The sequence below is a fragment of the Aulonocara sp. 'chitande type north' Nkhata Bay genome, linkage group LG12, assembly GCF_057382095.1.
Source record: "Aulonocara sp. 'chitande type north' Nkhata Bay isolate Kocher_YH1m ecotype deep benthic linkage group LG12, A_spYH_male_GT1.1, whole genome shotgun sequence".
Classification (NCBI taxonomy): Eukaryota; Metazoa; Chordata; class Actinopteri; order Cichliformes; family Cichlidae; genus Aulonocara; species Aulonocara sp. 'chitande type north' Nkhata Bay.
This window is the reverse complement of record NC_141355.1, coordinates 33,021,703-33,077,270: the sequence shown is the minus strand read 5'-3', so window position 1 is coordinate 33,077,270 and position 55,568 is coordinate 33,021,703. Positions and strand designations below refer to the sequence as shown.

At 38.2% G+C, this 55,568-nt stretch overlaps 3 protein-coding genes across 3 annotated transcripts; 1 reads left to right on the top strand and 2 right to left on the bottom strand.

Moving 5' to 3' along the window:
• The first annotated feature begins 2,545 nt into the window (after nucleotides 1–2,545).
• Nucleotides 2,546–29,498, top strand: cabp7a (calcium binding protein 7a). The gene is made up of 6 exons (XM_086315205.1): nucleotides 2,546–3,120; nucleotides 3,225–3,445; nucleotides 21,086–21,229; nucleotides 21,376–21,488; nucleotides 23,269–23,419; nucleotides 26,140–29,498. The coding sequence occupies exons 2-6, from the start codon at nucleotides 3,337–3,339 to the stop codon at nucleotides 26,268–26,270; spliced, it is 648 nt and encodes a 215-aa protein (XP_086171331.1). The 5' UTR covers nucleotides 2,546–3,120; nucleotides 3,225–3,336; the 3' UTR covers nucleotides 26,271–29,498.
• A 17,775-nt stretch (nucleotides 29,499–47,273) lies between these two features.
• On the bottom strand, nucleotides 47,274–49,397 carry LOC147317843 (transmembrane protein 17A). Its single transcript, XM_086312973.1, has 4 exons — nucleotides 49,093–49,397; nucleotides 48,717–48,823; nucleotides 48,207–48,320; nucleotides 47,274–47,961 (listed from the first exon to the last, which is right to left on the bottom strand). The coding sequence occupies exons 1-4, from the start codon at nucleotides 49,217–49,219 to the stop codon at nucleotides 47,641–47,643; spliced, it is 669 nt and encodes a 222-aa protein (XP_086169099.1). The 5' UTR covers nucleotides 49,220–49,397; the 3' UTR covers nucleotides 47,274–47,640.
• A 95-nt stretch (nucleotides 49,398–49,492) lies between these two features.
• On the bottom strand, nucleotides 49,493–51,432 carry selenoe (selenoprotein e). Its single transcript, XM_086312974.1, has 4 exons — nucleotides 51,291–51,432; nucleotides 50,988–51,064; nucleotides 50,642–50,720; nucleotides 49,493–49,942 (listed from the first exon to the last, which is right to left on the bottom strand). The coding sequence occupies exons 1-4, from the start codon at nucleotides 51,396–51,398 to the stop codon at nucleotides 49,799–49,801; spliced, it is 408 nt and encodes a 135-aa protein (XP_086169100.1). The 5' UTR covers nucleotides 51,399–51,432; the 3' UTR covers nucleotides 49,493–49,798.
• Nucleotides 51,433–55,568: the final 4,136 nt, after the last annotated feature.

Sequence of the window (55,568 nt, the reverse complement as noted above, 5' to 3'; positions counted from 1 at the left end):
AGGTTTAGGCTTGTGTTTTGCAACTCGCAGTCTTGCTTATCAGCAGATGAAGGCAGCAGGGGCAGACTGCTGTAGGGTAAAGCATGGTGAATGAGAGAATTCAGGGGTTTAATGAAGAAAATATTGGACAATCATTTGGCTTCAGAAGACTTGGATAATTATGCCAAACTGTTTAGGTTCATTTGTTTGCCATTTTATACACTTTTGGAACTCAGAAAGAACATGTTCAGCTGATTCAAACGGGGACTTTGGTTGTTAAGAGTATAATGTGCCAAAAACACCACCACAAAAATCATTACGTGGGGTGACTGATATTTGCTTTCAAGACTAGGTCTCAGTGCAGCACCAGCTCTCCTCTGTTTTTGTTTCTCAAGGTAATTAGAAAGTATTGTGGTCCAAGAAATTTTCAAAGCATGGAACAAGCATGAATCTCTTCGGATTTGATCTTGTTATCATAGACTGAGACATTAATGTTGAGATTGGGATTCAGAGGAAACCATACCATCTGTTACAGGCCTAGTACCTGAACAAAAAGTTCTAGTTGACAAAAATGATATACAGTCATGAAAAAAAGATTTTTTTTTACAGGACACTATGCTGTACTGAGAACGACATCACAGACTCTACAGGACTCAGCATGTTAAATGTTAAAGTTCATGGCAGTACAATTATAAAAAGATTGAATATGTATGCAAGCGTTTCCACCAGGAACCTGGAATGTCATTTGGACAAATGAAAACAAAATAGAGATGTTTGGTCACAACTCACAATACTATGTTTGGCCAAAACCAAACACCCTATTTCAGTTGCCAACCGTGGTAATAGAGGGGTGATGATTTAGGGGCTTGTTTAAAGTTGAGTATGAGCTCTTCTACTAAAGTATTGCAGAAGCCAAATGTAGGGCCATCTGTCTGAAAGATGGAGCTTTGCCCAAATTGGGTCATGCAACAGGACAATGATCAAGCACGCTAGCAAATCTAGTATAGAATGGCTGAAAACAAAAAGAATCACAATGTTGCAAAGGCCCAGTCATAGCCTAGTCCCCAACCTCACTGAAATGCTCTACCAAGACTTGAAGGGATCTGTGCATAAGCCAATGCCTGCAATAATGTCTTAAAGAAGAATGTGCAAGAATTTATCTAATGAGATGTGAGAGACTGATAAAGCCACACAGAAAATGATTACTTCAAGTTATTGCTGCTAAAGGTGGTTCTACAAGCTACTGAAATCACAGGAAAAAAAGAGGACTGTTAAGAGTTAAGTTTCCCCCTGTCAAGAGAGCTTTAGGTGGACTGTTTTTGCAGAAATAAAAGGTGCCACATGTCACCTGAGGATACAAAGTTGGCGGTGCCCTTTTGTGTGCAGCCAGTGGTTCGTGGACACTGCTAACTCTGTCAGACTGACCAATGGTCTGTTAAACATTTGAAAATGCCAGCCAGCACTTTGGATATTTTTATATGTGCACTTGGAGTGACTGAGTTTGGAGGAGTCCCAACTTTTATGAAACATTTTAGACTTTGGAGATTACAATTGATCAGGTCTCTTTTGACCCAAAATAGGTGCTTCTTCAACTGCTACAATATGCATTCACCGCCATTTTAATGGTTTTTTTAATTGCCTGTTAAAGGGTGCAGACAGTATTTATAACTTTAACACAAAAAGATAAGACGAGTGAGGTTGAACGTAGCAGATACACAAAGAAATAAACTTAATAAAGTGGAGTTCAGTAACACATTTGTCACTCTTTGTCAGTTGCCACTTGGAAATATTGGTAACTTGGAAGTATTACAGTGTCTAAGACCACATCTCTAGGTTAACTACTGTACGTGTTTATTTGCTCTTTGCTTGCTGCTGGTGTTGACAGCACCTTAAAGGCAGCACTGCCCTGCCAAATGCCAAACATGTCTATCTAGACTGTTGCGTCATTTTACCACCACAGAACTGCTAAGCTACAGCTGTTCATTTCAGAGGGTCACTCTGCACTGTTATGCAGCTGAGTATCCAACTGGAGAAGATGACACAAAAAAGCTGCAGTGTCTTTTAACTCCCTTTCTCTTTTAAAAACTATAAATCACTTCCTACTCTTGTTTTCCCAGGAGTCAATTTACACACTGACCGCAGTCTGAGCAGCTAAATTGGCAGTATTGTGTATGCAGCTTTGCGTCATTACAAAGGTTCTAGTGCATAATAAGTGCTATGCCTTCAGCCTCATGGATTATAATTTAGGCATTTGGGGTTGCAAGCCATTCATCCCCCCGGCTTTCCAGCGGTAGAAAGAAATCAACCATACACCCACCATTCATACGGTAATCAATCACACTTATGATTTTAGTGTAATGTCGGCGAGCAACCGGAATGCTCAGGGTGAGAGTAATTAAAAGGAAAAAATAAGAAGAAAACAAAGATCAGAGAAACCGACAGGGCAGGGAGGGTGTATTGCGTTTATGTGCTGTGTTGTGGGATTGCCTGCGTCCACACGCTGAGCGTATAAGTGTGTGTGTAAGTGCGCATGTATGTATGTATGTGAGAGACAGAGTGACGGGGGCGATACAGAGAAGGGAGAGACTACATATCTGATCCACACAGAGAGCTTCCTTTCACAAAAACACTGAAGACTGAACAACTGGATTGCACTGCGCCCAGTGCTCACGACCAATTAAGAGCCAGCGAGTAATTATTGTCTGTAAGGATCCGGATGCGCCCTACTTTACCTGCCATCATATCGGGCTTTTAAGACACACATTTAGATCTTTTATGCTATTCACTCATCATTAAAAAAAAGATTTTTAACACGTCGTTTCTGTGGATGAAGCTGGCTGGAGCCTGAGGACGGAGTGCGTCAAGTTAGCGCATGTATCCAACAAGTGGATGCATGTGTTTCATCACGGCAGGCAATCATCGGGACTAAAAAAAACACAAGAAATCGATGGATTCATAACCCGCAATTTTATCACAATTGTTGTTTACAGCAGAGACGGAAAACGTGCTAATTAGCTCAGATGTGGAGGTTGTCTGAGCTGATGGTGATGTTTCTATGTGCGCATTTTGTCGGTGTTCTGCACTGCTCCTTTTACTGACTTTGTGTGTTATTCCTTCTAAACATATAACAACTGCAGAGAGGTAAGAGCCCCCCCACACACATTTTCTTGCTCTTCATTCATTGACCAAAAGGCATATTGAGGCGGACACGCTGCGGAATCCACGTTTTCCCTTCGCACCCCCAGCCCCTCATCCATGGATTTGCTTTTCCGTCGGTGACTGAGCGGGGAAGTTAGGATCCTCTCTGTAGACATTTCTGTATGACGAGGGCGCAGGTGGTATCCAGAGGTCGCAGCCATGCCGATGCATCCAGTCACCTCCACGCTGATGTACCGGGGGATCTGCACCATCCCTGACATCCTCTCCTACAGCGCGCCGGTGAACCTGCCTGAAGACGAAGTAGAAGGTGAGAATAATGATACCTGCTCACATAGAACTGAATGTTATCAGGACTTGTGAGTATACGGGAGGTGTTACTTTGTGCAGCGGCAGTGTATGTGGCCGCGGTCAGCTCCTGCGGTGGAGTTCCTTTAAACTGACGCGCGGTCAGGACCTTGGACAGCGCTCGGAGAGCTTTGATTTAATACACAAGTATCGAGACTAGAAGTGATTTGGATTTTAAGGGCAGTTTTTATTTTCACAGTTCCCTTTCTTTATCTTGTTATATAAAACAGAATGTGCTACAATAATCCTCATTTTCGATTTTTTTTCACTGATTGAATAAAAAAAAAAATGTTTTCAGTCTATTCACATTATCACATCATTATTTTCCATAAGTTCAAAGCAGGATTTCTTAAGAAAGGAATTTTGTTATAAAACGTTGCTCTGTGAGGTTAGTGATGCATTGGCTCGATCTAGTACCAGAAGCTAGGGCTGGAATTCACTGGCCTGTTAAGCCTGGCCACACTGACACTGAATGGTTTAGAGATATTTTATGCATCTTATCCCCATCTTTCCTGAAGAATGTGAAGCATTTGTCCCACATCTGCAAGATTATTAAATTAAGGGTAAATCCCATCATTTTTAAAAAAGTTGAATACATCTGAAACATCACAGCACTAAATATCAACACCAAGAAGCATGCTGAAAAATGACAGCTACACAGGACAATGTGTATTTCAGGATCATGAGAGCGTTTATGCCAGGAGTGCTTGCAATATGAACCTGTGACATCTGCACATTATCATACAGCAGCCCCTGAGACATGACTGAAGTCCCCAAGTGGATGTGATTAGAGGAAGTTCTTGTTTTGCTGCAAGTGTGTTTATGCTGTAAGCTGACATATTAATGCTAAATGATTCGTCCCCTGCACCTCTGATCCTTTTCCCCCCATAATGATTAAACGCACTTTCTTTGAAAAACAAAGGACAAACACATTTCTGACAAATTCGACTCCTTCGCTGGACAGATTCAGAGAGATGAGTGGGCACACAAACCTTTAAAACCTTTTCTTGACAGCTGCATTTCATGTATATGTGTGAAGTACAGACAAGCCTGGTCTTGTGAAAAATTTCTGTCTGTGAGTGCTGGAGCACAGACACCAAGAAGCAAACTGCTAATGTTACCTGCAGGTGCACAAATTTTGTCTCACATAAACAGGTTTGCATTTGCAATACTTGCAAAGAACCACTTGTAAACACATAATACGGTTGGCATCTTCACACTGAGGTTGATGTTAATTATAAAAGCTGAGTGGAAGAGGCCAAATATATATTGGTTTTGACTCCCAGAGGGTATTCAAAGGCAGAACATCCCCAGTGCATTTTGAACATTCTGTTTCAGAAAACACCAGAAATATCCAGAAAAGCTAAGATACGCAATACACATCTCCCTTGTTCATTTAATGCTTTTTGCCTTTTTCTTTTCTTTCATTTTTTTTTGCTTTGAAATCCAAAAAATAAATAAAATAAAATAAAGATCAAAGAGATACATGTCAATGCCAAAAGTGATCCTTGCATGATGTTATGCTCTTAATTTCAGCATTGCATCACAGTGCTTTATTGTCAAACATGTGTACTTCAGGTTTCAGAAGTAGCTCTTGACTGTTGAGACTGACAAATCTCAGTTTTCTTTTCACCCCACCCAACCACTTTACTGTCAGCTCTGGATGCAATAAACAAACAACACTTCATTTTAGCTGCAATTAGTCAAATCCACTTATCTGCCACATGTGTCAGGAGACAAAGTGAGCCATTTGGGTTTTACAGCTCAACTTATAGTGGCAGTTTGATTGGAGAAGGCTGTGGTAATGCACAGTTAACAGCAGTGACAGAGCCTTTTGCAGCTGTTGTGATGCTGTGTGAGGGATGCCTTAGAGAAAGCGAAAGAGGCAGACTTTTAAGCCAGCGTCAATGAAGGGATTTGAACATTGTTGTTGTTGTCGTTGTCAAGTGACAGCTTCACAGCTTTTCCCACTAGAAAGCACAAAATGAGAATAATATAGAACATGACAGGGCTGAATGGTTTGTTGAATAATAGCAGAAAAAGAAAATGAAATGTTATGTGCCAGTATTGGTGCTTACTTTTAGTTAACTAAATTTTAAATCTATGGAAACAATATTGATATTACTCTCATTATTGTTTTCAGTGTCGCAGAGATGGAAGACAGTAATGCAAGCTGGAGTTAATTTATTCTGTGCAACCACTGCAGCTCTTAGAAAGTGTATTAGCCAGTATTACCATAGCTTCATTTCCTATTTAAGCTGTAGACAGTATATAAAAGATGGGCATAGCTTCTGAGTCCTCTTTCACCCATAAATTGAACAGTAAAGCTTGAAACAGCCTCTGAGTCTAAGAAGTGAAGCCAGTTTCAGTTTTCTGTGAATATAACTTAATGCTCATTTTGTTCATTACTCATATTAGTCACTATGAGATTGTCTGTTATTAAGAAACAACTTCTGTCCTGTTGTTAGTAGGAACATAAATTGTTTCTGTTTATATTCTTAATCCAAATCTGCTGAGCACCTTCGTCTTCCACACAGCCAGAAAACCTATGTAAAACATCTCAGATGGAGGTTTCTATGTGACGTAAAGGCTTGTGCATTTTGCACTCAGTCTTATTCCAAAGGTGGAATTTATTACGACTGTTGGAGCAGCTGACAACTGCACAGACTCGCCCTTATTTTCTAGATGTTGCTGTCAAAAGTAGCAAGAAAGTGATGAGGAAGAATAAAAGTCGTAGGACCTCTTGCATTAAAAACAGACATACATATTGTATAAAGATGCCACTGCAGTATTGGTGAGTGGTACGCTCCAGATGCCAAACATGATTTTTTTATGTGTGACATATTTTAACACAAAATCACATTTGGGTGATTTATTTATTTTTTAAATGTGCAGCTTATATAACGAATAACAGAAAAAATGTTTTTCTTCTTTATGTAACGACAAATTTTAAGTGAAAGACGAGGAGACAAGATTTTCATTCTGGATCTTAACTGACAAATTATGATCAAAAATAATGCCCAAACCCTAAATATGGATATCTGGAATAATATGGCTACTAGTACTTAAAGGCAATTTTAACAAACTGAACTTCCAGTGATAAAGTATTTCCTAGATTGGAGACACTGCAAATATTGAAAACATAAAAATTTAAAATATATAGTAACATCATTAAACATATTTTGATAAAATTTTGACAGCAGTGACGTTTCAGAAATGACTTGTAAATGAGGAACGCATTACCCGAGCGACCCTGTGGCTCTTCTCTAGAGAGGGACGAGAATTGGCTGGAAGTGTGAGGTGTCACAATCATCAGCTTGGCCGTCAGAGATTTGTCAGAAAATGAAATAGCACATTAGTGAATATGTGTATGTGAGCGCATGTAGAGGCATAGGAGGCTAAAGCCCTATTGGCACACATAACCAAGTACTTGATTTTCAATTACTGGCTTGGACACCCAAGGGAATGGACCAGTGGCACCAAACATCTTGACCAAGAAGGCTGTCTAAGCTATAATTGAAAAAAAAAAGAAAAAGCAACTAGATTTTTTTCTAATGCTTTGTGTGTGTGTGCATGTGTGTGTGTGTGTGTGTGTGTGTGTGTGTGCATGAGAGAAACTTAGAGGTGGTAACAACTACTTTAATGTACAGTAATGTGACCATAATTTGAATTGGACTCCAGATTGTCCATTTCCCCTCCTACACAAGAGGAAAAAAAAAACAGTTGGTCATATTACAGGTGCTCAATATAGTTTAGACCTCCTCCACCACTACACACACACACACACACACACACACACACACACACACACACACACACACACACACACACACACACACATTTATATATACACACAGCTCCGTGTCAATATCACTGCAGGTGGAATTAAGTGGGTAGCCCATTTCCACACAGCCTAACAACAGCACTATTGGAAGTAGCTTCAAAATAGTCCCAAGGCTGAGCTTTAAGCATTTGTATCAGGTCCCAGAGAAAGGCTCATGGAAATAGATGCCAGGAGATGCTGGTACACACGCAAACGATAAGAGAGAAGCAAAATGTTTGCATTTTCTTAGCAAACTTGCGATAATACAGTTTGTTTATTGTTGCAGTTGAAATCTCCTCCGCCTTTTCCCCTGCACTGTTGAAATACACAAGAACATTGAAGGAAACATCTGCTGACACAACTTTTAGTTCCATCTTTTCTTCATTCCCTCTGTTTTATGACCGTGAGGACATCTTTGGAAGGAAATGTGCTTTTGTATCGTTTTTTAAATCAGCCCCAAATTTCCTCTGTTGCTGACAGACTCTTGGAAGCTTCGCCCCGAAAAAACACTCTGTATTCATCATGTATTCATCAGTAGTAAATAAATTCGGGCATTAAGGCAAATTAATCCATTTGACATACTTATGCAAACTGCTCAAAAAGCCAAACAAAAGGATAACTCACCAGTTTTCTAATAACATAATTTTCTGCCTAAAAGCAAGACCATTATAATGGCTATTTATGGAAGGAGTAAATGAATTCATAACAAAAATAAGTAAATATCACATTAGCATTATATTCTACATGTCTAGCTACCAGAAGGAAAATGTTAGTGCATATTAGTTTCAGCTATTTCACATGCTTGCAGGTATTATTACTCAGCACATGCAGCAAAATAAACATGTAAGCAGTCAGTATTTGACATAATTTGCATAGAATTTACAGTGAATAGACATTGTATTCGAAGATTTTAATAAAACCTGTCTTTATTTCTACTTTCACTGTGTTGGTATTAGTATTAAAAAAGATTCTCTTAATCATCATTACGGAAAGATGCAAGCATATCCCGACCCCAACCTGTCACAGAGCACCAGCAGGGACAAATCTCTCACGGAGCATTTTAAACTCACCAATTAACCATCTACACAGCAATTGAAATCAGTGCAGCCTACAAAGTTATCTCTCCATTTGTGCACACTTGTGGCAGAGTGAGGGGGCTTTCCTCGTCTCAAGATCAAACACAGATTCGACTGTCGTCTGCACCCCTCCCGTGGCACAGAGCCGCCGAGATGGTGCAAACGGGAAGTGACTGGAACAATGAGACTGAAATCAGTGAGACTGAAAGCTGGATTTAGAGATACTGCATTTTTAGTATTATTTTATGAAATATCAAACAAATGATGGTGAGAATTTACCACTTCCTTCATATATTTGTGGTTACAACAATATCACTAAATGGAGCTTTATATGTTGCTTTGTGCCAGAGAAAAAGACACTCTGGTGGGAGAGAGAGGATGTGAATGTAAAACCTTCCTCAAACAACCAGCAGAGTTTGATTATTTGGATGATGAAACTACTGAAGTCAGCGTTTTTGTGGTAGTGTACAGGACTGACTGCAGAGCTTGTTTACTTCATCAAAATGCATTTAGAATATTGAATATTCAGATTTAGTTTATTCAATGAGTTTTCCTCTCAGTACCAGGCATTTAACATTTACTGGGGCTTCTTTTTCAGTTTTTTTAGTCATTCCCTTGGCAGAGTTTTTGTGACTGCAAATCGTTTTGACTGACAGCTACTCAAAAAAAACCACCGACACCACTGTGTTTCTAATGGCATAAACTGCCTGTGAGGCGTTGTTGATGTTTCTGCTCGACTCCTACTGTAGCTGCAGCAGCAACATTGACTCATTTCTTTGCCCTGAGGTGGAGGGTTGACTTCCATTCCTTTGGAAATACTTACATGAATACAAATGAAGATATTTAAAGGCACCGGCATCTGCTCGGAAAGACAGAAATTATGCGTATAACGTATTGCTGGTGCAGAATCCGTAGGCGTTGCGGGGGTGTACTTCTAAGGGGTCAACTGAGACCATTTTAAAGCATATATATTGCTAAGAAGATTTGGACATAACAAATGACCAGTGCTGATAGATGAAGATACGCTGGCTCATTTTCAGGAGTGTGGAGTGTGCAAACGATCCAGAAGTGTTTACCAAAACCAAACACTTATTTTTCTCTCCTATTCACATCAGCTATCGACTGCTATTTGCATGCTCTCTCCTAGGAAGCCAAAATTAGCTCAATTATTGTTCTCGTTCAGAAAAAAACATCATGTTCTACCCTTAAATTGGATCCCCCCAAAAAACATGGCTTGCATCCTTGAATCCTTGAATGCTTTCATACCCTCCTGCAGAAGAGTTTGTTTTTATCTAAACACTTTCTCTTAAAAAAATATATTGAAAAAAAAAAAAACAATAAAGTGAATCAAGCTAATAAATGAAGTGCCTTTCTACTGCTGAAACCATTGCTCTTGTACTCACAAATCAAGTCCTTTTCACATTGATACAAGTCTGCCAAACATCAAGCTCAAGCTCAAAAGGGCTTTTGTTGATTAACAAAGAAGAAGGACGCACAGCAGCACAGACTGCTGTAATTTTTCAATTGCTCCAATTTAAAAAAAAAAAAGCCAATAAAGCCAGCATATTCATTATGAATTTGACTTTTTATGCACATGGATTTGTGAGTACCAGTGAAGGACGGTGAGATAATGTTGCGTAAGGTTAGAAGAAAGATCAAAAACCTGCAGAAAAATCTTACGGAAAACTCTTTCCTGCCTACTATAAAAAATGATAAAAAAGGATATATAAAAAACACAAGCAAGACAAAAACATTAAAATAATTAATTTTAGAAGAGAAACCCAAGTGACAGGTGCGTGTCACTTGGGACGGCCATTAAAGCGCCGTCCTTGTATGTAATCAGGCTGAGGATAATAAATCTCACTTTGTTTTTCTTCCCATCTCTTCTCAGTTCTGCGTAGATGCAGGGTCATCTTACACAGCCTGTAAGACAAACAGGCAGGCAGACAGGACTGGATTTGAAAATGGATTTCATAAATGTATCACCTGCCTGGATGGAAAAGCTCTGCTTGACATAGATGGTGAAAAAGATGTTAACTGAGCCTCAAATGAGCCTCTTCTTAGAGGGCAAAGTGCCCCAGCACCACAGGTGTCACCACAAGGTCACAGACACACACAAACAAATCTTAAAGGGTTTGAAAATTGTCTACCAGAAAAATATATAAAGGTTAATTTGATTAAGAGAATTTTAATTTTGAGGTTATGGAGTTGAAAAGCAATTTTTTTTCAGTACCATAAACAGCAAGCATAAAGCAGGGTGGGAATGGGCCTGACTTTATCTGGAGGTGACTGGATCACATCTCCATTCAAAACTCTGATGTATTGTTTTCACACTTTTTTGAATAAATCAACAAAATAAGGGGAGATTTTGAGGTATTCAGATATATATTTTTTCTCTGAACAAAACCTCCTCTATGCAATATTTGTGGTGATATGACAAACAAAGCATTTCCCCCAATTTATTACCTAAGCAGAAGACAAGTCTTCATTTCTTTGCATACATCTTTTCTTCATAATGAGGAAAAGAAAAAGTTAAAGTCTTGACACTGACATTTATTATTTTCCTGACCCTTGTTATAGTTTAGTTATTTGACATTTCGATCCCATCGATATCTATATACTCATATAAATTCTGAGTTAATCAGTCAGTGTAATCTGGTATGGCATTCTATCACGCCAAAATGGGTTTTGATGAAAAACATGTGCTGCAGACTAACGGGGAATATCATGAAATGCTTTGATTATGGCTGCCTGGTGGCTTCAAGTTAAGTCATTTATTTCCATCTTGATTGATTGCCACAAAGAAGTGAATCCCGCAGACTTTATTACCTGTGAAATGAACTGTGATGAGTTCTGGGAGGTGAAGTGCTTTTTCTCCAGGGTAATATTCCTTTCCTTTGATGAACAATACACCAAAAGTCTTTATCACGCAATAATGGTGGTAGAAAAACAACATCCATAAGTGAGTGTGCACTGTTAGCCTGGTGGAACTGATGGGGGGAATGTACTGTGTAGTGGAGGCTTTTGATTCTTCCTGACTGACCTGTGCTTGAAGTGCTTCTGACGGGTTTTTGTCTTGTGGCTATCGGGCCCATCTCAGCTTGGCATCATCTGTGATAATGAAAACTTTATGCCTTGCAAAGAATAAGAGTGAGAGAAGAAAGATGGAAAGATCTCCATGTTTTTTTTTCCTTTTCAGAAAAGAAAAACTGAACATCAGACTAAAATTTCACTGCCTGTCACTGGCTACAGTCATTCAAATAAAGTTTTTCCCTGTGGTCACTTCAGTGCTGCATTGGCAAAGTTAAGGCACTTTAAATTTTCTAACGAAGGGTGGAATTTCATTTCAAACCCAAAGACGAGCTTCCCCCCTCCCCCCCCAACACACACACACACACACACACACTTCACCATATACTCCTTTCAAATCCCCAAGAGCCTTATTAGAAGCCTGTTATGGTAATATTTAAATCTTTTGGATGTCCAAGTCAGCCCATATCCAGCTAAAGATGGATTAAGGTTGCTATGAGTGTTTAAAAATAGTCACCCAAGGTTTGCACACACAGAGCAGAGCAGTGTTTTTCTCACAGTGATAAGGTCTCACATAAAGAGTGGGTGTGCTTCAATTACCGATCCAAAGCAGCCCTAAGCAGATGCAGGTCTGAATGAGGCAAAGAGGATCCCTGGCTCTGAAAAACAAGCCCTGGATTAGGTTCACGGATGCGTTGCTGTTACAAAAGCCCTGGCATTAGTCTGCTCAAAAAAAACACCATGTGTAATTGGCAAAAGTTTTAAGTGAAGCTAAATTTATCCTGAAAATGGTTAAAAACCAAAACACTCAAAACTCTCAAGTAAATATTTTCATTGTTTAATCTATTTTCTGATTTTTTTTCTGTCTTAGCACTTTAATATGTTAATATGCTGTGTATTTGGTTAGTATTAAACTATAATATGTGTGACAGGATAAAAGCAAAAAACAAAGGGGGGAAACTAATCTTTATTTTTGACCCATTTATCTCATATTAGATCTGTAGAATAGCAACTGTTAATATCAATTTCTTAACTTGTTAGTACTAAAATAAATTAGACATTAATGTTACTTAATTAACTTTTACCTGTCAAAGAAAAAGTCCCAGTGTTGCTTAAAGGAAAACACTGCAGAGAAAGTGGAACTTGCGAGCCTTGTCGAGCCTTTTCCATTTATATGCATGAATAAGCTCCACTTCTAAGTGGTTCCTCACTTTGTTTAGAGCTGTGTACAGACTGTTTAGCAACTCCGTGCTGCTGCAAGGATGCAGCTCAATTCACTGATAAACAGCAGTATACAGGGAGCGTAGTGCAAAAGGGAGTGCACTGCACCTTTCTCTTGTGGGTGTTCTGCTTTAGAAGCTTGGCTCTTTCAGCCGCTGAGCTTAACTTGAGGTTTCATCCTATGTCAGATCACACCACAGGGGACTATGTGGCATTGCATCTGAAGGCCAACAAGCACCTCTGTACATCAAAGCAAATATCACATGCTTTCAGCGAAAATATTCCCACTTCCCTGGTGAAGCTATGGTCCCAGAAACAGAGCTGAAGAAGCAGCTTTAAAAAGAAAAAAATCGATTAAATGATGTATATTAATAAGGCAGAAGCTGAAAATTACATTAGTCGGAATTTAAAAGGCTGGAAGCAAAAATAAAAACTTTTGGGATGCAGTGTAAAATATAAATAAACACAATTCAATGGTAAACCCATATTTTATTCACAAAAGAATGTAGAAAACATCACATTTTTAAACTGGCACACTTGAATGGTTCAAAAAAGTTGGGACAGCGGCGTATTTATCCATGTATAGCATCCCATCTTGTTTTAACAACAGTCTGCAGGATAGTTGTTGGACTTCTAGGAGAGGAATGTTGTGAATTTAGCTGCTCCGCAGTCCTGGGTCTCCTTTGTAGTGTTTTTCATTTTATGATGTGCCAAATGTTTTCAGCTGGTGAAAGGTCTCGAGCGCTTGCAAGCCGGTTCATCACCCAGACCCTAATATTTTACGGGGGTATGTGTTGCTCTAAAACCATTCAACATTTATTGTGCTTTTCAATGTGTGTGAGCATCTTCCATAAGCAATAATACACAACCCATACCATCAGATATGCAGGGACCTGATAACATGTCAGGTGGTCAGGTTTCCAAATAGAATTTTAAATTTAGATTTGTCTGACCAAAGAACAGGTTTCCACTTTGCCTCCAATTTTAAATGAGATCAGCCCAGAAAAGACTGTGGTGTTTCTGGATCATATTCATATACACCCATTTCTTTGCATCATAGCATTTAACCTACATTTGTGGATAGCATGGTGAACTGTGTTCACATACATGTCCCTGAGTCCATGACAAAATCATTCCTGCAGTGCCACCTGAGGCCCTGAAGATCACAGGCATCCAATATTAATTTTAGGCTTTGTCTCTTGTGAACAGAAATTTCTAGATTCTAATAGTCTTTGATGATACTTTAAACTGTTAATGATGAGATATTAACAGTTTATGTTGAGGAACAATGTTTCACACTTTGTAGAAATATAGATATATATTTTGCAGATAGGTGAACATCTGCCCATTTTCTGAGAAACTCTGCCTCTAAGATGCTCCTTTTCGTATCCTGTCATGTTACTGACTTGTTGCGATTCAGAATCTAATGAGTTGCAAAAAGTTCCTACAGCTGCTTTTATTTAGACCTGTGTACAAGCCTTTTATTGTCCCATCCCAGCATTTTGAGATTTGTTACTGCCATCAAATTCAAAATTTCTTAATACAGAACAGTTTCTCAGTTCATAAATTTGATATGTTCTCTTCATTTATTTACATTTTATGCAGTTTCCCAAGTTTTTCTGAGCAGGGATTGAAAAAACATAGCATTTTAAAGGGAACTGCTTGTCACTTGTACGGCCTCTGGTTGATTTTTGAACAAGTCAAATTTGACATTTACAAACAACTTTTTCTCATTTTTAAATTTTTAAAATTTATTATGCATATCCTGAGAACCAGCCTATTCATTTATGTCCTCTGTTTTTGGTCTATATCTTTTGACTTATATGAGTGACCTTACAAAATCCTGATGTACTAAATAGAGGACATCCTGGGCTTTCAATTGATATTTCATGTGTTCGGGTGGCCTCCAAAGAGGCAGGAAATCTCAAAAAAGTTCATTGGGAAGGTTCTTTTTTCTCAGTTCTCAGGAGGATATGCTGATTTCAGAAAGCTGCTTTCTTATGAATTTTGTTAACAAGTTAAACAAAGGAAAAAAGTGAAAACATGACTAGGTACAAGTGAGTGAATGTAAGGACAAGCTTCTGGCTCGGTAGCTTTCACGATCTTCTGCATCTTCCCATTAAAAATGCCCTCTGGCACTGGTGCCCAGAGACAATGATGCCATTTTAAAGGCTAGCTAGGCTGAGCATTTAAAACCTGTTATACTCAACTTAAACAAGTATTTGTCTCTTTGATTAGTGTGCAGTGCAATTTAATTAATTGATTTTTCTTTTTTTAAATTATTGTTATAGAGAGAGTGTCTTCTTTACAGTACAGTTAGTACATAATACATATGAGTCCAGTCCATTTTGGGCAAAAGAATAAAATTAAAAGGAAAGAATAAAGCTGTATCTTCTGGGTAAAATTAAGATATAGTGCTATCTCTTTGAGAATTTATTTATCTGGATAGAATGTGGTCAAGAATAGAAAAATTAATTATTTTAGAGACTGATTAGTCAGCCTAGTCAGCCTATGGAGATTACACATGGTCTTCTTTACTTCAGAGATTTGTTACTTCATTCAAGTAGCACTCTGGCCTAGTTTCATGTGGAACCAAGTGGTTTTGATAAAATATTTGAACTAACTCTAAATTTTCCAGCATTATGCTCATGTATCTCACAGGACACGATAATCCATTCATTATATTTCAAGCCTGTACAACACAACAGTTTCAGTATTCTGCAAATGATGTTTGTCACCACATAAAATCATCCTCCAACAGGTTATTTTTAAATAACAAATATAATGATACACTATAACTACTAATAGTAACACTGCTACTTTGGCCTTTGATCCATGAAAAGGCTTTCATGAAGGAGATCATTTGCAAAAACAGTTTTGGCACCTCATTTGAGAATGTGCTTGCTTCCTGCAAGGCACCAACATGTTTTAGCAGCAAGTGTCTGCTGGAAAGCCCCTCTTTCTAAAGTAAACAGATGGAGCAGGGTCCTCAGGTGGATACTGAGCTATTATTTTTTCTATAAACAATAACATCATACCCAGTGAAGGAAAAAACACAGCTGGAGGCTCTCGGTGATTCAGAATATATCTTCAGTTAGACATTTTGCAGTGGAAATTGATGTCAAAACAGCTGCTGTGAATGTCACCAGACTTAGCTTTATAAATTGCATATCCAGATGTAATCTGTTGAAAAACATGATTTTTAAGTAGCCTTGTCCCCTTCGTGCAGTTTCTTTTCTATCCTATGCATTTACTTGATTGTAACAGACTATTTCCTGGATTTACTACTATACAGTACAGCACAATTATATGCTCTTTTCTACCATCACTGACATTTTATGGGTTTTTTTTCTGCTGAGAAATTTGTTGTACTGTCACACTGTCGATATTACCTTAGGCTTGTCTATTCATTACCCTGCTTCAAATGATGTACACTCGTTTAGCATTAGAGTTCAGTAATTTAACGGCAGCTACTGGCTGCAAGCTGAAAAGTATTTTAAAAAAACAATTTTATTTTCCTTACCCAGAAAGCTTTTATTGGAACTAAATCCTATAATAGAGACAGGTTATGTATTATTTAGTAGCAGCATTCACTTATTGTTTCCATTATTCATTCCAAACCTACTCAACATTTTTCTTATTTACACACCTAAATTATCTTTGTCTTTACTCTGACCTGATCTAAAACTTCCTCAGACGTGTGGGGAATTTAAATGTTCCTGAATCTTATTACAAAGTCCGCATGAGATTTATCATCAGTTGTGAGGGACCAAGCAGCCAAAGCAAAGAGGAAACAGGCAAAAAAGTATCTTCAAAAAGGGTTTTCTTTATTTTAACCCTCAAAAAGTCCAAAATTAACAAAATTCAAAAACATATTTAGCAGGCCCATAAAAGAGGTCAACTAAAAATAACTTTACGAAAAGTAATTTCCAGAAACTTAAACAAAACAAAGTGAGACACAACTTAACTCACAAACTGACCTAATTACAAAGACACATGAGGGTAGCTTTTATAATGATTTGGCCAAACCATTTACACACAATAAGGGGGGGAAACAAAAACACACTAATATTAACTAAGCACAGAATAACCTAACTAAACCTAAAACACCCCTGCTCCTGGTAAGCCCATGGTTGGTCCTGCTGAGCAGGCATGTTGTTCCCAGAGTCCTCAGCCACGCCTTTTGCCCAGACAGGAAACAGCCACCGCCCAAACCCAGGTAACTCAAAGAAAGAGAAACATAATTAATATAACAAAACATTTTAGAAAAACCACACAATGCTACTATGTGCGCGCCTCATAATACCAGTGTTAGGTTTAACCAAATGATTAATGAAGAAAAGCAAACTAATAAAGTGAAAAAATGGACTGACTTACCCCTGTGTAGCTGATGCCATCACATCGGTCTTTAGTGATACATTTCATCTCAACAAACGAATTACAAATACTGCCAATCTGACATGTGATTTCCTGAGCACTATGTATTGTCTCTTTAAGATTCATCCCCAGCTCTGCTCTTGTGTGCTAATCAGGCTTGTAAGACGAGGATGTGACAAGTTTCAAATTGTAGGTGACTCGGTCGTGGATGTTGTTGCATAAATTAAGGGATTCAGTCCCTCGTGAAAGGTAAACAAGTGGAGAATGAAGGGAAATATGCAGTGGGGCAAAGAGGAGCAATTAACTGCTGAAAGATTTCCCATAGTGATTGAACTCAAGGTTTCAAAGTTTAGAAGAAGCTTTCTGCTGACACAGAGTAGTTGCAACACTTAATGCCCTTTGCTGTCGAGTTTGTTAGTTTGTTTAAAGTAAGTGCTGTAAAAATAATACTAAAAACAAAAGAAAAAAAACCACACACATTACTCTGATTTCTTACTGTTGTAGTGTGGATTTCTAGTTGTCTGTGATGGGGGGAAAAAAACACTTAGAGTACCTCAGCCTCAGCTGCACTTAATTTGAACACTATCTGTCATAATGCGGCAGTGTGCAGGCAGGATGGGGACCCAATCGCAAACTCACGGAGGCAGGAATGAACTCAAAATTCACAGCTTTATTGCTGGAGAGCAAAACCATGCAAACTAAACTGGGAAACTATAACACACAGCCATGAATAAGGGAGAACACGACGCAGAACTGAGAGAGACGCGGACATAAATACACAGAGGGTTAACGAGGGAAGTGGGGGAACACAGGTGACACTGATAATCATAACGAGACACGGCAGGAGTAAACACAACACTGGCGGGAGACTGTCAAAGTAAAACAGGAAGGGCACAGAGGTGCAGACAGGAGGAGAGAGAAAGCACGGGGAGAGCACAGACATACCGGGCTGGGGAAACATGGAATAAAACACAAGGAGGGGAGGACTCACCGATACACAGAGGGGCACACAGGGGGTAAAGTCACAAGGGGAAATCAAATAAGGAACATCTTAACAGAACAACCTAGGAACCGAGGCATAAATAAGGAACAAAATACAAAACGCGCGAAAACTAAGAATGCTGGGTCAACATGGCCCAGGATCATGACACCATCAAACTAATAATTATTATTAATGTTATTTTTATAATTATTATCATTGTTGTTGTTGTTAATACTGGTCAGTGGATGTGAGATTTGATATGTTAACATTATAAAAACATCAAAAGAAATGATTAAAAACTAAGGGACTCATCAGCTCCTACTTGTATGTCGTCTGCTACTCTAAACACTAAAACCCAAACACTCACAGTGAAGGATCCAACAGACTGGGATGGTTTCATTAACCAGGAAAAGGCAGAGATTTTGTACGCCAAAATCATAAAAATCAGAAGAAACGGTAGCTTTTTGATCATGTATTTGTATTTGTACAGTGTTAAAGTGGTGGATGCTCATGTTAAAATCATAATATTATATTAAAATTAATTTATAATTACATTTGAAATGGCAAATATATTAAAAATATTGCATGATAAGGTCATTTTGTGTACACATCATTTCTATGAGCCAAATACTCAAGCTTTGGATTACATGAATCTGCATGTGATTCATGTAAGAGGGGACGGGATATCCTTGAGACCCACATAGCAAGGAGGTCTGGCCCGGATCTGGTATCAAGCCGGCACTGCTGGCTGACTTCTGGCATGATATGTCATCCAGATATAGGCCAGGCCTGGCATAAATGGCACTGTCTATGTGATGGCATGCCATATCTGGCTCGATTGTGGTTTCGTTCATGTGGCCTAGGCCCATAGAAAACAGGTCTGGCCCGGATCTGGCATCAAGCTGGCACTTCGGACTGACTGGTATCATGGCAGAGTGTATGTCAACCAGATGTGCGCCATGTCTGGCAATGATAGCACTGTTTATGTGATGCCATGCAATATCTGACTCAATTGTGGTTTGGGTTATGTGGCCCAGGCTCATAGAAAACAGGTCTGGCCCGGATCTGCCATCAAGCTGGCACTTCTGACTGACTGGTGTCATGGCAAACTGTATGTCAACCAGATGTATGCCAGGTCTGGCAATGATGGCGCTATTTATGTTCCTATTTTCCTATTTTAGTTAGAAGATCCACATGCCATGTTGCAATACTGTACTGCTATGGTAGCCAACGTTTCAAATGCAGGTTTGACAGGTTTGTGAGTGTACACTTTATCCAAAACCTAGTGAGGTTTACTCATGTTTACCACTGGGTGGCTGTAGCTCATGCGGTAGAGCAGATCCCCTACAGATCGCAAGGTTAGTGGTTCGATCCCTGGCTCCTCCAGTCTGCATTTCACATCTGGCAAACCAGATCTGGGCCACCAAAGGGCCGTCATTCTTTGCCGTACGTGGGCCATGTGTAAGCACATTGTGTGGGCCAGATCCGGGCCATACCAATTTTGCTATGTGGGGAGGGGATATCCTTACTCTAGTCATACCAGCCAACATGTAGTTCAAACCTTCTGTATGTGAGGGCCAGCCAGTGAGACGATAACCGGCTCAAAGGGGTAGTAAAGCGAGGTTAGCTAAAACAGGTCATTTCAGACAGTGGATGAATTGAATATACCAAGGGATGGTATAAGATTAAGGATTATTCGGAACTGCGATAATGCAAGGCTGCAAGAAACCCAAACAGAAATATAGAATTGGGATTTACAATAAGTCACCCTTCAATGATAAATGAAAAATAAAAGACCTCTGTTCTAGTTTCAGGTTCATACACAGTGAAAACATAAACTGAAATGCAGCTCTCCTTCAATGAAAAGATTTAAATTGTCAAAAGAGAAAATAAACCAATGAACACTGATTTTAGAACAAGAAACTCTGAGCTATAGTGACAACTAAATATTCTTAGTAATACTGAAAAAATAACTAGACAGCTTGGGGACTCGAAGCTCTATGTACAAAAAGAGGAAGGGAAAGTATTTTAAGCAATGCTTATTCCCGTGATGTATCTTGATAAGATCTCATTGTCAGACCATCCCTGCCTCATAAAGGCCCATGCTGTTCAAACTCCATGGCTACAGCCTGAAATGCAGACTGGCTCTTAACAATTTGTAGTCTCATGATCCAAGGTATTGAATTTATAAGATTTTTTTTTTTTTTTGTCTCATCGGTAAGCTCCTCCTCCACAGAAACGGCTCCAAACATACTACAATTGAGGTTTGGTTTTAATGTGACTTGAGTTTGTAGTTTTTCTTCAACTGATGACAGAGAGTGCATACATTTGGATACAAACTGTAACTGATCATTTGTTAAGATACTTAATAACAAAACAGACTCAAATACAAAAAAGCCACACATCCAACAGATGTTTTCAATTTGGACTGCCAAATGTTTTGACACAAACATCTCAAGTCTCTTTGGACCCCACAATAATTAGATTTCTAACAAAATGATAAGTATGTGTTTGTGCTGTGGAGCTAGTTTAAAATCAGCTCATCACTTTTACTGTAGCAATTCCTTCACATTACAGTGAGTGATTTTATTTCATCTGATGATGCCATTCCTTACACAGAGAAGTTTTACAGTATTTTTGAGTTGCTGGTCCATTGGTAGTTTCCAATCTCATTTCAACCTGACTGTCATTTATTAAAGAATTGGCAGAAAGCATTTACCAGAATGTCTCTGTTTTCCCTCTCAGTGTGGCAGAATTACACACTATTTTTAGATAGTAAAAAAACAACAACCTTCTGTTATTTAATAAGTTTAAATCATCCCTATCAAAATACAAGGCAGAGACTACTGCCCTTACAGTTTGTCTTGATCTCATTGCGTTGTGTTCAAGGTTTTTTTTTTTTTTGACTCTTTTTTTGGCAGTTAACTTGTGTTCTCCTGAGCTGCCAACCCCCATATAACTATGACTCAAGCAGTGATGCAGCATAACAAATGTGTCTTTGGTGTGTGGAAAATTTCCCACTTTCATATCCTCGTTTGCCGTAAGACTTCAGCTTGTGTGTGTGTGTGTTTGTGTGTGTGTCTTTTTCTGCAGAGATCCGTGAGGCCTTCAAAGTCTTTGACCGTGATGGGAATGGGTTCATCTCAAAGCAGGAGCTGGGCATGGCCATGCGTTCCCTTGGCTACATGCCAAATGAGGTGGAGTTGGAAGTCATCATCCAGAGACTGGACATGGATGGTGAGGCCAGCAAACAGATTGGATTTTACTATTTTAAATCACAAAAGCGCAGATGCTTTGTTCTGCTTTTGCCCACAAAACTAGGCTTTACTGCAGAAAAGAAAAAATCAGCTATAATGAACACTAACTGTTCCTCTTTTCTGCAGGTGACGGCCAGGTGGATTTTGAGGAGTTTGTTACTCTTCTGGGTCCAAAGCTCACAGCAGCTGGGTTACCAGACAAATTCAGTGGCACTGACTTTGACTCAGTTTTTTGGAAGGTGCTCATTATAAAACATTATTTCTTGTTATTAAAAGGAGACAAAGACATCATTAATGTGGTAAACTTCAAAGCTATTAAACATTTAGGTTCTTTAAAGGAATAGCTGTTTAAATTGTTACATCCACTGATTTGTTAATGGAATCCTGGATCTTTGTTTGCATGTGGCGGCAGTCTTATCACTTAGTCAAGTCAATTTTTCATGCAAAATAGATATTAATTTATTTACAGACACCTCATTAGACAATCAGCTGTTCATTTTGACAGTGTGATAGAAATTAGTGGGGATGTAGCTCATGTCAGGGTTGTTTTTGTTGTAGCTGTGTGATAATAGCATTGAAATGCCTGTCAAAAAAAATGAGGTTCCAAACTGAGTCTGAAAGAAAGGGAATTAATGTGAGTTTTTCATATGCTCAGTGCACAAAAGAAGAATCACACCTGCTGAGGGAGTCGAGAAGCCCAAGAGAGTGTTGCATAGCATCGTGTAACATTATATAACAGAATACTAGTATGAAGCATGTGCTGCTGGATTGATCACACAGTGCCTTCAGTCACAACAGCGAGATGAGCTTAGGCTGAGCTCAATTCATATGTGACAAGCTGGGAGTGAGACTGGTGTCTGTGCAGTGATGCACAATATTGACACCAAAGGGTCATTTATGTGTCTGAGATGCCAGGGTGCTGACGAGACTGACCAGTGATCACTAATTAAGAAATAAAACATTGATAGTCAAATTAAGAATACATAATGCAGAATGGTTTTATTGTTCTGTGAAAAAATTTCTCTTTAACAATTCTGTTCACATAAAAATGAGAAATGAGAAATTAATAGTAGTTTAGAAAGTAATTACACTCACCAGACATTTAATTAGGTAGACCTTGCAAGCACTGGGTTGCCTTAATTCTTTGTGGCATGGATTCAACAAGGTGCTAGAAACATTGCTTCGAGATCCGCTCCTCTCTGGATAGTTTCTTTTTTCTGACCAGTCCCTGTATACCATAAAAAATGGTGGTGTGGAAAAATCCCAGTAGATCAGCATTTTCTGAAATACTCAGCCTAATATGGCACCAACAACCATTGCTCATTCAAAGTGATTTAAATCACCTTTCTTCCCTGTTCTAATGCTCGGTTTGAAATTGAGTTACTGCCATGTAATTAGCTGATCAGATATTTGTATTAAACAGTTGAAGAAGTGTATCTAAAACAGTGTTCAGGGAAAGTACTTTAGATTACACCAACTAAAGGGGAATGTAAGGGATGTGGTAAAGGCTAGTAAATACTTTTTTTGCTGCCTTATTCACCTTTATTAGATTGACTTCAGCGATTATGTTGCATTTGTTTTCCATTTTATGAAATATTTAAGATAATCTAATATTTATTATTTACTGAAAAAAACACAAAATCCCAAGGTTAAAATTTTAGATCTGGGGCACATGTTTCACCTAAAATGAGGAGCTTGCACTTAAATCAGAAATAGGATTTGTTGAGTAACAGATCCACCTGGGGAATCTCTCACTCAAATTTTCCTTTGATCTAAATGTCATTCATTTAGAAATCTAAAATGCACATTGATATCACTCATATTTTCCATCTTCTGGTAAAGCCTACACTGCAGAAAACATTTTCTTTAAATTACAAGACAGCAGTGCTATTTATGCACTTACATTCTCTTTATATTTTATGCCTGTGTGTGTTTATAGATTTCTGTCTTTGCATTTGAATGTTTTTACTGTGCCTTCCAGCCTGTGTCCACGTTAATGTTTGGTGTGTCTATCCCCAGTGTGACATGCAGAAGCTTACAGTGGAGGAGCTGAAGAGGCTACTGTATGACACCTTCTGTGATCATCTTTCCATGAAAGACATCGAAAACATCATAATGACTGAGGAGAATCACATAGAGAACCCCGAGGACTGCCAGGTGGACATAGACAGTAAGGAACCTCCTATATTTCAGCATACTGCTGTGTGTTTTGTACCCTGAAGTTAAAGCGAAAGTCTAGAACGTAATCAAGATTTTCTAGAGACAAAATAAATAAATAAATAAAATAAACAAATAAATGAATAAAATATGAATATTGAATAAAAAATAACATTCTGGGTTTTTTTTCTTCTTCTTTTTTTTTTTTTTTTAACTTTTAACTGCTTTGTAGAAATTAGCATTGCTTATAGGTTATAGGTCCCTAAAGCTATATGAAACATGGTGTAGCTCTTCATGGTGTATTTAAAAGATATGACATTTACATATAATAATGTATTATTTATGCTAATAACAATGTCTTTGTAAACAAAGCACAAGGTTTCCTGGGCTGTTCAGGCCCTGATAATCACAGACACTCTCTACACACAAATGGTTGTTAATTGTTGTAAATGATATCTGTTATTAATTTCACAAATGATCTTCACTTGTAAATTACATCACATTTGCAAGCTCTGTCCTTTTCTATGATTATGTATTTGTCTAAAGTATGAGATTTCGAATTATAGGGAAAGGCCAGTATAAATAGTAAAAGCACTAAAAGCAACAATAACAAGGACCATAGAAAGAAGATGAAAAGACAACAACACATAAAAGCAAGTCTGGAAAAAATGGGGCTTTTAAGAAGGGATTTAAAAGAAGTCACGATTCTGAGAGCCCTACCTCCCCAGGCAGGTCACTCCAAAGCTAAGGGGCCCTGCTAAAAAAGCACAGCCACCTTTAGATTTAAACTTTGACTTTGAAAAAGCCAAGAGGCCTCCACCTGTGGATCCAAAGCTGCTAACTGGCTTATATGGGGTCAGTATTTCTGTCATGTACTTCAGTGAGGAAAATCTTAAGATAAATTCTAGAATGATTAAGGAGTCAACAATAAGTAAGCCAGGATTGTGTAATGCGATACCATCTGCTAAACCTATCATGGTCTCTGGGTCTTTGAGTACTTTTTCTTTCTTAAATGTTTAATTCCTTTGGCTTTGTGTAAAGAAATGTATGTTCAAGTTCTTTTCTTTTTTTTGTTTTCTCTTGACATTTTTTGTATTTTACTATATATTGTTAATTATTATATCTTTCCAGCAACCTCTGTCTAAATTTTTGCTTAGTATTAAAGGTCTACTTTTTAGGTTATCTCTGGTTTTTTGTGTATCTTGGTTGTCAGTGTTTATTTTTCTATATATGCCGTTGTTGTTATTCCCTTTTGTGTCCCAAGTCTTGTTCATCTCCTGCTTTGTATAGGTTTTTATTGCTTATTTTCTAGCCTTGTTTATTTAGTGAACTTCATCTAGTTCACTTTGTGTTTCCATTGTGTTTCACTTTGTCTGATGTTTGTTTGTCTTTCTGTGTTCACCTGGTCCTCTTGTCTTCTTCACGTGTCAAGTTAATCCAATTCTCCTATTCTGTTGTGTCACACTTCCTGTTTTATTTTATAACTGTTGGTCTCTGTGTCGTGTGTTGAGCTTAACTTCCCCCCGCCTCTCATTGTGTCTCCAGCTGTGTATCCCACCTGTTAGCTCTCCACTTGTGAACCTGTGTGTAATCTTGTCTCGTTCATTGCTGTGATGTCCTCATAGCTGTATCTTTCAGCTCTCTTCTCTGCATTGCTGAGTATCTCCTTGCTTGGTTCCCTGTGAGTCTGTCTTTTCGATCACTGGCTTTCTTCCCGAGTTGGCCCTGAAATTTTGGACTTTGTATTTTTGGACTAATCAACTTGTTTTGAATTAAGCTTCCGCCTTCCAGCATCCAATTCAGTTTGCTTGTACTTATATTGTCCCAAATCATAATAATAATACAGTAACAACTATTTACATTGTCGAACAGTATGAATACATTATTATTTCTTTCAGATTAAGTTCTCATACTTCAAAATTCCCCACAATCGCATTTGAAAACAAAAAACAAACAAAAAAAAAAAAAAAACCACACCAAAACTCAGCCCTCCCATCAACCAGTTTCTCCCATCAGCAAGCTCACTCGATTAAAATGTGCTCTAGGTGCTTATCAGCAGTAAGTGAACTGCTGTGCTCTTATAGGCTGCTGTTCTGTAATATGAAAAATATGACATTATTTCTACTCCCCTCTGTCTTTCTTCTCACTCAGTGGGGGGAAAAAAACAAAACAGAAAAAACAAAACAAAAAAACAAATTATGCCTCTTTATTATTAGATACATGAAATTTGCTGATGATTTTCTCTCAAAAGTAATTTGATGTTTTCTCCTATGTAAATTGTTTTTAAACAATATTTTATCAATTTTCATTTATTTATTTTTTATTGGGGAAGCGGAGATGTAAAAGTACAACAGATATGAACTCTAACTTTACTGGAGATGATTCTGCAGCTGCGTTGGACCTAAACAATTACACCTTTGATTCACAATAGTTTTGATGATGTTTTGTCCTTTAATATGCCAGTCGGGTGCCCTTTCATTGGTTTATTGTTCCAAAACTCCAATTAACATTTCAATCTAGATGTAATTATGTAGCATACAGGTGTGAAAGCAAATTTTCTTGGCTGTGCACACTCCCCTTCATTTGTGTTCTTGTAGTTGTATGATTTTGTGGTGAGCTTTTCATTTGGAAATAACAATCAAATGTCTTTCAACCATTAAATAATACCAGATTCAGTGGACCTTCAGCTCATTTTGCTTTTCCTTGTGTCTCTTCCTACTTCCTTTTCCCCAGGCTCCAGCCCGACGCAGCAAGTCAAGCAAACTTGTGTGCGCAAAAGCCTGATATGCGCCTTTGCCATTGCTTTCATCATCAGCGTCATGCTCATCGCAGCTAATCAGGTGCTGCGAAGTGGCATGAAATAAGAGTTGAGGCGTTTTCTGCCTTGACCAGCATTTACTGGCTACCATAAAAGACTGTGAAGATGAAACTCAAAAACAAATACAGACAATCACATGCGTGTAAAATAAAACATGACTGTAGAATACAAAAACTGGAGTCCCCAAGGACACAGACATTTGTCTTGGTGGCAAATACATGCCGACAACTTACAGTTCCAAGGACACCTGGACCTTACGTACCAAGAAACAGTGGCGCTCTTATAATGGACAACTAACTACACATATCACTCTTCGTAACACAACATTTAGTATTCATTAGCTATGTGCATTTGAGCAGTGTTGCATTCAGTATGGTGGCAGCTATAGAGAGTTTAGTGACTGTCCAGTTTTGTATTTGTTCAGTGTACTATGGGGTTTGTTAATATTAAATAGAAAGAATCTGTGAAATATTGTGGGAAGTGTCAATGTGTGCAAGGTCTGGAGTGCACGGTGCTCTGCAGAAATTGTATGGGGTGCAACATTGTTCAGAACCACTTGGGAATAACAATAGCTTGGTAAGAAAGTGAGATAATAGTTTATAGGGTTTAATAGGTTTGCAGGGCGGTGGATGTGACTGTGTGGATGCTCCCATTCATTCACAGGCTGCGGGGCTTTGGTCTTAGCAGGATGGTGCAGGGTGAAGTAGGTTAACTGTTCTCGGGGGGAAGATGCTGAACTGACAGGCAACTGGCTGAAAATAACTGGTCATGCAGTAAACACTCGGCTCTGTCTGCTTTGCAGGCTTGAGACAATGATCATCATCTATGCATGACATGCATGGATTTAAACAGTCGTCTTGACACATTTGTAAAAGTTCTTCTTAATGTATTAATTGTTATGACTGTGTACTAGAGCTGTTTTCGATTCCTTAATGAAAACTGTGAGCAATTGTGTGTGGTGCAGGGTATCAGCATTCACAACAAATATAAAGCATACAACTGCATGACAAAGAAGGGCTGTGGTAATATACAGTATGCTCCTAGAAAAAGTCTTTTTTTTTGGAATTGCTAAGCTATGGACATGCAGGCCTGAAGTCATCACACACTCACGGGGCAGTAACTGAGTAAAAAATACATCACTCAAGTATTTAAAGAATATTCATCTGGTTGGTAATAGGGAAAAATGTGAAGCAATGTATTTTGTTCTTTTTAAGTGTTTTTATGTCTGGACATGTTGCTAAAGAGCAATAACTGTATGTGAAATAGACACAAGACGTTACACAAAACTCAGTACAGAAATGAATCCTTGAAATTGTTTTGCATTAGTTTTCTATAGCACTTCTAGAGCAGATATATTTGGTGATGTTCAAGGGAAAATGGAACTACTGTCTTATTCATTGAGATGGAAAGCTCAAGCACGAGAAGACTGTATGTCTGAAGCTGCCCATTGAGTTAAAGTTTAACAGGGGCTGGATGGCAAAGAATTGCAATAAAATAATAACATGTGAAACAACACACAAAGTGTGTAGTTTAGATTGTTGTGCATGCAATTAGGTACGGTCTCTTGTTATTAATGTGTATTGTACATATAAGCCAACATTACCAAAGCTAAGGAGGAATCTGTGACTGGAGAACTGGGCCACATAAGGGCACAATTTCTGAAATCTGATCATTTTGAATTATTGAACAGAAATCAGAAATGCTGCAGTCTCTTATAAACTTGTATTTAACACCAGCCAAAGATATAAAAAAAAGCCCTCCACAGTACCCTGAAAAAAGACTCTATAAAGACAGATCTTATGAATATCCCTTGTTAAGTCGTGATGTATTGACCTTTTGATGATACTGTTTTCTGCCCAAGCCTCTACTGTGTTGTCTGAGATGCGAGTGTTTTAAGTGCTGCAGTGCTGTGTCCCTCATTCAGTAGATCTGAGTCAAATGGGAAAAAAATCATCATTCTGCCACTGCCAGCTTCTTATTAGCAAAATTCATTTTTAGCATACATTTAAGTTACGCTTTTATAAACTCATTGTACCCTGCACTACTATTTAAATGGTTCACAAAAAGATCTAATACTGCTCAACAACAATGTCTATATAAATTATTTTGGCAGACGAGACGTCGTCATTGCAATAACTTGGAAATCATGACTAACCTTGTGTTATAGATGGTGTTTTCTAAGCTTTCGGGCACTTGCAGAGGAATTATTTCACCAACAATTAGCCAAATGAGTTGCAGCTACTTTCATGAAATTGTATGTCCAAAAGCCTAACTTCAATCCCAGTTTGATTTTTGTTAATACCCAAAGTTATAGCAGTGCTGATCTATATTTTTTTAATACTTTGTTTTAAAAATACTCAACTTCTAACTCCTCTCAACCTTATACATCCTCCTTTTTCATGGGTGCCTGTACTACACAGGAAAACAGCTACAATAACCACTGAAATGGTGCCTCGCTGTTTGCTTGCATTTGGGATATGAGGGAGTATTTGGACCCAGTAATGGCTATTACATCAGACTTAACAAGGAGATTGGCTGTTCCTCAAACTTGGATCTAAAAGGAGCCAAATCCACAAACAGGAATCAAAAACACAACTATCTCACAGAGCCAAGCAGGGTAAGGACTATCACATGCACCTCAGCAATTTGTCAAAAGTGTCAGCTCTTAGGGGAACACAGACAAAAACAATAAAAGTCCATTTATTCAGATAAACCTTTGTTTCCATTTTGCACTTTAACATGTGCTGCAACGCACAAATACAGCTCACCGCCATGATTGTTCATCCATTTCCAAAAATAATTTAGACATAAAGAATCACTTTACCATAGATGTATCTATTTTTTTTTTTTTTTTACTAGAATGTGATGAATAGATTATTACCTGACTGGCAAAAGATGCTCGCATTCACTTCCTATATTACCAGTGAGGGAACATTGTCATTGGGGAATAAAGTTATTAATTTGATTTGTTGCCATATTCTCAGACATTTTGGCATTGTACACAAACATAGAAATCCATCAGACATGGATGTATTATTTATTATCAGAGCAAAATGTACAAACCAATATTTATTTTCTTTTAACAGGTGAAAAAAAACTGTACAAACATGTTGGTAGTCTACTGAATGTTCTGCATTGCACTGTACTTTATACCTGTCTTTGGATCTTGCAAAAATGTTTATTGAACATGTGATATCTGTTCATTGACTCCACCTGATGTTCTTCTATGTCTGTGGAATAGTGTTTCACCTGAATAAACCATATAACAACTGTGTCTATATTGTGTCTGAAATCATTTTCGATTTGTCAAATCCTCAATCACAGACCACGGGATAACTCTATGACATGGTGTGGATCAGTTTCAGTGGTATTGATCGACATCCTGACATTTCAGATTAAAATCCACAGAAAATGATGGATTTTTTGTGGTGTATTGAATCCATGGATTGCTTTATTCTATTTGGAAACACCCTTTGGCTTAGAGTGTTTTGGCCCCATCTGTCACATTTATCCCGACAAAATGACCTTTTCTATTTCATATTTCCAAGAGCTATAGTCAGGCTGCCCTAATCTAAAGCAGTCTAGAGGATACTATTTCTAACAGTAACTAACTATAACCTGCTGGCTTATATGCACATAATAGAATTTACAGTACTATTACTGTATGACTTTAAACAATTCTATCTAAGACTGTCTTGAATAACTAAAACGGCAGTATGTCATATAATTGAATCATTTTGACACGTCAGTAATTGTCTGTAAAGTAAGGTAGCCAACAATGTAAAGTAGCTAAATTCCAAAGACATCTTGAGATGCAAAACCTATCCAAATACCACATGACTTACTGTTTATGTTTTTGCAAAAAGACAAAAAACCCTGTGGATGGTGAAAATTTTAAAATGCATTAGTATGTATTTTTTGTTTCAGCTTTTGATAGCAGTTTAAAAATGACACTATCAACATTAAGACTGATTGCCAAGAAAACTTTCTTTCATTGCTGCCACTAGGGCTGACATTTTCTTATGCTAAATGGCATTGGATTTCCAGCAAAAGGGAAGTATGTTTACAATTCTGTATTATTGTAGGGTCTTTACCTCACAATATAAAGCACCTTCAGGCAGTCTGTTGTTGTGATTTGGCACTATATAAAAATAAATAAACTGAATTGAGCAAACTGGCCTGGAGCAGCTCGCAGTTAGGGTTTCAGAGTTACCGATGGACATCTTCAGCATGGCAGATCCAAAATTTTAAAAAAGCCGCTTCACTGGAGGAAGAACTTTTTTTTTTTTACACTGATTGTTACCTTACACCAAATACAAATATAATATACATTAGCTTTTTGAATCAAAGTACATTTAAATTCTCATCTATAAAATGGTATACTTATTTATAATAATAAGTACTGGCAAATAAAACTTAATTCTGTGGATATCAATTTTTAAACAAAGTATATCCAAGTAAAATGCCTTTCTTTCCTGAGTCTGTGGAACTCAAATAGGTTGTAATGTGTTTTAACTTTCAGAAAGCTCTCACCACCTGCAACAGTCGTACGCAGCATGCAAATTATATGCAGAGCAATGCACACTTCTCGAAAACTGCTCTATTTATGTGGTTTATAATGATAATGCATGACTGCAAAAAACAGTGTGTAGAAAAAAAAACACTCAAGAGGCGCTTGGTGCTAACATTTCTGTTAGAAATGAAGCAAGCTAACAAACACTTGGAAAGTCAAGCACTTTCTTTCATATGGACTTAGCTATGAGCTTTATTTTCACTTGTCTCTCTTTAAATTTAAATATTTTATTGCTTAGTACAGTAGCAACACTTTTAAGATTAGCCACGTTGCTAGTAGCAGTTAGCTGAAACAGTCTGAAATCATGGCCTTAAAAAAAAAAAGGAAAAACATCCATGTCTGTTGTTGAAACTGACCAAGCGACCTACACTAAATTAAATAAGACAACAGGCATAAGGAGTAGGATACTTTGAAGGATTGCTAATATAAGGGAAGAACATGGACACTCCATTCCAACATTTTCTTTGTAAAATAAAGTGTGCTGGAGCCCAGTATATAAAAAGGAATACATGACAATGAAGGACTACTGTTTTTTCTTTATTTATGACTCTGTGTGCTGTATGATGGTTGTCAGATTATGAAGAAACAAGTGATACTTGTAGTGATATTTGTAAGCTCAGGTTGGTGAAGACATAGGCTCCTTAACAAACTACCTAGTCTGCAGAGCCATTCTTGGATGTATTTGTCAGTAGACTCAAATAAACTCATGTCTAAATAACAATGTATTGGCTTTGTTTCCTAAATTCAGATTTTTTTTTCTGTCTTTGGCATGAAAAACTCTCAAATGTCAGTTGTGTTCATGAAATTACATAAAGGACACATAATGTGTGAAGACATTGGCCTCATATTCCCCTGGAACAGGAAAGGAGTATCATGATTGATAAACAAAAGTAACAGAGCTTACCACTTTAAATAATACTGAGAAATACTCAACATTATTAAATACAGCAATATAAGTAGTGAAATAGAATATCCTTGTATATACATGTTTTTCCCCTGTATGTAGAAATGTATGTGTAGGTAAGGGGAATAAATATAAAAATCTCTACAGACACAATTAAACAAAATAATGTATGTGCTTTTTCACTTGTTAATCCATCGTGGACTTACATTTCCACTAATAAGGTTTATACTGTTTTATAATGTGTCCACATTTTTTACAACCCGACTAGATAGCAAATAGCAGCGTAAGCCCTTACCCGAGTGAGTAACAGGTTTGTCAATCCCAGAGGGGGAGGAAATCGGAAAGTATTTCATTTCTTTTGTCTCAACATTAATCAGTTTCCGAATGCCTCAAGGTGAACACTGGTAATCAAAAGGAAATAACCGGTATGACATTCATCTTTTCTGTGCGCTACGTAAAAACCTTGGAGACACAGAAAAGAAATAGTCCTTAGTACAAACCAATGGAAGAGCAACAAACCATTATTGTGACCTAATGATCAGTGGAGGTCAGAAAATGAAGCTGCACATGAACCCACAAATCATGGTTGAAAAAGAAGAGTCACTCCTCAGTTTCTACTTGAAGGTGCAGTGCTAAAGTTAGAAGCTTTGTTGTTTAAAACCCCCCAACTTTTTTCCCTTTAAGAGAAAAGCTAGAGTTATCGCAGATTTACTATGGGATTGGTGACTCACGGTAATATTATCGCTCAACTGCAGTGCAAAAAGAAGCTCTTATTGCATCAGTCCAAAAGGGGATTTCACTGAAGTTCTGCATATCACTAGTGTCTTTGTTGCTCTGAGGCACAAACTTGTGAAAGCTTAAAAACTTTGCCCTTGTTTCAGTTAAAAGAAAATAAAAACATGTCAGTCTGGTAAAGTCTGGTATTGACTGATAATTGAAAACCCAAAACTATTAAATAGGGTTTGTTTGGAGGAACACACATTTAAATAGTGTTTGTTAATAATAGCCATGTAATGTTTCTAGTTATGGCTTCACTTCACATTCGACCTCTTGCCTTGGTGACTGTATCATATCAGTATCAGCAACATATTACAGAGACAGTCTCTTGACATTGTAACATACCTCCTGTATTTTATGAGACTGACATTGTTCCCTGGATCTCCTATGAGTGAAACCGCAGGAACATTCCCTATTTATGAGCCATATTGTTTGTGTGTGTGTGTGTTTGTTTTGATATTTCACTGGAAACGATGTCAAACAGTGTTGTTCTCTTTTTATTTGAATTTGATACTAAATTCAAGTGGATATTCTTGTTTCAGCCAATTCTTCCAAATACCCTACTCCCTTTAGTACACAACAGGTCATTATCATTCCCCAATATTGTGCTTAACACATTTAAACTATCCAACTAAATTCATTGTCAGGGGACTCTCTGTAGTGTTTGCCAGTCATTGTAAAACTGGACTGCCCATACAGCATACAGATTACTGGTGCAGCGAAATTGCAGCGTTGTCAATTATATCAGTGCATATTGCAACATCTGATCACGTTGTTTTTAACAGGGACATTAGCAGTCACATCAGGCCACAATATTTCTCACAGAGTGCAAATGATTAAAAGCGCTGGTTCTCACAGCAGCAGAAAAATCGAGACATTTCTCATCCATTACTGATGAGCCTGTTTAGCCTTCATAGATGAAACCCTGGATAGGCTCATTAGTCTTTGGTTTTTTATTTCCATATTTTAGTAAGACCAGAATTAGAAATGATTAAATACTTCATCTGAGTCATAATAATCCAGACCAGCCAACAGTAAACAAAGGTGTAGAAGGCAGAACTATAATACACATTTGCAGTGTGCAGAACACAATTTACTTTAGGCTCAAGCTTATTTATAAGTCCTATAAAAGTAGTTTGAACTCATTTTAAAGTCATCCCCTAATTCCCCACTGATCACACATAAATTAGAAAACAGAAAAATAATGTGTTGTGTGTCTCTTAATTTGTATGTGAACTGCCAGTGCCACCGAGTCACACCCGAAACCTCTCACCGCAGTCCTGCCTCCTTCAAAACTGTCTGAGAAATCCATAAGTCTAGGAACAAATAGGCTTTCTGACAGACAAAATAAAATCAGATCAAAGATCAAGATCAAATATTTATTGAAAATAAAATCAGTATGCTGTCCTCCCTGACACCTCTCTGAACAGACAGTAGGTGCAATGGTCTTGGGTCGGTGACCCAGTGTTTTAGTTTTTTGTATTATTATTATTATTATTATTATTATTATTATTATTATTATTATTATTATTATTGATCTTGGATTTGATCATGGTTTTTTGACTACTAGTGTTTTTGGTTTTGATTTTGTATTTCTTGCTTTCCAGTTCTTCTTGGTTTGTGATTTCTTGTTCTTAGGTTTTGGTTCCTGTGTACTTGTGTTTAGCGTAGGTTTAGTTCAGTGTCAAGTCTGTGCCTGTCGTGTTTCCTGTTTTACTTTTAAAGTGCATGTCTCATGTCAGCATGTCTGGATTGCTTCCCCTTGTCTTGTTAGCTCTGATTTCTCCCAGCTGTGTTTCCCTCCTGTCTCCCATTCCCTTGTTGTGTATTTTAGCTCTGTGTTTTCCTTGCTGTGGTGTGTTGTACCCTCACCAAGCTGTGTGTTCTGTCTGCCCGCCTGCCTAGTTTATTTTGTACTTTCAAGTTTAGTTAGGCGTCTAGCAATAAAGCTGCTTTTGAGTCTAAGTTTCTGTCTTTGTGTTTGAAATCATATAATAAAACACTAAAACTCACACTGAAGCTAATAAATACTAAATTAAAACTAAACTTAAATATGCAAACCTATTATGGAAACTAAGTGAAATTACACTGAATGTAATGAAAATGTTAGAATGATATAAAATAAAAAACTAATTAGAAATATTAAACTATAATAACCATGTTGATAGTCATCACATGTTTTCATTTTGATAATTATGGCTTTTAGCAAATTAAAAATCTAAAGTCTATGATTTGAAATGATTAGAAAATTACACTACAGAAATGTCAAACTTATGTAAACTGTGTTCATTTATTCATTCAATTCTTGATTAGTACTCCTTTATCACAAATTACTTCAGTAATGCCACGTGGCACACAAGCAATTGGCTTATGTCAGTGCTGAGGTTTTATTGCTTTGAAAGACGACTTCAACTTATCTCTATTTTTGGGTTGGATGGTTCTCTTCTTCCTCTTCACACTATCACACAGATTCTCTATGGGGTTCACATCAGACAAGTTAGCTGGGCAATCAAGCACAGAAATAACATGGTCAGCAAACCAGTTGGCAGTAGTTTTGGCGCCACTGGCAGCTGCTAAGTCCTGCTGGAAAAGAAAATTGGCATATCTGTAAAGCTTGTCAGCAGATGGAAGCGTGAAGCACTCCTATGGATGACTGCACTGTCATCTACCAGCAACCACCAATACCAGCATATGATATGGCACATCACATCATAAATTTAAAATTTCAAAATGAAATGCAGAATTTACTTTCATTTGAAAAGAAGACTTTGGAAGACTGAGCAACAGTCCAGGTCTTCTTCCCCTTAGCCCACATAAGATGTCTCTGATGTTGTGTCAGCTTCAGATGCTTGATATTAGGAATGTAGGAACTGCAGTCATACCTTTCGCTCATGCATAATTTTCTAGCACACTTTTCCCTTGTTATCAACTTTTCATTAATATGGTTCGACGCAGCACTCTGTAAAACAGCAAGCCTTTTCAGCAGTGACCTTCTGTGGCTTACCCTCCTTGTGGAGAATATTAATCATCATCTGGACAACTGTCAAGCCAGCATACTCCACGAAGTTTTAATTTTGATGATTCTTAGTCATAATAATCAAAACTAAAGCAAAAAGTGCTTGAAATATTTGTTTTTTAACATATGTTGTAAATGAATTTTACTTCTTGATATTATACATTTTTTTAAATGCACAAAAGTTGAAAATAGGGGAAAACAATATGTCGGAAACCCTTCTTCTGTGGGGTCGAGTGCAAAATGCAGCAGTTGTTTGTTATTAAGAAAAAAGACTTTAGCATGGCACATTATTGGAGCCAGAAAAGATACACAAGGAGATTATCTTCACAAGAAATAAGTCTGGTCTTTTTAGTAAAATAACTACAGCGGAAAATTAACAAAGAAGTTATATAATAGGATTTCACACAGACAAACACGAAAGCTGCTCATCTTCAGCCAACTTCCACTTAGATTTCACTGGAACAACATGTAATTTCATCCAAGCCAGCCACTTCCTCCCTCCTCCGGCCTCATCCAGCATGTTCACAGCTCAGGAGATAAAGCAATCAGAAGACTTTCAGGAAATCAAACAATGCTGCATTTCCTGCCAAGGAGAGATGTCAATCAAGTCGACCCCAAGGTCCAGGCCAGTTTACTTGTGTGAGTGAGGATCTAGGAGACCTATTTCATGCCATCAGTGTCAACACTGATAGCAGATGAAGCGTTCACTGCCGATGCTGGATCGCTACATTTAGTCCTATTCAAGATTTCTTTTTACTCTTCATTGTTTGGTTTCATTTTTTCCTTGTGTATTTGTTTTTGACAAGAAACGTTTTTAGTGTTTGAAGTTGAATCCTGCCCGCGATCGAGCTATGTTAGCGAGATTTGAAAATTTTCTAAGCAATCTTTCTCTCCATTTTTTTTTATCCATTCTGTTTGGCTTGTAATATTGCTTCTATAACCTAATCACTATAGATAACTTCTAGATATATTAATGAGCAAAAATATATAGGATATAAATGGAATTTTCCCAAGATCACAAAAACAAAAAAGAAGGATTTGAATGCATTCTCTCAAGTCTTAAAAACCAGGCGTATATAACAATAGCTGGAATATCTACAGTATGTTCCTAGTGGAATCCACTAAGTCGGTTTTATTCCCCATTCGCACTTATATTCATGTAACACTTCACTTCATGCCTCTAAGCACTTAATATCATACTCACAATCCAAAGGATGAATCAGTTAAGAACACTTCAAAATGCACACTAAAAAGATCAAATCACCGACCTGCTGATTAATACAGTAGATGACCTGCTCTACCCTCTGAGTGCCCCTGCACAAAGTGTACAATCGTTCTCTTTCCCTGAGCGGAAGCCTAAAAGACAAGTTATATGTAAGTGTTACAAATAACTTGTCCTAATACTAGTACAAGTCTTATCCTAATGCTAGTTTTAGGGATTTAGTTTTGTCGCTGATTTACTTAAACTAAGGTAACTGTAGCAATCAGCCAGCTGTGACTGGCAAGTCAGCATTTTTTCTTTCAATTTATTAACCACCAGTTATTGTTTTCTGCAAATGTTCTCAAGAGTTTCTCTAAAGAGCTTGGAAAGAAAAGCGTCTGGACTTCTTTCGTCTGGACGCTTTTCTTTCCAAGCTCCTTAGACTACGATGACCTGGATGACTGAGATGCTTCACAGACTCTAGAGTTTCTCCTTCTCTGATTATAGTTCCACATCATTAGCACTGGAAATAAATATGGACTTACATCAGCATAACCACAAAACAGCCTTGGATGAAACACTTTTCTTCCAGCACTGAAGTAAAACACAGTCTCTTTTTAAACAGTTGTTCATCACACAGCAGTGACTTACAGGCATATGCTTGCGTTTTTAAAAATTCATTTCTATAAGTTTTCATCACGATGCCAGATTCTGTACTGTCTTGCTTCTGTCTTTCTCGGTAGTTGTCTTCAGTGTCATTATCATTCACGTCATGCTCATGGACCAGAGCCAAGACCTTGATTGGATCAAGAGTCACAGAACTTCAAGTTTTAATTGAATTGAAGCTGCTCTCCCCAGGAGTCTACCAGTGGTCCGTGGAAAGAAATGACTAAGCAGGGCATTAAGAATAAGCATGAGACGGTTAAGGGTGCATTAACTGGAGGCTTAAAAGAGGCTAATAGCAACTGAATATCAGTACTGTGCCAATATAATTTTTCTTCTAAGTGTAGCATGACATCAGAATTAGAAAAAATAATAATATAAAAACAAATCAATATTCTATGCTTGCATGACTATTTCGTGAGCGTGTCTTTCAGCTCTTTTCAGCTCTGTGTATGCATATGCATATAATATATGTGTACATATGGGACTCACTTGAAGAACTGTCAGCACCCTCTGATATGTTTTTCCCTCAGCTGTTTGTCAGCTTGCAGGCAGCTCGATCATCCGGCTAACTATCACAGTTAAAACATGTTTTCCCATAAGCGCCTTTGGAGAATTCTAAGAAGCTCAGTGGCTTCCAGCTTCTGCTGTTGCTGCCTCCTGACAAAAACAGAGAGGCAAAACATGCAGAAAATAGAGTTCAGAAGCAACCACTTTAGGGGAGATTGGGAAATAAATCATGCTTTGTGAATGAATTATTATTATTATTATTCAAACATTTATTAGCATTTTCTTGTGTTTGGGCGTACAAGCGCACCCACACACGCGCACACCAAATGTTTTCATACTGTCGATCAATTAGCTTAACTGCTCTTATCCTCCTGGAATCTCACAGACCAAAGACTTTAGTGCTTTTGTCTGAAAACACCTCAAACAGAAACCAGCCCAGCCTGAATCAAACTGGCAGGCCTGCAACTGTTTCATCCCAGCTTGGAAATGGAACTCTGCTGCTCAGTTTTTTTAATACAAGTGCCCAAATGAGCCTCATATTCATATTCATATCATCAAACTCTCTTTTGAGAACAAAGGAAGAGCTGGTCAAATGCTACTATAGCAAGCGATTTATCTGAAGAACCATAACTTCATACAGAATATGTAATATAAATCAAAGGTTTGAGAAAATAGAGCTGACAGTGATTTAACTTTTGAAAAATCTTGAAAAATTAGTTGCATAGCTGATATCAAATTGAAGATTAAGCTTGAAGAAAATGTGAGATGGAAAATCAGGTCTTGAAAGCACCTGCAGTATTCTGGGCATTGTACTAGATTGTTGTGATGACAAAGGACCTGAGCCAGGAGGCAAGGTTTTTGATTTATCTATAATCCAGCCCTCACCTATGGTGAGTTCTGACCAAAACAATGAGACTGCAGATACAAACACTATGAATCTGTTATCTGTGTGAGGTGGCTGTAGAGATGGAGTGAAGAGCTGGAGTCTGAGTCTCTGATGACTCACTTGGTTGGTTTATGCTTCCAGAGCGCCTTACTTTAACTCTCTGGAAGGATCTCATCTGGCCTTGAGATTCCTCAGGAAAAACAAACAGCAAATTGTTGCTGGAGATAAGAGTGCCTGAAATACTCCCCTTAGTATTTTGCCACATGGGTAGTGCCAGCAGTGGATATTCTGTAGTAAATTACTAACCACAGTGATATTTCAGATACTTTTGGAGGTCACAAAGGAGCTTAAAAAGAAAACAACTGGACTTCTTTAAGTTTCGTAATGTCATGTGACCCTCCAAGCAAGTCCTTAAACCAAAGGGAAAAGCAATTCATGGTGTTCCACTGATTGTTTGTATTGTGAGAAAGTCTATCCTTGTCACTTCTGTCTGCTTGCAAACTACTGAAAACACTACCAACAGTTAATGTGATGAGTAGAGTGTGGATTGTAATGTGGAGGATCTAAATGTGAATGTGAAACCAAAGAACGAACTGAAAATGAGCCTTTAATGGCTGATGCAAATAGAAACAAAAGGGAAGAAAGCAGTCATCCAAAAACCAAAGCATGAGGAATAATTCTAAGGACATGAACAGCCTACATCCAAGGACAACTTGACAAGGGTAAAAGGACACACTGCACTATTATATATGCATGTAGAGGACTATTCATTAATGATAAACAGGATGGAGAGGAACACAGGTGAGCAACAGGTGAAAACAATCTGGGGATCATTGGAAAACACTAAAGAAGCAAAACTAACAGAAAAACAACAGAAAATAACCAAGGGAGACAATAATACTAACACCAAATAAGATTTATGAGACAAAGAAATGAAAGGGACCAAGGTATAAACACAGTATGAGACAGAGCGAGGCCAAAGAGAAAAGCTGGGGAGGCTACTTCTACTAAATTATAATAAAAATAGACACAAAGCAAATCTCATCACAATAAGTAAACACAAAACTAAAGACCTTGTAATGCAAGAATAAGACTGACAGAAAACTAAACTAATAGGAAATCTAAAAATTCAAACAAAAAGTTAGAACCTCAAACACCAGAACAACAAAACACCACAAATAAACTAAGGTTGTAATATATAAGCTAACAATCAAAAAACAAGAATTCAGCACAGACCAAACAAGAGAACCCAGGGATCACTACAGGTATGCTAAAGAATGTTCACAGCATGCACACTGTGATATAGTGAAATCTGGAGGGATTGGAAAGCTATCTTGTAAGATTATACTTGCACATTATTCATCCTAGTTATTTGTTAGGATTTTCTAGACTGTTGTTAAGCAAAACACCATCACACAAATGAAAACCAGCTGTAGATTTGTGTAATGCTACTGGTTTTTTTTGTTTTGTTTTTTTGCCTGTCCCGTTTTGGCTCTTTTGCCATCAGAATTATTGTCTAAAGGCGAAGAAAGATGCCCAACGGATTTACTTTACCAAATGGACCATCCCAGCCTTGCTGTAATGCTCTATTTGATTCACCTTTTATTGTTTATTTTATTTTATTTTCACTTGCTAAATACAGGACCGATTTGACTGGGGAAAAGAAAGGGGAGAAAGAAAGAGGGAAAGAAAAACAGCAGGGAAGAGGGATGGGGATAAAGGGCAAAAAACAAAAAACAACAAAATAAGTTAATTACCTGATATTTGTTGTCTTACACACACACACACACACACACACACACACACACACACACACACACGACGGAGGGTTACATTGCATCATATTGCACCATGTGCCTTCTAATATTAATGATATGATCATCACAGATGTGCATTATGTCACATCTGTTTATTTTGCAGTGTAATGTGGAGTTGCAGAATTTAAATTACATGCTATGAGATTTGAGACTTACAGCAGTGTTTGCTCTCCCTTAGCTCCTCCTAAAGCCTGCACCTCACTCCTCCAGGTGCAATTAAAGCACTGAAAAATTCTCTGTGTTGGAGGAGAGGGAATAATTCTCAAGTTCACGAAGGAGAAAGAAAGCATAAGTTAATATAATGAAAAAGTCAGGATAACTGCAGACTGCATTTTCCAGCACTGATAACGGTAGTGTATTCACCTATACTTAGAGGAGCATTTCCCACCACACACACACACACACACACACACACACACACACACTTGAAAAATAACTTACAATTACACCTCTTTCTTTGCAGGCACCTCCCTGGAGCAGGACAATATCGAAGGTCTTGAAAGCAAAATAGTGCATTTGTACAGTCTCTTCAACAGCCAAGACTATAGTATATCCATGAAGTGTCAAACGGAAGTGCCCTTGAGAGAGATGACTAACCCTCATCAGTTGACTGCTCCTTTGATTAGTTAAATGGCTCAGCTGCAATTCACATCTGCCCAAGTGTAACATTCCTGTCCTCTTTTCATTTATTGTTTAAACCAAACTCACTGTAGTTTATTGTCGAAATAACTTTGAATAACTTTGTTTACAAATTAAATGGACTTTGTAGAAGTGGCAGCAAATTACCATAAAGCTCCAATATAGGTACTACCCAAGGGCCTTTATTACACAGGTTGCAGCTTGTGACACAAAACTGAGAAAGTCATATGGAAGACCATGTATTAACGCTACTATGTTATGCAGGCTCTAGAAATGAAATGAAGTACTTCCATGCATCATGTGTAACTAGAACCCGCGTCAAAAAAAAAAAGAAAGAAAAACATGGAAATCTGGAATTATAACAAATAAAGCCAAAAATGAATATAACAGGATTCCAGTCCTTCATCAAGGCTCTGAGTGGTTTTTATTGAATCTTGTCTGCTAAGGGAGAAATAAAGGCTGGCTGGCTCTGGCTCATGTAAGGCCAGAGAAAGTCTGTAAAATAACACAAACCAAAACCTCCTCCCTCCAGTGCAGCAGTCTGTCAGCCATACCAGGATCCTGATGGCAGCTGCATGTCACCAGTCACACCATGTGTGAATACAAGAAGACAGCTGAGCTAGTGAGGCCCCAGGTTGTGCCAGGCAATATATGCAATTTCAAAACACGGTATTTTGTTTACCTGTCTGGCTAGTCTAGCAGTAAGAGAGCCAAAGGGACAAATACCAGGTTGATTTGAAAGTTTTGTTGCAGATTTTAAGCAGCATTTTTGCATTTTGCAGATGTGCTGCTAGCAACCTCACATCACACTGATTCCACTGGATCATATATCAAGGAAGCTTCTCCGCCTCATATGATTTGGGTGGAAATGTATTTGGACCAAGGTTGGATCAGCTTCTTCAGACCACAGATAATACCAATACTGTCAATATATTGTGCTGTGAAAATAGATTTAGCAATAAGAACATACCTGGAATTTTTGCCCTAATTCCCCATATTATCTTCAGCATCCACAAGAAGTTAGGCTGTTTCAGAAGAAATCAATAGATACATGTGGTTGAATATGGGAGCATGGGGGACTATTCATCGCATGATATTTGCCTTCAAATCTCAGATCAGTTATTTATGTATTTATTTATTCCCACAATGATCATTATTATGCCACCATTCCAAAAAAACAAAACAAAAAAACCTTATCACAGCTAATGCATCTGTCAGATCGTCTGTATTTATGTTTGTGTGTCAGATGGTGAGGTATTCAGTTGTTACTACAACACTAAGGGCAAGGAATATGGCAGGCAGATGGATTGCTTCAATGGTGTAGTTAAATATCATTTGTAATGAAAGAGGATTTACAACTTCTGCTGCTGAACATTTCAGCTGTTGGTTGGCAAATGTAAGAGTTACATTTTCTGAGCAGTGAAGAGTGTTGGACTATCTAAAATTCACTATCGTCTTAGAAGATTTAAAGATCTACTCAGCAGACACCCTGCTGTAATCTTGGTTGTCGATAACCATCCACTCTCATCACATGTAATTCAGATGCAAACATGTATGGATGGATATGAGAAAGAGCCATTTCAAAACAAGCAACTATTGCTTAGCTTGTTTTCAAAATCTTAATCTGGAAGTGAAGATGCTCACATTAGAGCACTGGGTCCTGCTTATAGGAATTCAGAGAAGGGGCAGCCAATCACAGGAGGGCAGGATTTTTTTTTTGTTTTTTTTACTTCTCTAATGGAATCCAGATATAACAATATAGAGCTGGAAATTAGTGTTTAGTAAGGCTGTTAAAAACAGCGCCCCTCGATTTACACTCAAGGCAATAGATTCTCCCATGTCATCAAACCCTCAGATTTAATACTGCTGCTATAGATAAAATATTCCATCTGTACTGTATGCTGAGTATCCGTTTAAACCACAGGGAGAAGTGAATTGCCCTGCCATTCCACTCGCCCAGGTAATCAGACCCCAAATTGAAAATATCCAGCTGCCAATTTCAGTCCAGTTTCAATATTCCCTGCCTGCCAGTGTGATGTCGCGTTTCCTGCAGGCTGTAAAGGTGGAGACAATATAAGTGGCTTATGAATGAAATTTGAATTTCATGGCCCAATATCATTTAGAGTCAGTAATTGAGCAATATGTGTCCTCTATAAAATGTCTTCTGCTTATTCTGATTTGACTGGTGAAGCAGCTGGGTCATCACAATGGCATCAAATAACAGAACCATACATGTGTCTCCATCAACTACCGTATTGCCCCTTCTTTGCAGACACTAAGGTCTAACCAACTGTATCTAGGAAAATGAATTAAAAAAAACAAGATTGAAAAATATCCCAGAGGATTTACCACTGAGCCCCTGTTAGACGTTGTATATTTTTGAAAGAAATTCCCCTCAATTTTTAATGGAAACAGGTTATAGAGGTATAGCGGTGTGCTCTAGAGGAGGGTCGGCTGCTAATGTGCTATTTATTTAACAAGTCTTTAAAAAAAAGGGGGAAACAAAATACAAGAAGGCTTCAGACAGTTAAACATTTTAATATTTTAAACAAGAACGTGAAAAAAAAGTGAGTAAAATTGAAAAAACAGTTTAAGTACTTTAAGTGTGTCGCAGTCTTCATAAGCCACACCTGCAAGTCCTTGTCCTCAGCTGTTTCTGAGGAAAATTTCTCCTGAAACTTGAAGTGTTTTGAAAGTTCTTTAAAGGTTTGTTTTTCTCAGGCTATGAGACAGCTCCTTTTTTTTTTTTTATATGCTGGATTTGCTTTTTAAGTTGAAAATTTTATTGTGTGGCATTTCTGTGTGTGTAATACCTGAACCTAATTCAGTGCTGAATAGCGGTCCCAAACTTCTTTTTTTTTTTTTGCTTTGGCTTTTGTCTAATTCAGAAAGCAACACCAGCAGGGCTGAAGAGTTTTGATTGCCCTTTCAATACAAACCCAAGCAGACATTACCTAAACAACAGTTTATCGAGCATTTTTACTAAAGTATTTTCAGCCAAAGAAGCATTTATTGTTTCATCACAACAAAAAATGTTTATAGAAAATAATTAGCATAAAAAAAGAAACAAAAAAAAAAAAAAAAACCCTAACGATTTAGTAACTGGTACTAACAACTTCTCACCATAATTTATATTGAAGCTGGACTATAATAGTCTGTGAGGGTAAGGCTCATTGTATAAGCACCTGGAATTGAGAGGGCAGGAACACTTCCAGGCATCTTGGCAGCACTGGCAAGCTCTCCACCATGAAGGATTACTGAAATAAGGCATAAGGATGTCCCTGTGATGTCTTGGATATTGCCTCCCGCTGGTGCTTAGCACAGCCTCGTCAGTCACATTTGTGATTACCTCTGAGCTGTACCCAATCATAATTAAGGTGAAGACATTCTCACTAATGCACGGCTGACGATGAGCTATGCTGCTGAATTTTGGACACGACGGGAAGAAGAAAACTTTTGCAGAAGAGCATAAAAAGCATGAGGCAAGCAATTTGTTTAGTGAGACGAAAAAGAAAATGCAACAAGACTATTAAAGGCTATTGTTCGGTGCGTGCTAAAGAAAGGCGATTTGATGAGGGAAAAGGTGCAAGGAGCTGCTTCAGATGTGACCACTGTGTCTCCAGGGGGGTGATTTCTATTTCATTTCTTCCCCACCAGCTGAATAATCTCACTCTGCAGCACCTAATAGGAGTTCATAATTAAAACCAGATATATAGAGAAGTAGGATGAACATGAAGTACTCTCTGGAGAATGGAAAGTCTGAACATGATGCTAAAATAAAGATGAAAACAAGACTGTTGTACTACTATCTTTTAGTAGCCACAGTGAATGTTTAGTGGCAAAAATACATACATTGAAAAAAAAAAGCTCTTATTAATAGTTTCAGTCCACCTTTTCTCTTTTTGTCCCTCTTTGACTTTACTGAGGAGAATAAAGACAATAAACATGATTTATCACTGTGCACATGAATTGACTTGTTCTATAAAGCTATGACGTAATACAGTAGTTCTTCTTTAAAATCTGACTCAAAACAGCATAGAGCCCACAATCAGCTCCTACTCTCTACAATTGTCTAGTTAATGTGGGAGGAATTCAAAGTAATGACAAATTACTCAAACTCTTTTTTTCCTAGTGCTGAAGGAAACAAATTTCAGCATGATCTGCACTGTAACCATTCAGCCAAACACAACGAATTCATGTACGATTATTTTTATGACAGTGACTTTTAGTGTTAAAAATGTCAAAGCATGAAACATGGTCTGAGGTGTGAATGCTGGAACACATAATCACAGCAGCTGCAGCACTAGTTCAAACAGTTGGGACCGAACACTACCCAATGTATAAAAACTGAGAAAAACTAATGGGTACCAAGGTGCAGCTGGGCAGGCAGGCAGGTGAACCTAATCAGGTGATGAAGTGAGAGACTAATGATACAACCCGGCATAAGTGGAGATGTCCATGCACGTTCCTATCAAAAACCTATGCTCTAACTTTCAGTTACACACACTCATCACCCCTCAAGTCACTAGTTAGACTTAAAAAAGGAAGATGCCGGAGGGTTGACATGGTAATTATTTCTTCTGTAGTCTTTAAAAGAATCCCCACTTAAACACTGTGTGTAAATATATTGTGCAGGTAGATGCTTACAAAGATGCAGGGACACATTTTTGCATGTTTAAATATGGCCATAAATCACTTTTGTGGTGCATATTTATGCTGTTGCAGATGACAGCAGCTTTAAATTATTTCCTTTTTATGGGTTTAGATTCTGCTGCTAATAATAAAATCATGACTAAACTACTTTTTTCTGTTTTTATCAGTGGTTTACTTTATTTTGCTGTTGTGGTGGAAACACCACACCAAGCTGTTTCGTTATCAGTACTAATGGCTGTTTCCTTAAACTCTCTAAAGTTACATAAATACATAAATACATAAATACAACTTATGGCTTTACAGTTTATGTTCAACTAACTCTTGAATTCTTAGGGAGGGGTTCAAATCCTTTTTTAAAAGATGCAGTAATATGCAAGCTTATGTTTAGGGTATCGTTTACGCATCTGCTTCTGCATACAGTGCATAATTTCCACCCTCTAAAGGTTTTTCTATTTCCTCCTCTCCATGAACCATGCAGCAACCACTGCAGCTTGTTGTTTCCTGAATGTAAAGTAGAGCGGAATAAGCATGTTGTATCACAGAAACTGTGTCTCTCAAGTAACCGGGTTCTTATCTGTTTAATGCACCACTCCCTAAATAATTTCTCACCAGGAAAGAAATATTAAATCACACAACAATGTTATTTTAAAAACCAGTCAGGCATATACAATGACAATTAGAAGTAAGAGGTTACAATTAAAATGATGTTATTGATTTTCATGTATACTTGACTTGGAGTTAAAAACGATTAAAAAAATACCTCATTTCCGAATGTAGACAGGGCTAACCTTTAATTCTCTGCCAGAGGGTTTCCTGATCAGGACATGTGGTGCATAATAATCTATACTCATTGGACTTTGCAACACTGTCAGATGATCCCCCATCCCTCTTTTGGTCACTGACTGCCACTGTGTGGTCATAAATATTTAACACAGTTCTGCTACAATTCAGTTTACACTCTTTTACTGTACAAGGTTTAAAAAATTTGATTCCTGCAACCCACTTATCAGATTGTAATACGGCATCCTGTAGCCATGACTGAGATAAATTAGAAATCTTTTTTTTATTGAAGTATCACAGTCCTCCCAGAAATAGGCTGAAATATACCTGGGGAGAGACTCAACTTTTCTTGTGGGCAAGAAGGTAATCTGCCTCGGCAAAATAATTCCGTTCCACCAACACTACAGGCTCCATCATCCATCATCATTAAGAAAGGAAAGGAAAAAAAGGAAACACTATAATACTGATGAAAGCAGCCACAAGCACTGTACTGCCTTGTATTTCTGATCTAATTTTATTGTTTGATAGTGTGTTTTACCTTACTCCCCTGTAAATGTGTCACTCCATGACAGTTTGGCTGACGTGGCATCAAGTTTTGACATTGAGGCTTGGGCTAAAATGTTGTTTTTCATCTTTTAAAAACATCAGTAAATGTCAGAATGTGGCATCAGAGTTAGTATGTGATTTTTATTTTATTTTTCAAAGGTCTGTCATTTTATACACCATCAAAAGCCATACAGAAAGATCTAGAGCACCCAAATTTCAGCACAACAGTGGCCTAAAAAGTTCTGAATTCTATGCAGTCATAATAAACGCAGACCCGCAGAGCAGAGTTTTACAAAATAGGTGGTTTCTAAATGCTTTCTTTTAAATAATAAATGAATGCTCACACTCATGCTTTGGCAGCTGTTGAAGATTTTCTGGAAAGTTTCAAATATGTGGTTCCTACAACACTAGATTTGATACCTATGTTATTAGGAAAGGATGGATGTTTGCTTTAATTGTAGATATCCTGGGTGGCTGACACTGGCAGCACACTGCGGTGATAAGAAAGCCCATATACTGGGCTCATCCCTGTGTGGTGGAAGCTGTCCACCTTGCCAAGCTGCCGCAGATGGAAGAGCAGGGTGAGCTTTCGGGTCATGGTTCTAAGTGCCAAGAAGGAGGCCAGGATCTGGGCGAGCAGGAAGAGGAGATAGAGGGAGTGGACAGCTCTCTCCAGAGGCAGGATGATAATTCCTTCATCGGTCAGGAAGAACAGCAGCACTGGCAGCTGGAACATGAAAGACAGGAGCCAGAAGGCTGCCAGCTCTGGCACCTGATGACAGGGAGGAAAAGAGAGAAAATTTGGGTTGGCGTGCACAAACGATGAAAAGATGCAGCAGTCATCCATCAAGTGCTCTGGTTGAATCCACATGAAAGCAAAGACACACATTCACTAAAACTCAGTAGGCACTTGTAGCCACAAGCAGGTAGAAAACTCCGCAGTTTCCTCCTCTGTGTTTTTTCAGGGTTCATAAAAGAGCTTCATGTAGTTCAGTGCAAGATATAAATTTGAAATACCTTTTCTTTGAGGTTGCCAGTGTAGCCCAGATAAAGTCGAACCACTTCGATGACCGTTAGTAGGATCATCCCAGTAATGAGCAGAGCTTGATAGTACCCAGGAAGATAGTAGAACTGGCAAAAGTGAAGGGCTGTAATTAATGAGCATGATCAAGGAGTGTGTGTGTGTGTGTGTGTGTGTGTGTGTGTGTGTGTGTGTGTGTGTGTGTGTGTGTGTGTGTGTGTACACACAGGCATGTTAGATTTTTATGTAAACTTTTTTTTCAAAATATTGATGAAACAAGTTTTATTTTTCAAAAAGACAGTGGATGTTGAGTTCACTGCTTGTGCCTCTTCTGAGTTTATGTGAGGAGGCTTAGTGTTCATTTTGAAGACACCACTAGATGGAGCCAAAGTCAAACGTTTTCGAATTGATACACTGGGCTTAGTAAATAGATTCGGTTCATCAAAACCTGAACTGTTGACTTCAAGAGGAATACTTCTATTCTCTTGTGTGTGTTTGGCACTAACCTTTACTTCCAGCATGAACACAGCTGAAAACCACCAACAAGGAAAATAAAACATATTGAAATACAGGAGCATTTGAAGGGGGAGGTGAGAAACCAGCTCGTTGACCACTGCAAGACAAATAACAGTGCACAAAACATTAAGTTGAAAAACTGAAGTGAAATTTGACCAAACGAAGAAAAACCTTTAATAGCTGACGTTACAACAGATCTAAAAAGAAGCAATCTGCGCACTGTGATTTACTTGAGAATTAAGTCATAAGATGTCTTGTCCAATCTCTGATCTCTGCCTTTACATTTTCCAGTACGAGATAGCATTGTGCTGTATAGTAAACATATTAAACTAAAGTTCCAAACAGTCTTTGGAAGCACAAACTAACCAGATGCATCCTCTTGCTCCCTGGTGAAGTCACTGTCTGCTGTCCTGTTGTTTGTGAACACAGAACCTCCCATAGACACCAGACCCAGCGGCAGGTTTTCGGGAACAGGCGAGTAAAACACAGGCATTGTTGACAGAGGTGGTGATCATGACAGAGCCAAGGAGTCAGGAGGTTTACAGTTCCAAAAATATGTTTTCAGTATCTGTTGCTCATTTTTGTCTTAAGTTAATCAATCGCACAATACCAGGCTAGAAGAGATACAAGTGGACACATAAAGGCACATGCTGGCAGACGCTACTGCTAATCTGATTATTGTGAAGGAGGCGGGCTGAAGATTAGCCTGAAACAGTTGCATGCTTACTTGAAGTTAGTGTCCATCTATGATGATAATTTGATTTTCTAATTAGGGAATTCAGCAGATACTTAAACTTTATAGAGATAAAGTTGCACGTACTCTTTGCAGTATGTTTGAAAATTCTACATTCTTTGTACACATATTTAAAGCGAAGGTTCACTCTGGCAGGTTTTGGTGTATTTTATAGTCTTTTTATTTAAATTCTGCAGATAAACACAATGACATAAGACTCTGCTCAATGCACCCAGCCAGCGAGTCATCAGAGTGGTGCCTGGCTTATTTTGGCCTTTGGGCCTCACTCGTCATTATTGTGACCATGGTGCAGAGACAGAGTTTGGCCACAAGGTGTCATCACAGCTCGTCCCTGGGGGCGCGCAGGGGAAAATGCTGAAACTCCTCTGGCACCTCTTCCCCTTTCTTGGACCTCTTGTAGAAGCCAAGTGAGTCTAACAAGCTGCTGATCTCGTCTGCCTTCATTTTCTTCACAGAAACAGTCTGATCCACAGACACATACACATACACAGGAGGGCAGACATGTTTGGTTCACAACGTGGTTAAAGGCAGTAATGCTTGTATATTAGCTGTATATGTAGATATAACATGATTTACTAAACCCCTGTTTTTACTTGGAAGTGTTTAGCCACTACAGATTTAGAGGATCCAGCTATTTTTTTGTTTCTCCTTACCTAAAGTCAAATTATAATCTCCCAGAGAAGCCACATTAGAAAAACTTTAGCCTCTAAACGAAGCTTTAGATGGAAAATTTAAAAGGCTTTACTCAAGAAAGCAGTAATACCTGGCTTTTTTTCGATGTAGGCCAGCATTAAGAAAATTCATTTTTATTGGTTTTAATGGAGAGGCTAATTGGGCAATAACTGCAACAGGGGTTTTCTACCCTGGAAAAATAAATGAGATGTGAGAAGTGCTTTCAAGGCACACAATTTTCAAAGTCACATCAACTCTCCTGTCTCGGTACAAAAAATATTGCTCCATTCTCAGAATCCCCAAGTTCATATACTGTATGTATTTTTTTTTAACTCTCATTCAAGTACATCCTCTTTCTTGGTATCTGACAGATGATCTGATATCACATGAAGTAATATCGAAACTTTCCCACATGAATCCTGTTTGACATCTCTTGATAAGCTCCATCACAAGGCAGCGGAATAAAAGGTCCCTGTACTCACTTCTCACCTTAACAATCTCATCCTTTTCATTGTAGAATATCAGACGGGGTTTCTTCTCTTCCGATGAATCATATTCCAAGTTGTGGCTACACAGGAAAAAGCAGATCAAGGAAAACAGGTAGGGGGGGGGGGGTGTGAAGAACAAGGCATATCCATCTGTTTCGCTATTTTTAGGCTCACTTAACATGATTTTTTTACTTGGAATGCTCACAGAGCTGGCACTGAACTTGGCAGCTTGCTAGGAATACTGTTTTGTTTACAAAAGAGGTCATGAGAAAATCAGTAGTGATTTTTGTGGAAAGCTCACAGCTTAGCAAAGAATCCTGAGGAACATGAAAACAATACAAGGATACTATAAAGCCATTCGCTCCATGAGAAAATGATAGAGCTCAGGCATTTTCTTTATGCTTCATCCGACCACACTGGGAGCCTGCAGGGATGACAAGAGACATTTGTTAAAACAGCATGACAAAGAGGAGTGTACATATCTCATTCTTTATGTGATCAAAGGTGACAAAAAAGGTGTCACATTACAGCAGAAAATAAACTGCAGCACAAGACCTATCCATCACCATGCACACTATTTCCTCACTTGTTTTTTGAATATTATGTGTAGATTTCATTTTTCACTTCACAGGAGTTTGCTCTATACTTACCAGCAGTTTAGCTCTGGCTATAATGAGCTTTTCTTCACCTACTGTGTCATTGTTAGCTTCGGATAGCCTAAGAGCGAGGGTAAGAGTAAGCACCAAGAAGGTCCACATTTTTACTAGATGGCAAAATCTTTAGCTCCTTTTTCTGAGTTGAAGCACTGATAAGTGACCCTTTAATACTCTTGGACAGTTTTTTCAGGGTGGACAAGACCATGGCCACCTCTGTAGGGGAGCAATGCACACCTGGGCTGAGCTGTTAATCTCACTTTTGTGATTTTCTGTCATAGATTGTGTGTTAGTATAAGAATTAGGCTGGTAGCTTACCAAGTAGGTAACCACCACATACTTATTCAGCAACAGAGTTAGCTGTTAGGGTGTTTTTCTATATGTCAAAGGGGCCCCCAGGTTTATATTTTATAGTTTCTTCCAGATCAGATGTCATTGGGGGAACACAGAACATCTGCACTCTTATCAGTTTTTCCCATGCAGTAAACTTGCAGGTGGTTAATGGTCACAGAGAACCACATGTTACTACCGACTCACTCCCCCAATACAGCTAAACTGGTTCATGACTAAAAACTTCATGAAACCATCTGCCATCGCAGGAATAAGAACATGACAATGTTAGCCTATGATCACATTCACATCTATGGGCAATTTCAAATAACTGATAACCCCAACTTGCACTTCTTTGACTTGTAAGAGAAAAAAAACCCACCGAAACACACAGAAAGTCCTCCACATGTCACATTTTTTCCAAGTAATGTAGCTTTATAATTACATTTACATAGAAGACGAATATAACTGCTAATACAGTAAAATATTAGAAAGATCACTGAGTGTACAGAACATTTCAATGCCAAATATTGAGTATATTTGCTACAGATACAGTACAACTTTTTGCACTATTTGGGGGCAGCAGCAAAAATTCTGAGACTGACAAAGCATCCATCCATTCAATCTGATGTGTAAAAGGTTTCACAATGCAACTGTCTATGCATAGGTTCAAACGACACAGAGAAAAATTCTAATTTACAGCATGTAAAAGAAGTATTGAAAACATCACCAATTTTCTGAGTAAATATATTTCTAAAGCTGCTATTGGCATGAAGTTCTCATCGACTGTCATTAACAACCCATCAAATCCACACATGCAAAGAAATCAAATCATAGATGTCTAGAAATTATGTCTAATAATGAGAAAAGACGCAGGGAAAACATATTGAATACATTTACTGAAATGTATTTCATACTTTGTACAAAAGCCTTTGTTGGTGATGACAGCTTCCTGTAAGAAGAAGCTACATTGTTTGCCTACTGTATATGAAGCTGCATTGCTCAGGTGTGACACTGGCCCATTCTTTCACACAAAAACAGTCTGCATGGGATTTGGTAATGTGTTCAATGCTCATTATACCTGCTGTATATGCAGTTTTAGCCACTTTGGGATTGTATGGAGTCTTAATACATCCTTTTATCTGTGACAGGCAGAGTAGCTGCCTTACCCTACTTCCAGTCATTGTACTAAGCTAAACTATCACCGTTCAGTTCTGGAGCTTTACTGCACAGACATGACGGTGTTAGGGATCTTCACATGTAACTCTCACCAAAAAAGCTATTAAGTATATTTTCTAAAACATCGGACTAATCCATTAAGTCTCAGCGATATCCTTTTATTCCGCATTGTTTAGGACTTTGAACAGAATGTTTCTCTTGACACACATTTCTTAAGTCATATTTTGTAAATCCTGCAGTTATGTAGTTGAACAAAACACTAGCTCTATTCTGATCCATGAAAGCAGTATATGGCTTGTTCCCACTGTTTTTTCATTCTGACTTTCCCTTTTCTAACTTTCTTTCTATGCAATGTTTAATTCCATTGTGCTCTCTCAATGAAATCAGGCCTTGTGACAGCATAGCACATTTGCACTGTGTCAACACCCTGGGGGGAAGAAAACATCTCGGCCCTCCAAGTTTACTCTACTGCTTTGTATTGTGCAAAACTCCAATTCATTAGGTCACCATAAGAGGGCGGTAACACCCACATGTACACTTCCTGGCAGTTTGGCGGGTAACGTGTACTTCCAAATCCTAGCCACAGACAATTATGTTTCCAACAAAAATAAACCATTCCTGCCTGGAATGCTGAAGCGAAAACCATCTTTCTGTCTCTGTCTTTTCCAGACACAGAGCGTTGCAGCTCAGAGTCTTGCGCTCTGCATGTACTGTTTGGGATTATGTGTCAAACGGCAATAAAACAGTCCTCTTTTTTAACAGGGTTTCCTCCCCTTGGCAGCTGTTGTAAATCTACAGGCTTGTACACTTGCAGCAGTTTTACGTCTGCATCTTTGTATCGTACTGTTCCAGGTCTCTCTTTCACAATGAAAGTTGGACCCAAAAGAAGTGAATGAGAAATAAGAATTTTGAGAAAAAGGATGGCTTACATGAAAAAGAGAGAGAGAGAAAAGCACACAATGAGCGGTGGGGGTGGGGAGAGCTTGCCGAGGCTGACTCCTCAGTCTATACGTGTGGATGCATACCATATGTGTTCACAATCAGCATGTTTCAGCTTACATCACATGGTGCATGCCAAAAGGGGGCTGTTGTTATTATTACTCTGCTGACAAAGGGGAAATACAGTCATTAATAACTGGAAGGTTATGGAGCTTAGACGGGAGATGATGAAAACATTTACAAAGTTCGCACTGAGCAACTTTTTCCAGTAGGAGTTTTAAAAATTGCAACACTAGCAGCTGTTAAAAGATCAAAAGCTACAACACCTCACTGCAATCCTCCCTCCTTCAGAGAGCTTGTTATAAAGATACACACTTCCTTTTTCTCCAAAGCACCGGATGCTGCCTACCAGCCGGCAACCAACAATTACTCTGTGTGTCTGTTCTCTTATGATGTGGACAATTATTTGTGGGTGTTTGTGAGAAATGTTTGACTCTTGTGTCTCCTCTGTGCTCCAATGCTAATATCTATAAGTATGTTCAAGAATAAGCAAAGTAGATGGTTAAAAATGTATCTTGATTAAGTTCTAAACGTTCAGCTCTGTCTTTTCTTGCTCTCTCTCTCTCTCTCTCTGTGTGTGTGTGTGTGTGTGTGTGTGTGTGTGTGTGTGTGTGTGTGTGTGTGTGTGTGTGTGTGTGTGTGTGTGTGTGTGCACGCGCGTGCGCTTATCTGTCTGGTGCCGTGGGGCAGCTGCTGCAAAGTCTGATGTCTGCCTGCCTGCTGTGCTCGAGTCAGCTTATAAAAGAGAGGCAGTATTGAAGGAAGTGAAGGAGGATGTGGAGGACTTTTAAAAAGATTATAATGCTAATGAGTGTGCTCCACTTCAAACATACAATAACCTTGCTGTACAGTAGCATCAAATAGTTTGGCAGAACTTGCTCACCACGATGCTTCTGTCATTACCGCTGGGCAGCTTAACACAACTTAAAGGTTCAATTTAAAAACTATAAGAGGGAATTAGGAAATAAAAACAGGAGAACCTAGGGAAATGTCTATGCGTGACAGTAACTGTAAGCAAATTTACGGCTCAAGGGAGTCACCGAGTTTGATTTAGCTTGTGGTTTAGCTTGAACCTACGACCTAAAATAAGTGGCTCCAATTTTCTTCACGCAAGGAGGCCACAAAAGGCTGTGCGAAGCTGCTGGCCTTGGCAGAGAATCTATCTTGTACAGGCATGAAATACAAGGACGGTTCTTGGAGCTTGTTCGCTGCGTGATGGTGAAAGTGAAATAGGATGGCTGCTTTTCAGTAAGAGCTTCTTTTAGAGTATTTATTACCTCATTAATTGTTTACAAGTTGACAATGACTGTTTTGAACAATGTACACTCTCTGTGTAGATAAATGCTTTTATTCAAGTAAATTGAATTAAACTTTCAAGGATGTTTACTGAGCGGTTCAACTTTAATATACTTTTAATAAGACATTTTGAATAAAAATGCTCTGCAAATGAACATTTTAAATAAAACAGTGCAGTATTTAGAATTGTAAATACATGCAGCTGTAACCCTCAAAATTCTGCTTCACTGCAGAGGTAATATAAAACAATATTAAAAATATATAAAATACAAAGGCCATAAAGAGAAGTGATTACTTACTGCATAATATTACTTTTCAAGCACACAAAACTTTAATGTGAGATTCAATAGTGTTTTCTGTTTTTATAAAGTCCATCCATCCATCTTCATCCGCTTTATCCGGGGCCAGGTCGTGGGGTTCAGCAGCCTAAGCAGAGAAGCCCAGACCTCTCTCTCCCCAGCCACCTCCTCC

Bases quoted from the DNA above. Each gene is read 5' to 3' on its own strand.
- cabp7a (XM_086315205.1), top strand. From the start codon at position 3,337: ATGCCGATGCATCCAGTCACCTCCACGCTGATGTACCGGGGGATCTGC. The intron at 21,489-23,268 runs GTGCTCATTATA...GTCTATCCCCAG, and splicing joins TTGACTCAGTTTTTTGGAAG to TGTGACATGCAGAAGCTTAC. The intron at 23,420-26,139 runs GTAAGGAACCTC...CCTTTTCCCCAG, and splicing joins CTGCCAGGTGGACATAGACA to GCTCCAGCCCGACGCAGCAA.
- LOC147317843 (XM_086312973.1), bottom strand. From the start codon at position 49,219: ATGCCTGTGTTTTACTCGCCTGTTCCCGAAAACCTGCCGCTGGGTCTG. The intron at 48,824-49,092 runs GTTAGTTTGTGC...TTTGTCTTGCAG, and splicing joins GGAGCAAGAGGATGCATCTG to TGGTCAACGAGCTGGTTTCT. The intron at 48,321-48,716 runs GTTAGTGCCAAA...CACTTTTGCCAG, and splicing joins TGTTCATGCTGGAAGTAAAG to TTCTACTATCTTCCTGGGTA.